The sequence below is a fragment of the Mytilus trossulus genome, unplaced genomic scaffold, assembly GCF_036588685.1.
Source record: "Mytilus trossulus isolate FHL-02 unplaced genomic scaffold, PNRI_Mtr1.1.1.hap1 h1tg000373l__unscaffolded, whole genome shotgun sequence".
NCBI classification, from domain to species: Eukaryota; Metazoa; Mollusca; class Bivalvia; order Mytilida; family Mytilidae; genus Mytilus; species Mytilus trossulus.
Window position 1 is genome coordinate 2,781,817 of NW_026963340.1, and position 67,123 is coordinate 2,848,939.

At 33.4% G+C, this 67,123-nt stretch overlaps 5 protein-coding genes across 7 annotated transcripts in view; 2 read left to right on the forward strand and 3 right to left on the reverse strand.

Annotated features, from left to right (window-relative positions):
* Positions 1-14,090, reverse strand: part of LOC134702023 (uncharacterized) — an 18,286-nt gene extending 4,196 nt beyond the window's left edge. The window contains exons 1-4 of the mRNA XM_063563131.1: positions 13,992-14,090; positions 5,429-5,645; positions 4,662-4,894; positions 3,977-4,193 (exon numbers count right to left, since the gene is read on the reverse strand). Of these exons, the coding sequence (XP_063419201.1) occupies positions 3,977-4,193; positions 4,662-4,894; positions 5,429-5,645 (667 nt within the window). The 5' untranslated portion in view covers positions 13,992-14,090. The remainder of the gene's footprint in view (positions 1-3,976; positions 4,194-4,661; positions 4,895-5,428; positions 5,646-13,991) is intronic.
* A 1,087-nt stretch (positions 14,091-15,177) lies between these two features.
* Positions 15,178-19,095, forward strand: LOC134701946 (uncharacterized). The gene is made up of 2 exons (XM_063563050.1): positions 15,178-16,536; positions 17,633-19,095. The coding sequence occupies exons 1-2, from the start codon at positions 15,297-15,299 to the stop codon at positions 17,638-17,640; spliced, it is 1,248 nt and encodes a 415-aa protein (XP_063419120.1). The 5' UTR covers positions 15,178-15,296; the 3' UTR covers positions 17,641-19,095.
* Positions 19,096-24,216: 5,121 nt separating this feature from the next.
* On the reverse strand, positions 24,217-32,660 carry LOC134701922 (derlin-2-like). Its single transcript, XM_063563033.1, has 6 exons — positions 32,523-32,660; positions 30,039-30,104; positions 28,451-28,618; positions 27,134-27,329; positions 26,117-26,207; positions 24,217-24,607 (listed from the first exon to the last, which is right to left on the reverse strand). The coding sequence occupies exons 1-6, from the start codon at positions 32,610-32,612 to the stop codon at positions 24,499-24,501; spliced, it is 720 nt and encodes a 239-aa protein (XP_063419103.1). The 5' UTR covers positions 32,613-32,660; the 3' UTR covers positions 24,217-24,498.
* A 158-nt stretch (positions 32,661-32,818) lies between these two features.
* LOC134701947 (sin3 histone deacetylase corepressor complex component SDS3-like) lies at positions 32,819-57,682 on the forward strand. Of its 3 annotated transcripts, none has more exons than XM_063563051.1 (9): positions 32,819-32,975; positions 48,620-48,686; positions 50,621-50,768; positions 51,201-51,260; positions 51,737-51,836; positions 53,226-53,336; positions 55,466-55,637; positions 56,518-56,602; positions 57,517-57,682. In XM_063563051.1, exons 1-9 carry the CDS (start codon positions 32,876-32,878, stop codon positions 57,610-57,612), a joined length of 939 nt encoding a protein of 312 aa, XP_063419121.1. In that variant the 5' UTR covers positions 32,819-32,875; the 3' UTR covers positions 57,613-57,682. The 3 variants fall into 3 exon arrangements, with proteins under 3 accessions (XP_063419121.1, XP_063419122.1, XP_063419123.1); XM_063563052.1 differs by having other exon boundaries at positions 51,737-51,827; positions 53,223-53,336; XM_063563053.1 differs by lacking the exon at positions 32,819-32,975 and adding an exon at positions 46,274-46,299.
* LOC134701950 (uncharacterized) lies at positions 33,246-43,103 on the reverse strand. Its single transcript, XM_063563066.1, has 2 exons — positions 42,922-43,103; positions 33,246-35,437 (listed from the first exon to the last, which is right to left on the reverse strand). The coding sequence occupies exon 2, from the start codon at positions 35,434-35,436 to the stop codon at positions 33,673-33,675; it is 1,764 nt and encodes a 587-aa protein (XP_063419136.1). The 5' UTR covers position 35,437; positions 42,922-43,103; the 3' UTR covers positions 33,246-33,672.
* Positions 57,683-67,123: the final 9,441 nt, after the last annotated feature.

The following is a 67,123-nucleotide window of genomic DNA, read 5'->3' on the forward strand; positions in this document are numbered from 1 at the left end:
AGATATATAGAAGACGTTATACACCATTGTAAAAATAAATCAATTTAGATTTACGATATAACAAGTTTTAGTCGGGTTGACAGCACAGAAAGCGGCATTTAACGGAATTTCGTCACCGCCTGACATTTTTCTGAAATGCAAGTTAAGAACCTTGTGTTATTTTAAGGTATATAGTGGGGACAATTTCTGAGACAAGTGCCTGCGGACAACAACTGTCATATTCCTGATTTGGTACAATTAAATACACGTTTTATTTATTAACTATTCGTTACCTTCAATTTTACATTACTATTACTAAGCCCACGGTGTATTTCATTAAAAACTACGTATTTCAAAAAATAATATCGTGGAGTCAATTCAGTTTTGATTTCGATTTGGTAAGAATAGACGCATTGTCCTTGTATATTTATTAATTTGGTGAAAGTTTTATTGTGAGGACGGAGGATTGGATGAAATTTGAAAAAAGGTAGGACAGGAGTTTTGATTTAAAAAGGCAGGATGAGCAACTTGGCAAAAATAAAAGTAGGATAACAATGTATGTAAAACATGTCAAGATAAACTAATATAAAAAGGCAGGTAAAAACTTGTAATCCTAGACTCCCCTCCCCCTAATAATCAATCGGTACATGTAGCTCCCTTAGACTTTTTATACTTTATTTCATATATGCAAGGCCTAGATCAAAAAACGAAAACAGTTATGTTCCTTCCTGTTTCCCTTTCTTTTCTTACCTCCAGGTTTTCTTTTGTAAATTTATTTCACTTAGATTTTTTTCCTATTTTTAGGTGTTCTGTAAACCCTGAACAGCAAATTGGAGGATTTCCTTGTGTGTATAAGATACCTAAGCTTTGGCAAAAATCAGTTATATCAGAACTTTTGATTTTTCAACCCTGTATACCACCATTCCCCATGTGAAATTGAAAAATCAAGTTATAAAAAATCAATTCACACTGCCTTTTAACATTGGTAGAATACGGTATAAACTCATTACTTTGGGATACCATACGGCATATTTTGTTTACAGAAAAAAAAGGTAAAAATGCAACAAGGAAAAACAAGTGATCAGTATGACTGAGTGCCTAATCGCAACATTTGTTGATTTTGGAGGTAGATTTTTTTACAACAAATTGTCGGCACTCCTATGAGAACGGGCCCTGCCAACCTCTTCTCATAATAAAATGAGTCGGAGTTTCTTTAGACAGTTGTTACCCATTCGTTTGGTGTGCTTGAGCTTATGATTTTTTTGATTGAAAAGGGACTTTCCATTTTGAGTTCGGTATTTTATTTTCATTTTAATTTTTTTCTGTACTGTTAAAGTACCTAAAATATCAGTACTTAAATAGTACAAATAAAAGCAACACAGGTACAGTTCCGATAAAATCAGTACTACAAACCCAGGTTCAACCCACCATTTCTCTTAAAATGTCCTGTACCTAGTCAGGAAAAATGGCCATTGTTATATTATAGTTAGCTTCTTTGTGTGTTACATTTTAATGTTGTGTTTCTGTTGTGTCGTAGTTCTCCTCTTATAATTGATGCGTTTAACTCAGTTTTAGATTGTAACCCGGATTTGTCTTTTTCTCAAACGATTTATGAATTTTTAACAGCGGCATACTACTGTTGTATTTATCTTTATTGAAGAAAAAAATCTCGGTACTGTAAAAAGTTATTAAAAGGTGCCAGGCTTATAATTTAATACAGTACTAAAAAAAGGATTGTCACAATGCTGATAAATTATTACTGAATATAAAAAGATAAGTTTCAGAACTAAAATAAGAATTAAATTCAGCATTACTGAATTTACAAAAAATAAAACATTACAATTGTATCATGAAGCAGTACAGTACTGATTTATCAGAGGTTATAAATGAACAAGAAATGTATTTATTAATTATTGGTAGTGTAATTAAGGAATAACAGTACTGTAGTTGAAGAGTTGCCACCGTCAATTGTAGATTTGACGGTCGCAAATGCAGTTTTACTGGCGACGCGTAGCGGAGACAGTAAAACGGAGATTTGCGACCGTCAAATCAAAATTGACGGTGGCAACTCTTTAACTACAGTACTGTTATTCCGATTCTAATGCATAACAAACAAAAAAAATCCGATTAAACTTGAAAAAATGTCTAAATATGTCAAATAAAAAAAATCCGCGAAACTTCTTGAATGATTTTGGCACAAAGACGTCATGGCTAAACGTGACGTCATACAAATGAAAACTTGCAAACTGGACGTTATTACGTTACCTGTACGTTTCAAATTCGGATAAATTACATTAAAACGGCGAATTCGAGGTAGGTGTTGTTTTATTTTCGATTCTATAGTAGTAATCGAACATTTGTTGATTCACCAATTCAAAATGGCTGGTCCCTCCTTAGTTACGCCTAGTCAACTGTGGATATGACGGCAACTTTTAGCCAATGAAAAAAATTGTTACATCCAAATTGCATTAGAATAATTTATGTACCAGGAGGTGAGTATACAAACATTATCAAGACAAAGTGGTTGGCGAAATCCGATCTGAATAAATATACATTCCTGAACCCCAATAATGCATTTAGGCAAATATTTACTAGTGCTTTCTCTGAGTTTGCAATGAACCAGTCATTCTTCTAAAACACCAACATTTATATATCCTATCTATCATAGCTGAACAAGAAAATGTACTAAATTTATCTGTGGAGCCCATTAAAAATATGGCAAACGAGTTCCCATAAGACTTTCTGCATCAGATCTATTTTAATGGCAATTATACTTTTATTATCATTTTACTTTTTTATAACTCGCAGAAGTTTCATTTAGTTTCATGGGGCAAAAGCTCAGGAGCAGTAAATTTAAAACGGGGTATTCAAGAGAATTAAAACTTATTACATTAGTATGCTTTTTTTTTTTTTTTTTTTTTTAGATATTTGAATAATTTTTATTATCAATTACCTACACTGTTATCGGACTTAATATCATGAAAACTGCCTATGCAATATACATGATATAAGGTGTCAACTCGGTCAATACAGATTTTTTTTGTGTATTGGCCGAGTTATTCTATATTTTGCGAGTTGACACAAATACAGGATTTCGGAACGTCTCTATTTTTTATATGAAAAGTCACGATAAACACAAACTGAAAGTAAACAGTTGTTTGGGAGACGCCGTTTTAATTTAGTCATCATAAACATGCTGTAAAGTTCATGGCATATACTTCAGACTAAAGACGATCACATTAATTTAAAAAATGATTTTTAAAGCAGACGATGGAATTATTTCAGGTTTTGGGCATGAGTACATTTCTTGACGACCTCATAATTTCACGATGGTATAAATACTACGAAACTGTTTACTTTCGCTTTTTTTTTGGTAACCTATCATTTATTTTTAAACCCGAACCAGGCATATGCATTCTGTAATGATGCAAACCTTTGTTCTTTGGTCATTTGGCAAATGGATAATTGTATTATTTTCAACTCCTACATTATTATTTTTTTAATATATTCAAATTAGTTTCTGCATAACACATGCAATGGCAGTACCTTTCTAATAACTATTTATGTGTTGCGTCTAAATTAAAATTTTAACACTTTATAGTGACTGGAAAGGGTACAAAAATTACCAGATGAGAAAATGCGGAAGACACATGGAAACAGAACCAGATAATTATATATTGCATTTAATAAAAAGAAACTGAGATTAGGATAGTTCCACTTCAAGGTAAAAATATTTAATATCTTGTGAAATGAAATAAAAAAAAATATTTTAACAATGTAGTTAATTAATAGAGATACTATTACGTGTATTTATGTATTGGCCTTGTGATTTGTCCTCGGCCAGCTGTGTTGGCCTTCGGCTTCTCCTCAGGCCAATACAGAAATACTTACGTAATAATATCATAATAAAGTATAGGGTAGTTCATTTCTAGCTAAATTTGGCTGGCTCATCTGGTTCATTCAATTATAAGTTTATTGAGTTGTACATATTCTTTACCTCTAATGTTTTGAGGAATTGTGTCTTGCAAAATGTTTTCCATGTCAGTTGTCTTTTTTGTCAAGGCTTCAATCATATTTGCCATGGTATGCGATACTTCATCTTGGAAATGGCGAATATTCAACAAAATGTCTTTATAACATTCACTGTCTAAATTGGAACTTTTTAAAGAAAAACATTCTTGCTGAAAAACGCTACCACCAAGTCTTCCTATTGCCTGAAATATGCAAGAAAAGGTCTGGTAAAGGAAATGATATAGCAAGGCCATTTTTGACAGATTTAAAGTACTATGCATATTCCCCTACAAATAATAAGCAAACATTAGCAGTTCAGGTATTTCGAATAATGTAATTAAATTTTGTTCTACGCATTTGTCTTAAAATCTTTTTCATAAAGAAAAGCAAGCTAACATAGTACTAAAAAGGTGGTAAACATTCAATAGATAACATCCTGCACATCATAAGACATTAGCTAGTTAATTCCAGCGATTACCTACATAAAGAACGCTCTAATCAAAATAATTGAGAATCAATGATTTATTTATATGGATAAACGTAAGGACATAATATATTATATGACCCGGACATCAGTATTTATATAGTTGAATTCTGGCATACATATAAGCGTTAGAGCTACATATAACATGGCTGATATATTTAAAAAAAAACTGAATGATATTTCTTACCGTGCTAACATCATTCCAAGCATCTTCAAATTCTTGTGTCAGCATTTTTGAGTCTGTTGAATGCGCTATTTTATTTCTGTAATGTTTGATGCGAGATAAATCAGCTCCTTTGCTTATATCAGTTGGTGATGGAAGGGTATCATATCCTGTGACGGGGGGAGCTATTCCACTTATATTCCTCAGAAGGCATATCATTAATGTAATGTCGAAGTTCTTAGATGTAACTGCAGATCCTGTATGAAGATAATAGTGCGAGTGAAAAACATTTATGATAAAGTTGTAAGCAATAAGAAAATATGAGTATATCAATTTCGAAAAGAACACTTTATTAATTTCCCAAGCTCTTTACTGGATTTACCTTTATATAGAATGCTCAAACCCAAACATTGCACTTAAAAACGTGCAAATTTTATTTTCCTAAAAGGGGTTGATTATGCATAATGTGTTAAGGAATTAAGGACAGGAATGTCAACAATTGTTACATTATTCTTAATACTTGATCTGATGGCGTATCTAAGATTTCTATTGCTTCAATATTGATATGTTCTTGCATAAGATGTTTATTGCAAGACATTTGGTTGTCTAAATTGGTACATAGATTAGAGTTTAACTAAAACTGCTAAAAAGAGTCGACCTTTTTCTAAATATGTTGTTGTTGTGGAATTTGACGCTGATAGAAAAAAAATGTTATCAAAGAGGAGGGGAATTTGTGTAAATTTGACCGCGTTAAAAAGTAATAAAATAACACTTTCATATATTAAACCTACCCGAATGAAATAATGTGTTGTACTGAACTGATGTTAGAACTTTTTTGCGATATCTTAAATCATCTATTGTCTTTTGTTGATTCAGTAGTGTAGTTTGAAGATTGTTTGGATGTAAGACTCCGTCAAAATAGCAACGAACAGCTCTTGGGGCAACACCAATGGTCAACGCAACCAAGCGAAGGAAGTTTGTTTCTTCTACCGTAAGTGAGAGAGCCATCTGAAATAAAACGTTCTATAACTTTTTTTAAATACAACTGATTTAAAATATTTCCTAGATTAAGATACAAAGAATATGGTTAGAGAGTGAAAACACAGCTGGGAGAATGTGGAGGAATAAAGAGTACAAGCGAGAAGGGATTGGAAAATGAACAACAAGTAGTACAAGAACAGACGAAAGTTCTATATAGAAAAGGAAGAAGACAAGTAAGAATATGTACCCAATAAAGGAGGAAATTGCTCTTTGCAAGAACATCACTAAGTGAAATAAAAATGACACTTCCTGTTTCAAATTGTGAAAGTAAGTCAAATGAGAACGAGCAATAACGAAAGAAACAAAATCAGATAGAAATAGCGATTCGTACGTATTTCTTTATTGTGGTTTATCTTACAACTCTTCAAAATTGCAGACATGTGCAATTGCCCACTAGGGACTAAATGGGAAAAAAATAGAATGTTCCAGATTAACGCCATTTTGAAATGGCAGCTCTTCATTTAAGTAGTCTAATTTGTCGTTTTAACATCGTTTATAGCATATGCTTATGATTGAACCCTTTTTTTTATATAAAAAAGAAGATGTGGTATGATTGCCAATGAGACATCTATCCTCAAAACAAAAATGACTCAAAAATTTACAACTATAGGTCACCGTTCGGCCTTCAACGATGAGCAAAGCCCATACCGCATAGTCAGCTATACAAGGCCCCGATAAGACAATGTAAAACAATTCAAAGTAGAATACTAACGGCCTTGTTTATGTCAAAAATGAACATAAAACAAATATGTAGCACATAAACAAACAACAACCACTGAATTACAGAATCCTGACTTGGGACAGGCACATAGGTAAATAATGTGGCGGCGTTAAACATGTTAGCGGGATCCCAACCCTCCCCTTAACATGGGACAGTAGTTTAATTCTATCGAATAAATATCAGAAAAATTCTCATTTTTGTCCTTGTGGTTGAAAATATTGATATTTTTAGGTTATTATATTAATTACACAAAATGTTATCACTCTGGATTTCTATGACCATTTTTTTTCCTTCTAATTGTACACGTTTTCCTCTTTCCATCTATATGTTGTGTACAAGTTGTAATGTTGTACAAATTATAATTTGTACAGATTTTTTGTACAAGTTATCAGTGTTTTATAACCTGCTAAACAAATATGGACGATGCAAGCACACAGTCTTTTGCGTCGCATATTTCTGTCATAATTTCACAACTTCATGATACAGTCTAATACTGTGCATTGATACAAAAACAGTATAAGACCACACACAGATTTTGTATGGATATGAATTTGGTATAAGGAAAATAATAAAATTGGAATTTAAACCATTCAGGTATCCTCGTTTCCAGTTTGAAGACAAGGGGAATAGCACTAAATGTTAGTTTGAAGTATATTTTTTTGAATTTAAAACATTACACTGGTACTTTTTATAAGATAAACCTGTATCACCGGTTGCATGAAGGTAGGTGTCAAAAAACTTAAACTTGTACAAAAACCCTGTACAAATTGTAATTTGTACAAACTTACATCTTGTACACAACATATATATAATTTAGGCATGTGTTCTTCCAGAACATTAAAGTTTTAAAAAATGAACTCTGGTTGCAGCATCACATTAAGACGGAGTATATATCTTCCAATTAAAACGATATTCCCAGGCTTGTATTTCTTATTTATATTTCTTGATAGTATAGAGGGTTGCTGCTCACAAGGAAACTATTTAACCAAGAGTTCCAAATTGTGAAGTTAAAATCACCCTTCGTAAATTTTACGGACGGCATCACGCATTGTGGATATCATGGAATATGTTCCATGTATCATAACTAAAATCCACTTCCATTTTTACCACGAATGTGAACTACCAAATTCGACTATTTACTGGATTTATAATCACACGAGCAACACCATGGGCGCTCATGTGGGGCACGATCTGCTTGCCCTCCCGGAGCACCTGATATCACCCCCAGTTTTCGGTCGGGTTCGTGTTGCTTAGTCTTAATCATTAGTTTTCTCATCTTCGCTAGCCAAGGGTTACGATCCACTCCCGCTCTCTTCACCCTTGGCGGATTGAGCCAACATTTGTGATAACAATGTTGCGCCATCTATCGGAAGATAAAAAATCACGCCAATTCTGAATACATTAGTCTTGACCAATGGTAGCACTTGAACTCTTCAATTTGGAGGTAAAAACACGGTAGCGTCTAGATTCTACACACTTGGTAAAGCCGAAAATAGAAGCATATGTCAACATTCATGCATTTGTGCATGAAACATACACAGGAACTTCTATTTGTTGATTAAAAACATTCAAGTTTTCACTAAATATAGTCGTATGTTTAGGGATGTAAAGGCTTGTTACACAAAAAACACGTGGCAATTGTTTACAAACACTTTCTACATTTACACGTGATCATGTTATAGGCGCATTTTGATTGGATGCAGTGAGTTCTGACTGCAACCAATAAAAAATCCTTACCTTGTGTCTCCAAAATGTTATCTCAATCCACCAAGGGTGAAGAGAGCGGGAGTGGATCGTAACCCTTGGCTAGCGAAGATGTAGTTTTCTATGTTGTGTATTGTGTACTAAAATGTGTCTGTTTCTTTTTTTCTTTTCTAGCCGTGGCGTTGTCAGTTTATTTTCGATCTATACGTTTGACTGCTCCTCTGGTATATTTCGCCCCTCTTTTGTAGAAAACCAAAAACATGAAGTTGGGATAGACAAGTACCGTGACACGTCTTATCGCAATTTGAATTTACAATCAAAAATAAAAATTGTTAATAACCTTAACATATTGAATGACTCATTGATACAACGCATTGTTCTTCATATCTAATCGTATCTAATCGTTTTTAACCTTATCTCACTCTTCAGTACAAGAATAAGGAAATAATGACAACCTGTAAAAGGATCTATTGTTTCCGTATAGCGTTTACTAACTCGATAAATCTTGCTAACTATTTGGTAGGTTAAATTCACAGTGGTTGGTATTTGATTTTAGTGGGTATTGTGAAAATGTTTTTGTATTTCTTTGTTATACTAATATATACAAAGGACATGTATACATTTATCTTTTCATCTGAGGTATTAAATTTCTCCTCAACAGGGCATGTTTTACTGTATTTGAACAACTCAGAGCATTGCTAAAGGTATAGAAAGGTATTTGTGCAGGAAGTTTTCCTTGTTTGTCCTTGTTTGTTTATTTGATTTAACTTTCAAACAATTGTTTGGATTCGAGTGTCACTGATGCATCTGATGTAGACAAATGCGTACCTGAATAATATCAAACATATATAATTCTGGTGTTTTTATCAGATTATGCGTTTATGTCTTCTTTAAAACTAAAGATACCGCGATATTTTTAAACTTCCAATCTGCAGTTAAATTTATTGTACTAAAACTACTGTTGACAGTAAATAGGAATATTGATCATATAGACCATCATTTCAGTGATGTTTGCCAAATTTGCATTTCGTCTACAATAGTCTCATCAATGACGCTCTAAAATGACCTTAATACTGTGTGTTTATGACGTCTTCAGTGTGAATTAAGTGTAAAATGGAAAGGTTAGTCAAATCAAAGTCTATACTGCATATTTTTGTATCGTCGTGATCATTGACTAATTGTAAAATTATAATTATTGGTGAAACTTTATTATATTTACTTTACAGGGTAACAGGATTGTAATTTAATACGCCAGACGCACTCGTCCGTATAAGACTCATCAGTGACGCTTATACTGCACATTTATTTCAACGTCATGCACATGGGGTAACTGTAAAATATTTATGTAAGGCAAATTAAAGTTTTCAAAATACTTAGATATATATAGTAAGTACTAAAGAAAAGATACGGCGAGACCAAGTAAGAAAACGTGTACGATGAAGTCATCGTAATTCCAAGATCGAACAGCACAAATGAAATCAAAATGATCATTCCACTATCAGTTTTTAAAACCAAACTAGCACGAGCAAAATGTAGAAACTAAATTCAAATAGATTTAGAGATCCCTATGGATGTTTTACAGTTAATCATTTTATTTAAGTATTTAAATTTATATACTGTACGGCCTTGACCCATTAAATATAGTAAATTATTCAAGACCCCCGTCAGTACAAAATGTAAACTAGTTCAACAGAGAAAAACAAAACAGGGAATATAAAGCTAGAACAACTAACGAAAAACAAATTAGGCAGACAGCAAATAACGGAAAACCCTGAATTAAAAGCTTTTGGCTCTGCATCATGTTACAATACATAAAAAGATGTGGGGTTGAGGGAAAGCGATAACATTGTAGAATTGTTAATAATCTTACCATATTAAATCACTCATTGATGCTAGACAATTTTTTTCCGGTATCAAGCCGTATTTATTTTTTCGAACTTTTCAGTACAAAAATGAGGAAATAATAACAACCCGTACAAAAGTAAATTGTTTCCTTATAGTGTTACCAAACAAGCCCATTAATGCAAACTTTAAACAATAATGTTTGGGGTTAGATTAACAACTTTTGTTATTTGATTTTCAGTTTGTATAAATAAATTATTTTTTTTTATTTCTTTGTTTTGGTATATATTCAAAACTGAGATTTAAAAACATATGCTACTTGAATACATTTATCTCTTTAGCAGAAATTTAAAAAAAATCATATCAGGACGTATTTTTTCTCAATTTTAAATTTCAATTGGTTTAGTAATGCTTGAAATCAAATGAAACGAGTGACTGGTGAAAAATAATGTTTATTCAATTCTTGAATCAATGCATGTATATATCATAAACTTCGTCTTCTGTGCATTATTGTACTATTTTTTACGCACATTTCATTTAAAACAGCATCATATAACATTATGGAGATCTAAGTAGTTTCTAACTGAAGTCATTAAAAATGGGTTTTTACTCGCTCTTAAATCTTTGACTTGAAAATCCAAACTAGTGTTAAATCCTGAATAACTGTAAAAATTTAGGCCAAATCCAATACTTCCGGTATGATAATACATTTGTCGAACCAATCTACAGTATATGTATTATTAACATGATGTATTTCAAATAATGCATGAAATATTTGGCACTGGACGTAAGGTCTCTTTGTCGTGTGCCTTTGGGGATGCTGAAAACCTAGAATTTAGAAAAAATGATAACCCGTATATGATTTGAATAGCTTTTACAGTATAAGAACTGTTGAAAAAAGGGAAGTTAATTCTGCTGAAAGCCCGCCAAGCAAAATTCGGATAAATATAAAAGGCACCATCGAAGTTTATTAGTACAAACTAATTTAGATAGTAAACGATTATTTAACTCTAGAAATATAGGTATGTCCGCTCTAAATGAGTATGAAACACTTGCAACTTGACAGTCATCAATTTCAGTCAAAGGTTATTTTATATGTTAAAGATTAATTTGCAATTATGATAATCATTATAAACCGACATTGAACTAACTAATGCTAAAAAAACTGCATCACCTGTGTCCCCCATTGTAAAATAGCCGTAAACGTTACCAATTTAGGACATGCATGTATAAGCTCCAAAATGACGTGAGACGTTCTGGCGTTTAATAGTGGACACGTTTTGGCGAATAACAATTATCGGGCACGTTTAGGAGTAATGAAATCAGACACATTAAGGCGGTTTGGAGAATATTTAACATGACTGGCACGTTTGGGAGAATAGAAACGTTTGGGGAGAATACACACGTTTTGGGGAATCGGACACATTTGAGGGGATGGACACATTTGGGAATGTTACATATAAAGTATACAATCAAGAAAGAAGCATGGGTATTGAGCACGTGTATAACATGTACAAAAAGATAATAGTTTATTTCAATGACAGATCAATGCGTATTGCAATCGCCCTTTTACGAGAAAGGTCGTGCTAAATTCACTGCTAACGGTAAACATATCGGCGAATTATTTACTGGAAGCACACAATTCAAAAAAGGAAATTTCTTCCTAATTTGGACAATATAAAGAATGTTCTTGAGAACAAAGTATGTGTGCATAAGTTTTATAATAAAATCTAGCCACAAAATCTAGTCATAAAAACATATGCATCACTTATTTTTAATCTGAAGTTTCGTATGACTAAGATAATAAAAAATGTGTTTTTTTTAAGTAGGAAGTTTATCTCGTTGGTCTATTTGTTTCCTTGTTTTGTTTGTGTATTTTGTATAACCTTCCAACCAATGTTTTCATTCTAGCGCTACTGATTTCTTTGGTGTAGATGAAGCGGGGACCTGGAGTATATAACACATATATTCTGGAATATTTCATCAGATTTTACATTTAAGTGTGAAGTACTGTTATACTTAAGATATTGGGATATATTACAACCACCTTGTGTAGTTAAATTTATTATATCAAACTACAGCGGACAGTACATAGCAGTAGTATATATCATTGAAGAAATGAATCACAACCTATTCCACTGATCAAAACAAGAAGGTTGAGAATAACCTTCTCACATATACCAGTATTAACTTTTGTGTACGCCAGACGCGCGTCTCGACTATACAACTTCAACAGTGACGCTCGTGAATGAATACATATAGCAACTGCATGTAGCTCAACCCTGCAATTTGTTTATGTGCCTTAACAAACCAACATCGATTGACAAAGAAAGATGGTTTATAAATTTTATAAATAAAGAGTTTGCCTTTTAAATGTTATACATATTACGATTTTTTTCTAATAATTTTTGGAAAGTTTCTTTTTACATAGCATTTACATTTGCTTCTGGAAATTGTCATTTTCCCCATTATGGTAACACTGGGAAAATTGGATTTACAGTCGACCAAGGATATCAGTCTAGGTCTTCTGCAGCAAAGCATAGCATTTGGTTTTTTTATATAAACTATCAACACCACTTATTCCTTGAAGGATGTTTTTTCTTACCTTATCGTATTTATGTTTGGACTTATTTTACATTATAGAAAATAAATTGTGATCCTTAACATTTCTGAAATTTGTCCAAAGAAAGAATTGTGCAAGTCCATGCATAACATAAAACAATTTGTTTCAATAGAATGGCACTTTTATCTCACAGGAAGGTCTTCAACATGGTGCAAGTCTCTCAACTCACTCCAATTAAAATCCGGATCCCGAAAGGCAAAGTATAACACGTAAATCTCTACTTTATATTAATAATTCTACATCGATGCATTGTAGACAATAGTTGCGAATGCAAATTATAAATCAAAGAAAATAAGCCACCGCTGTACTGTATTACCCAACAATATCACTTTAAGTTAGAGGGTTAGCGCTATAGAACCAGGTTTAATCCACCATTTTCTACATTTGAAAATGCCTGTACCAAGTCAGAAATATGACAGTTCTTGTCCATTCGTTTTTGATGCGTTTTGTTTTTTGATTTTGCCATGTGATTATGGACTTTCCAAAATGATTTTCCTCTGAGTTCAGTATTTTTGTGATTTTACTTTTTACTAAAGCAACATGTCAATAACCACAGGGCACATACATATGAATAAAGATATTATTACGTTAACAAAACAAATATATATACAATGTATTAGATAATTAGGAGGAATAACGTTTGAATTGGATGATGAATTGCAAGCCATTTTTTATATTGAAAAACTTTCGAAAAGCGAGCATGTGCCAGTAGTCAACACATGAAACATTATCTCAAGTACGATATAACTATAATTATGTATGATATATGTAAATATTTGTACAAACACATAAGGAGGAAGCAAACGAGTAATCAATTAATCGGGTGCCACATGTGGAGTAAGATCCGCTTATTCTATCGTAGACCATAGATCACTGACAGTTGTTGGTGGGTTTCGTGTTGCTAAGTCTTTAGTTTTCTCTGGTGTGTCTAGTGTACTATTATTTGTCTGTTTGTCTTTTTGTTTGTTGACCATGACGTTGTCAGTTTGTTTTCGATATATGAGTTTGACTGTCCCTCTTGCATCTTTCGCCCCTCATTTAAACACAATGAAATTACAGTTTTGAAACATATGTGCAATGTAAAATGCTGTCTATTCTTGGTGTACTCTTTAACTTTTTTGAACTGATGTTAAATAAATTTAAAACAACAGAAATTCCAAACTCCAATGAAAATTCAAAACGAATAGTCTCTTATCATATATGTCATATACCGCATTCCATGCATTTTGAATTGAACAAGGATTCATAGCTACATCTTGGACATGTATAACAGTAGCATAAAATGAAAACAATCGTCGCTCTATGTAAGCAAGACATTAAAATCAAAATAAAAAAAAAATCTTAAATAATCACTGCATTATTCTTTAAGACTCATATCACAGGTATGAATCTAAATATGTAATCATTTTGTGTTATAACATACCTCGTCAGTTCTGTAAATTGGTTACATGATTGTTATTAGATCATTCACTGTCCAAATTAAATAATATACTGGCCAATTGTGTTAAATACTCCTTTAAATCTTCATCGCAATTTTATAAGGAAATTAGAATAGGAATCTAAGGAGGAAATATTTACAGTGCAACAAAGCGTAAACAAGGAACAAAAGAAAAGTATTATGACCCATTTTAATAATTTCCTGGCGAAAGAATGCTAAATACGTTAAATTTTCATAAAATTAACAAAAAACTGTTTGTTCGTATTATATCATTAGCTAAGTCTGATGATTATTTGTAACCGCCCAATTATCGTCAACTTTATTTTTGTCGTCGTTGAAAGCATGTATCGACAAACACTGCAAAAGACATTTTCAGATTATAATTCACGAAAGAATATGTTCAAGGTATACAAATAATACGACTCTAAAAGCTATCGTGTTACATCTCGAATTGATGAGTTGCACGGTTTTCCAATACATTTAGAGGTCACGGTACGCCTATAAGATCAAACAAAGTTTTTTTTTAATCTTGAAAGGTTCAGTAGATAGATAATGCACTAACAAAACGCCTTTGTCCATAACTCTCAGGAGGGATTCCTTTTTTTCGCGATAAACCAATTTTGCTACAAAAACAAACTCCAACATACATGGAAATGAACTATATCTGCTATCCACCATGTAGTCACTAAAACTTCATACTTTAATCGGGCTTTTTAATTCTTTTATTCAATCTTCACTGTAGAGTATTTTGTAAAAGACATGTGTGTTGTACAAAATTAGAGGGCAATATAGAAATATTCAGACTTTAAGTTGGCCTAAATTATTAACATCAAACTCCAATAACGGTACATCAACCAAAACAATGGCACATTTCCTCAGTGAATTAAGTGAAGAATTAATCAAACAAGTATATGAATTGTAGACAAAATAAAAGATTGGTAGAAGACTAGATATATTCGATATGCCACTATATGCCGCTATATGACAATCTTATGAAAAGTATTTCGTTCATATAACGATTTAAATACTTTAAAAAACTTGCAATAAGGTAGCATGAGTCTAGTCTGTTTTATATTTCAATAGCTTGTTATTCGGGAAGTGGTATTTATTTGTTTGTCACATTTTTAGTTTCGGTTGACAGGACGCAATACAAATATAGCTGTGCTTTAAATCAAATTTGATTTAAAAAGGGGGTTAAGAATATCTTTTACATTTAATTTAAATATCATTATTTTTACACAAAATCGTTCACAAACATTGGTAAGTCGATTAATTGTGAGGCAAAATACAATGTTGGTAATTCTCTTAATTGTATTTCTTGTTTCGAGTGTATGCGCACAGTGTTCTAAATATTCAGGACCTAGTGGAACTATAGAGTGTATACAACTATCTAGGTACAACAGCGAATACCAATGGGGAACTTGTTTGACAGATACATACATCAAAGCTAAATCTGGAGCAGAACACCAGTGCATAGATCGAACTGCCACCTACTGCCATTACCAATGCATGCTCGAACTGTACGATGTTGGTTCTGGTCCAGTTGAAGGTTGTTGTAAATGTCAACAAGGACAGGAATACACGTCAACAGATCTAACTCTTCCTTCGTCGTGTTATAGTCCTTCTGGAACAGACTGTGGGTGGTATGAAAATTGTCTTGAAAAGAAATACAAATGTAAAGGGACAGAAGATGACTATGCACTTGAATTTGCTACCAAATTTTGTAACCTCTACAATGAACATTTCAGTTCTTTCTCGTCTGGAGGACAGATATGGGTTAACTCTGTTCGCAAATGCCTACAAGTGTCTCTTGTTCCGATATTACGACCATGGTGTTCAAAGTCGTGCAAGGAAATTAAACAAATTGCCTTCGATTCGCATACCCCGTGTTATGTACGACCAAACAGACAAGATCTATCTATTTCCTTTTGCAATCTAAGCTTAAAAGATCGCGCAAGTGTATTTTGGACAATAAAATCCAGTCTTGTAATGAAAGGAGCAGTTATTGAAACACTAAATGGAGTTATGATGACTATGAAAGAATGTACCGTACAATCATTAGACAGCTTACTAACTGATGTCAACAGCTTGTTAACAGATGTTAAAGCCTTTACAATCGAAATTTTCACAAAAATACAAAGTTTATTACGTCGGCGTCGACGTGCGTTGTCCGATTTCACAGATGCACTAACATTGGCAAATAGAATTGCAGATAGTATTGCTAATAAACTTCGTTGGAGTGAACAGGGAATTCTTTGGTTTTCGAGTGTCGATTCTAACATTAGTTTGCCTTTGTCGAACGAACTACTTATGCTCGTACACCTTGCAGACAAGAAGACCTACGATTTGAATACAAATTATACCGAGTCTGCAGATATCCATTTGATAGTTCGCGAATTTCAGAATAAACTTGAAAAAGGCGAATTGAAGGCAAATTTAGAGGATTATTTATTCCAACCTATCACTGCAAAAGGTTGTCTGGATGCCCAATGCAACATCACGCTATTTGACGTCAATGCCTCCTTGGACAGTAAGTACTTTCAAATTGTTATTTCATATTATATCATTAATAATGTAAATCAAAATTGGTCGGAATAGTCTTGCTTTTCTACTACAATGTCACGATAGTATCGCCATTTTGAAAATCAGAGATAAACATCATTAGCAATTAATATTACCTTTCCTTTTTACGGTATTATCATTATGTTTAACAGTAGTGCTGTATCATTCCCTTGTATCTGGATTTTTTGTCGAAAAAAATCGGCATTTTGAATATGAACCGGAACAGCAGGTCATAACGTCATGAATATTTACAAGAATGAAGGAACGATTTTGTTTACTAAAATGGCTGAGAAATAATATAAATGGAACCTAAATTTTACAAATATTTGATATTTTGTTCTTCTCAACAAATGTTTTAAATGGTGTTCAAAGGAGTCATTTGTAAAATAAAACTAATGCAAAATTGACACGAATTTAAGATAATATAACAGTTTAAAAGAATCATAATACCCTAAACCTTGAATGACGCTACACAATTACAAAACTGATTAGTCAATCTGAATTAATGCAACTTAATCAGGAGTAAAGTGACACTGTGGTAATTTTCTTTATAAGACAAACAATTGATAATCAGATTAGTATACGTTAACTAAGAAAAGATCAGTATGTGGTAGAACATCCTGGTACTCGGTCAAGCAAGATCATTGTAAATAAGTAAATTCCAGATTTTAATACGTACAACTTTTAGGGAAAGTTAACTGTTTAAATCCTTTCTATACATGACCAAGTCAACGGAAAATAATACGTTTTTCCCCAAATTGCACCGATTATACATTTGATTTTACTTTTTCTGTTTGCTCGTAATTGACAGAGTACTATGTAGATAACCTGTTGAATAATTGTAGAACACAGAGTCAAAAGTCGGTACTATGAAAATAGTCTATTGTATGATGTATATATCTTACACCTCTCTTTATTGGTATATGTTTGCACTGTACATTCTATAAGGATAGAACTTTAGTATGCGACAATCTTCAAATTTGATATTTAGGTTGAAATGTAGTGAATTATGGTATAATGCAAATTTAAAACTCAATCCTTAACACTGTACTTTATTATTTCAGACTCTTAATCTGGTTTAAAAAGCTACGTTATCGTTGGGATTTGTACAATGGCGTTGTTTGTAGTACTTTCATGAGGATTTGCCGTCTTCTTCTGGAAAAGGAACTGAAATTCAAAACAATGAACAAAAAAACAAAGTGAGCAGTTGCATATAAATGTTATGCGATTAATATACTAGTACCAGTATGATGTAAATGTGGTCAAACGATTAGACAAAAGCTTCCTCTTTACTTGTAGTATATATCCTTCAGAATACATTTTGAAAAATGTTTATTTTCAATTAAATCTGCTTAGATAATAATATATTTTGAACTTTATGAGGTTTAATTTCTGTAGTATTTTATAGGAGTAGATCAAGAACATTAATTTGTTGAGGCGATGATCTTTTTAGCTGGTTTTGTTTTGTAAAAAAAAATTTAAGTGTTGCTCAGTTACTAATGCATGTAACTATTTAGGGAGTTGAGAAATTTCATTCGTTCCAAATCAAAACTTAAAAAGTTCTAGAAGGTGTAATAATGTTAAATAAACGCATTATAGATGGATTAGATTTGTTTATGCCAGACTCTAGTTTCGTTTACAAAGACCCGTTTGCGACGCTCGAAACAAACATTCTAATAGGTCAAATAAAATACGAAGTTGAAGATCTTAAAGGACAAAAAAAATATTTTGTCACACTACTACAATATAAAATACTGTTTGATACTATCTAGACTTACAACATATTTCAATGTCTGGACTAACTGTGTTTTCTATTCATATTTGAACATTTCAAAATTACTGAGAAACCCCGACTTGTTAATTGTAATGTTAACGAAACGTTTTCTTTATTGATACAGTTTAACAGAATATTACTATTTGATTTGTAATATCTTTACATCGTTTTAGTTATTAGATAATCAAACGCCAGAACGATTCCTATTGGAAGCAGCGAATAGCAAAAACAGTGTTTAATATCAAACAGCGATATATCAAAAATTCAGAAAATACGAATTTTTAAAACTTCTTGTTCAAATATAGGCAACAATTAAGTCTAAATATACATTCAGAAGTTAGTTAAAAGCAAAAGTTTATGTCCGCGTATAAAATTTGAAGTGCTGTGTTTTTCTTGTGTACATAATAAACAAATGCTAGAAATTCTTCTATCAATGCGATTTTTTTTTTGGTAACATTTTTCAAATTTCTTAATTTGTTTTGGAAGCAAAACTAATCACATAAGGGTTTTAAAAACATTGTCGAAATTAAATAGCTGTGGGTCAAAACTATTGTTAACATATATACAAACCTCTATTAAATTTATTAATGAACGCATCGAAACAATACATTTCCGAATCAATGCGTCCTAACATTATATTTGATGAAATCATTTTGACGTGGCTCGCTACTTATAATCCCGTCATAGTGTTATTGTTCTGTATTTTTGTATTTTTGTATTTCATTTTTGCTAATGTACGTTTTCTGTACAACTTTTTAGCTTTTCTTTTTTGGCATATTTGATTGTTTAAAAAGAGGGACGAAATATACCCCAAGGGACAGTCAAACTCATAAATCCAAAATAAACTGACAACGTGATGAAGATTATAACAAAATGTTGACTGATGTACCCTGTTTGTTTTGTTCACACATTGTTGTCAATATAATGAAATTTTATACGACTGTCATACATGTGTTTGTTACTTTACTTTTTATCATATTTTTTAAGTATTGCATTAGAGAGATATGTCTCTGACTACATGCATGCTCATATATGTTATGATGGTATGATACTACACCCCTAACGGGAAGGATGGTGCCTGATGTTCATATGATGAAATCATAATCTTTCAGTCAGTTTAATTGAAGTCTGCAGTTGGCATGTCAGTTAACTGCTAGTAGTCTGTTGTTATTAATGTACCTTGTCATTTTGTTTATTTTCTTTGGTTACATCTTCTGTCATCAGACTCGGACTTCTCTTGAACTGAATTTTAATGTGCGTATTGTTATGCGTTTACTTTTCTACATTTGTTAGAGGTATAGGGGGAGGTTTGAGATCTCACAAACATGTTTAACCCCGCCGCATTTTTGCGCCTGTCCCAAGTCAGGAGCCTCTGGCCTTTGTTAGTCTTGTATTATGTTAACTTTAGTTTCTTGTGTACAATTTGGAAATTAGTATGGCGTTCATTATCACTGAACTAGTATATATGTGACCAGCCACGACATATCCAGGCTTATGGAGGTACAACGTCATTGTGAGAAATCGCCGTTAACTATATGTGACTAGCCATTTCCAGACTTAGTTGGGTACATTGTCTAAAATTTTATTTTTGTATATTTATCTAAAATATTCCGAAACAAAACTCTCTGTCATGTTATTATGACATATTTGTTGTAATAGCAATGAAACGAGTCATTTCGAATACCGGTATGAAAATGAGACTGTTCTATGACGACTTTTATTTATTGAAGCCACTAATTTATAAAACACAAAATTATTGTATTTATCGGCTTTTAGTGATGTTGAATAGCGTATTTGAATAAAATTTCAAAGACTTAAATTTACTGCAATGCAAACAATTCCTAGCTCTATTTTAGAACATGTAATTTAAACTTGTTGAAATGCAGTTAGTTTGAAATTTGTCAAAGTAAGCTTTAAGAATTCCTTTTGTTTTAATTTAGATTTATTATGCATGTCTCTATACATAGTGAGCGACACGTAACAGTTTATAAGTAGGTGTTCTCATATATTAATTTGATACGGTGCATTTATTATGGATATATTTCAGACTTCATTTATGAAAGAAACACTTCAGAGCAGAGCAGTATTTGTTTGTTTGTAGCTCTATTTTAGAACATTTAATTTAAACTTGTTGAAATGAAGTTAGTTTAAAATTTATCAAAGTAAGCTTTAAGAATTCCTTTTTTTAATTTAGATTTATTATGCCTGTCTCTATACATAGTAAGCGACGCGTAACAGTTTATAAGTAGGTGTTCTCTTATATGCATTTGATACGGTGCATTTATTATGGATATATTTCAGACTTCATTTATGAAAGGAAATCTATAAAGCAGAAATTTGATTTTTTTTTGTATCAATTTAAAATGTAGATTCAAATATTTTTCACTTCACACGATAAAGTAAAACTTCTTCAAAACTCATATATGATGTATAGTTCGGCGTCCGCAAAAAAGAAGCCAACGAAAGTGTTTATCTTTTCTTCACACATACGTATTTCATTGAATCTCGATATTTATCATGTTTATAATTTTTCTAACAATGACGTTCTACCTCAATAAGCCTGCAAATGTCATGGCGGGTCACATATTTGTTTAGGGGCCAGCTGAAGGACGCCTCCGGGTGCGGGAATTTCTCGCTACATTGAAGACCTGTTGGTGACCTTCTGCTGTTGTTTTTTTATTTGGTCGGGTTGTTGTCTCTTTGACACATTCCTCATTTCCGTTCTCAATTTTATTTGTCTGTAACCTCGTCATAGATATATACCAGGATAAAAAAATGTATGCATGACGCACGTTTGGTCAAGATAAAAAGGTCAAATAAAATACAAAGTAGAAAAGGATTAGAGATCCGAAATTTCGGAAAGGGTTTGGCAAATGCAACCATCATAATATATTTCTGGGGTGAAAACATCCTTAGTATTTCCAACAATTCAAAGTTTTATAATCAATTAAGTTATATTTATAAACACATCAATGATAATTCATGTCAACACCAATATGCTGCATCACTAACTGGCTGGGTAGTCCCTCCGTGAGAAACCTCCACAAATTTGGCCTCGATCCAGTGGTTGTAATAAATTATTCCCCATTTCCATTCTCAATTTTATAACATATAATGATAACAAATGTGGACACCAGACGCTCGGTTAATCTTAAAATACATTAAAGTGACGCTCGAAAAATGTCAAAAAAAGAGTGTAATACATTGGACTTATAATGATTCACTATTTGAAATGTTTATATTTGTTTAAATTTCTGAACCAAAGGTTGCACATGTGTTTTCGTGTGTGAAGAACAACAAATAGGTTTGATAAGTAACTAGGAAAAAATATTGTAATGATAATAACAGGTTCCTCATATTCAGATTAGAGTAGACACAAATTTCCCTTATTAACGCAGTTCTGTTTACGGCCAGATTGGAATTTAGATTAGCACTTAACGTGAATAAAAGTAAAAATAACATAGCATCATCTTATAAAAATAGTATTTGATTCAAATACAAAGTAGTTTAATGCGATTTCGGGGAAAGACCATTTGAAGGTTAAGTTTTTGGGTTGGTCCTTTCTACATACTGTACATGCAGAAATGTTGCATAAAATTGAAAAAGGAATGTGACAAAGCGACAACAATCCAACCATAGAGCAGACAACAATGGGTCTTCAATGTAGCGAGAATTCCCGCACCCATAGCATGCATTTTTCATTGCGACTTGTGAACAATGCACAAAAATGCAAGATTAATTATGATCTCAGTATATTTGACATAATATAAGTAAATTTCGGAATTTCAAATGCAGATGGTCCTATTCCTCGCAATCATTGAAAACCAATATCATTTTGGATATAGTCTTGTTTCAACCCTATTAATATAGAGCTCCAAACACATTAATATTGTTCAACTTCTGAATATGTGAGAACTTCCATCTAATGCCAGGTTAACGTTAATGTCATTAACTGGGAGCAAGACAAGAAACATTCATGCTACATTAACGGGCATAGCTGCTCTAAGCCAGTTATGAAAAGTAAAATTACAAAAATACTGATACTCTTGGGAAAACTTCGAAACGGAAAGTCCTCATTAGTAATCAAATGATAAAACACATAAAACAAATGACAACAAAGGTCATATTCCTGTTATTTCTTGACTTGGTACTAGTATTTTCAAATGTAGATAATAATGGAAAGAACCTGGTTTTGCAGCGCGAAACCTCTCACTTTTATGGCTGGCTTGTCTAATCTCCTTTACATTGAAAACGATGCATGAGCAAAACCGACTCAATAGGTGCAAATGTCACAAATAGGGGTACAACAACAACATGAACCCCACTAAAAACTCGGGGTGATGTTAGGTACTACAAGGGATACAAAGGGAATGTATCGTATGGACTGACTTTTCAGTAATCAGCATTCATCACATTGACATTTTATTGGTATTGATATTGAATTCATTATCAGTACATTAAAATCAAACAAATAATCATTTTAATATACGTATGCATATTCATGACTACAATCTCTCAATAACTGTATTTTGTGCATTTTGGCATTGCACAATGTCATGTTTTTTTCTGACTTTTTTTTACGTCTTTAACCTAAATCCATTATATAAGTTTTTATTGGCTTACAAGTTTAACTATCTGTCAGATCTGTACTAAGTTCCTTTTTGGCGAGGAATGTATTTATGTACCCTGTCACCTTCACTCTTGTGATTTTGTTAATTGTCTTATCTTTGTATCTATCTAATGAGTTAAGCCCTTTTTAAATTATTTGTATAGCTTGTTCATTTGTTGTACTGATACACCACTGTCCCAGGTAAGGGGAGGGTTGGACGTTAACATACATTTTAATGTCACATCATTCTGTATGTGCCTGTCCTAAGTGAGGAGCCCATAATTCATTGACTTTTGTTTGTTACTGTTTATCATATTTGTTATCGTTTCATTTTTTTTTAACATTAATCAGGTCGTTAGTTTTCATGTTTGAATAGTTTTACGTTTGTCCTTTAGCTGCCTTTTATAGCGCCTTTTATAGTTAACTATGTGGTATGTGCTTTACTAATTGTTGAAGGCTGTATGGTAACAGATAATTGTTAAATTCTGTGTTATTTGTTCTCTTGTCTCATTGGTAATCATACCACATTTTCATATTTTTATATATACAAAGCAACTCTTCTATCTTTCACAATGCAAATTTTTTTAATTAACAATGAAAGTTGAGGTTTTCTTTAAAAAATTAAAAGTATGATTAAACTCCCTTTTGCAAAGCTGACCATAGACATTTTTATATTCTTCCTTTTTTTTAAACAATTTGAGTAATCATGCTCCAAAATATTTTTTAATTTTTTTTCCCACACTTCTTTTTTATCATGAGAAACAGAATGTAGATTGCTTTAGAAACAGGTGCAGACACCATACCAGTTTGTGTTTAGGTTTGATCACCTTGAAGTTTCTTTCTATTTTATACTATTGTCCATTTTTTTAGACTGACGCTTTATTATGATATAGAACACAAGTTACAAGTTTAACCTGAAAGACTCAGCTACATATAAAAAGTAAAAACACAAAAATACTGAACTCCGAGGAAAATTCAAAGGGGAAAGTCCAAAATCAAAAGGCAAAATCAAGAGTCCAAACACATCAAACGAATGGATAACGACTGTCACATTCCTGACTTGGTACAGGCATTTTCTAATGTAGAAAATGGTGGATTGAACCTTGTTTTATAGCTAGCTAAACCTCTCACTTGTATGACAGATTATCATGTGACATATCTTAATGACTCTCCACTAGTATTACAATTAAATTGTTTGTTTTGTGTACTGCATAACAGTATCATAAATCATAATTATCATTATGAAATTAAGAAAGATATGCAAGTGTGTTCAAGAATCAGTTTAATTTCTTGATTCATTTTTTTTATTCTCCATTTGATTAGGTTAAATAAATGTTTTTTTGTTTATTTAAATTCAATATAAATTCTATAATGTGTTTGCAATTGCAGTCACCAATATTCATAAGATAAGCATAAAACAAGCACCACAACACCCTTTCAAACGTTTTAATGTCATTTTCCCCCCCACACATGTTCATTCATACATCACTCAAATGAAGATAATTGCTTCCTCCCTATATGTAAAATGAAATTATTTATTTAAAATGTCACTGTTCATCCCCTTCTGGTCCCTCTCCCCAATTGAATCCTCCTGGTCTCTCTTCTGGAAGTGGGTTATAGTTGGGGTCCTCAGTGGGTCCTTCTAATAAGTATGTTCTAAAAAAGTAAGAAGAAAAAATAAAATCATAATAAATGTTAATTTACAAATGCACTGTTTAAAAAATACTGTAATAATTAAAGTTTTCAAAATGGGTTTTAATTACACTTATTTCAATATCACCATCAAATTGTGTGAATGGCAAACTTATTGTTAATGCACCAAAAATGTTTATGGGTTGTTATTGCGAAAAAATATAAACTCTGACTTACAGTATGCTTAAACAAATATTTTCCAGTTACTCATGTTTTTCTAAATCACCAAAAAGTAACTATGATTGGTCGAAAAATAACACTTATCATTACTGTGGATTCATTTATTTTCGTGAGTATCAATTTTGGTGGATTGAGGGATATTTGATTTTTGGGTGTATTTGATTTTGTTGTTTTGCCAATCTCTACTTACAAAGTCTATAGCAAATTGTAAATCGTCAAACATTTGATTTCGTGGTTTACCAGTTCCCACGAAAACTATGAAAATTGGTATCCAAAGAATAATAATGAATACACAGTAGTATAGACAAGGAATTAATTCAAGATGTATTTAATTTTAACTTCCTCACAAATAACACATGAACCTGTCAAGTGTGATACAATATAACAATAGTGGAATCATTATGACATCTTAATATTTTACTGTTATCATGGCTATGATGAGTTTCACAATATTTACCATTTTTTTTAAATTTTACAGTTTTGTCCTAAATTTTTATAACTTTCATAAAGTCATGAAAGTTCAAATAAGGTTTAAAAAGTTATTGACGTCGACCAATACATTTCTATCTAGGATTTACCTAATGCATATTTGTAAACTGCCAAAAAAATGTGTTCATTTATCTTCAAAATACAAAATAATCGGTTAAATAGTTAAGTTTTAAAAAGTTAAGGCTTATAATTTGATACACTCATCAGATCAAAATAGTGGAAAGCCATAGCAAAAATTATAGTTTTCTGTGATTTACAATACTTTTTTTGTAAATTTGAAAATCTTTTATCTTCAGACATGCTAGATACTGGACAGTAAGGTTGTCTGATCTGTTATTTTACTGATGCTGTTCTATTCAAGATTGTGACATAATGACTGAGTGTAAAATTGCATGCTGGGTAATGAATGCATTGCAGGAAACACTTACCATATTTACACTGTGAATTCACCAGGTTGTACTACTTTTAGAGTTTATGTGATTCTGTCAGTTTTTAATAATTACTTTCATTTGTTTCTTTCCAACAGACTTCTTGAAAAGTGGTGCTCCAAAGGTTTTGACCACCAAAATTTCAAAAGGACCCCCAAAATTTTGGTATTTTGCAATAGAAAATAATAATTTTGAGGACCAGCAGTTTTCTTCTAGGACCACTAGAAGAAGAAATATTTCAAGAACTCTGTTCCAATTGATTTACATGATTTGAGCATAGGTACACTACTGTTGCCTTAATTCACTATGCTAGGTTTATGCATTAAAGGAAGGTCTTTAATTGTTTATTTTAAATAATAACTATAAAATAACTTACAAAAATCTTGGTGTTTTTAAGATTCTAAAACCTCCTTGTTGTTCTGGGAAAACATCTTCTAAGAAATAATAAATATGGCCAACTGCTATACCTGTAAAATATGATATTCATAATGAATAAAAGATTCTTGTAATGATATATAAAATGAAAATGCAGAGTAAGCTGTACAGGATTTTGTAAATTGAACAATGTATAGTAAAATGCTTTAATTATTCTATGAATACCTTTTACTATAAATCTAGGTTAACATTTTTTTTTTGCCATTTACAAAAGATTAAAGTATATGTGTAGTATACTAATTATTGTATCTATATGTCCCATTTACAAAAAAAAATATAATTCAGGTTTTTTTACCCATTGCTTTGCAATGTGTAAAGCTTGAAACTTTTGTCACTGTGTTATCAAATATTTTTTTCTAAACAAGTTTATAAAACGTTCTTCAATATCCAGTGTGAATAATTTGTAACCATAAGAAATACTCCTTACAAAAAGTTTATGCATGGTATCCAGAAAGTAACAACCCAGGCATTTATCCATGTTCATATTTCTATTCTTTTAATTTTGTGTTTCTGGCGAATCTTTTAAAATGCCTGGAAAACCTCAATTAACTCATTTTAACTTCATTTCTAGATGTATATTTTGTGAACTCTCATTGTAAGTTACTGTCTTATTGATATTTTTCTATATTGATCTCCTAAATCTTACCAAACATTTGGAGATTTATAAACAAATTTTCCTATTAATATTTAGAATACTGAAAACCCTTATAATAAAGCTATAGAAATCTGATGAAACCCATTGAAATTGTACTAAATAATAAATGTTAATGCAACAAATATTTCAGAAATAAAAAGTTCAGAAATATTCAATATTTCTACTAATGCAAAAAAAAGCTAAAAAATCAGGATGGCAACAATTACAATGAAGCATTAATAATTTCAGTAGTCATTTATTGCTGAATTTTCCGTATATGAAAATCGTAAAATCCACTTTTCTAAATATGTATAATTTACTTACCCATTAAATCAATAACGACTGAATTTCCTAATAATACTGAAAACCCTAACAACACCCACGGCAAGTACGGTGCATGAAATGTCATCAGTCCAAAGAAATTCAATCTCACATAAGGATTTCTTCTGCTCCATAAATACACTAACATAATTGTAAAAGCACTACCAAGGAAAACAATATTTACAATTAATCCTAAAATCTTAAAGTATGTTAAGGAAAGTAAAATCATGAGTGTTTAAAAATAATATGTTAAACCATTTGACAATGGTTTCAAGTTCAAGGTACATTGCTAACAAAAAATGGAATTTTATTCTCTAAAAAAAAACCAATTACATTCTTTACTTCTAGCTGCAGACTTATATAGATTCCACCACGGCAACAAGTGTGGTACAATATTTCTCCACTCAAGACAGTTGAATTTTAATATTCAACTTTAGAGAGTGGAGAAATATAATAATCCACAAAATATAGTGGATGAACTTGCTTCTCTAATGATTTTCATCGTTCCTTTTCAAACACTTGCAGAAAGTTGTGTTCTTTAAATTTATGTGACGTCATCAGGAATAGTACCTTTTTTTCATGACGTCACAATAAGAAATTCAGAAGAAACTAAGAAAATTTGTCACCATAATGACCAATCAATTGTTGATAACTGATATTTCCATATAGTGAGGGGAGAAACGTATCTCACACCAGTCAAGAAATGTGAAAATAGCAAAAAAATTAGAGAAGTTATATACAGTACATTTCGCGAAAGCCATCCCAAACTCCAAACACCAAGTTTTTTCCTGGTGTGACAACAGGAAACTCCGACATCACTCCCTAAATTCTCAGAGAAATTTGGGAGTATTCTCTCCGACTTCCGCCGTACATAAGCTTTATATGCTTCAAACAAAAAAGTTTAACAAGTAAAGCATTCTATTTTGTTAATTTTTTTGTTTTTTTACTTGCAGGATTATCTCCCATTTAAACTTAAAAATATGCATCAAGGGAGATAACTTAATATTAAAAATATTTTCTTTCTTTTCAATTTATTTCATCTGATTTACTTCAAACTTCAAACTGCAAAAATAAAAATAGCTTGTCAAATCAATGATCAATTCAAAATTTCATTGTTTGGAAAAGAAAATAATTGTCTTTTATTTGACATGCATGAAATATCAGTTTTATGATAGATTTTGAGATGTTCAAATAAGCTAAATTCTTAATAAGGCCTAAAAATATAAATTGCATTTTTTATTTGGAAAAATCTTCCTTAATTAATTTAATTTGGAAAGCTTTGTTAGGTATATATATTATATAAGCACAATAAAAGGATACAGTCATTATTGAACAACCGAACAAAATCATGAAGAAAAAATCTGCTGTCTTGTTCCGAAAGGACCCTTCTTCCAACATCCGACAATATCGGTACGCAAATATCATGTTGAATAAAAAGTTGAATCCTATTGGTCCAAAATACATAAAATTTGTTACTAATCTCCATACCTAAAATAAACAAATCATGCAAATGTTATATTGACAAATAAATCATACTAAAAATATACTATTTAAAACCAAGATACATGTATATAAAATGTATTTAATATACAACTTATATGTAACAAGTAATAAGTTTTTTGAGAAAGCCCTATTTCAAATAGTTTGTATTATCTATTAATATTATTTGTTTTATATGTTCAGTATTATTTTTCTTTCTTTCTTTTTTCTTGCTTTGAATTGATGAATATTTTTTTGTAAATGGTACAACAGAACAGTACTTATTCTCTTTCTAAATTTCATGTTTTAAGGAGGCTCGCGGGTATAAGATTTTCAGAAAAAAAATAAACATTAATTTTTCAATACAAATTTTATTTATAACCTTTAATAGTTGTAACTTTATCATTTGGTACAAAAATCGTTCCAAAAAATCAATTTGTGTTGACCCCAGGTAACTTTTAAAATGTAGATATCATGTAAAAAGCTCCAAATTATCTCCCTTTGGTGCAAAAATGCCATTTTTTGGCATTAAAATCGAAATATCTTTTTTAACTTATCGGTGACCTATATTTTTTAATGTTGTTTTCAAATAAGCTGTACATAAACTAAATAATTGTAAAATTTGAGCGATTTCTGTAATTTAGTTCTTTTTTTATTTCGATATTAGCGTTTTTTCTCCTATTAGTTCAACAGAAAAAAAGGACATCAACATAAATGTATGCTTCTTTCGAAGGCAGATTGTGAGCGTAAATGAACGGTGACCCCATTTTTTTATTTCATTTTTCTATTAAGTATAAGATAAAGTTCATTTATAGAAAAATAAAGAGAAATCCTATATTAAATAAAAAAAATCATTTAGACCCGCGAGCCCCCTTAAGTGTTTATCATGTATATTTTTGACAAAGATCATGCTATTGCAATGAAATATTTCACATTCAGGTCAATTTTTGATACATCTGATCAACATAATTAATGCAATATATATACACATGTTGTTTTGTTGTTTTATTAACTTATCCTACATCTCCTTTAACACACACATAAGAAAACTAAGTCAGGAATATTAATGTTTGAAAAGGAAATACAAATGTAATGTCACCCATGTAGTTGAGAGGAAAAATAAAGAACTGAAGAAGGTCAATGGCTGAAACCTCTTGAAAAATTGGTTTATTTATACAATTAATTTAAGGAATATTACAGTTGTTGTCCATTCCTTGAATGTTTTTTTTATCAGTTGATTTTCCCATTCTATAATATATAGGGACCTTCTTACAAAAAGTTGTACCCCACTATTTAGTGGGGCTCAATTCTAATGCAAGTATGGTACTTTAAAATATATTAATATATCTCCTCTAATTTCAAATTGACCCTAAGTTATTAAAATAATAATCTTGACTCATCAATGTAGATCTATCTATCGAGTACTCACCTGAAACTTTCTAAAAATTAAATCTGGATTAAAATAAATTTGAAATGGTGTGATGATGTCTAGTTGCTGAAAAAAAAAGATAAATTAGGATTAGGATTAGGACAATAATGAGTACTACAGTCTACATGTATGTGAATTTGAAACTGAAATGCATGAATACAAGGGTTATAGTTAGTGTTATGGGAATTTGAAAATTCAAATGCATCAATCAGTTGATAAAGCAAATTTTCTCAATCATGATTTCAGTGATTAAATTACATTGTAAGAGGTTGCAACGCTCAAAACAACTGACGTTACTTTAGTTCATAATCATCAGAAAATTGTTGAATAAATTAACTTAACATGCTTAATACACTAATGACTTGATTAAACAAGACATTATAAAGATTGCTTGGAATTAAATTTTACAAACAGAACCAATTACACTCATTTTCATATCGACTTATAAAATATATAATTCACCTGAATATTACCTCAATATTTGGCCTACTTTTTACTTATTCCATGTTAATAGGTTTTCAAATATATATCACCAAATCCTCTGGAGTTTAAAAAGATTATTCATATTATTATTTTCATGTTTATGGGGACAGATGGACTTTTGGCTGGATGGACTTGGGATGGATCGTCTTGAGCCAGATCGACTAGGGCTGCATCAGTTTGGGGCTGGATCAACCTGATAATGATGATGGAAGTGTTTTATGACCTTGACTGGCTTAACAGATCTTGCAGTCAGCTCTGACAGTGCCTGAATACGTTTGGTGAGCATTTCAATATTTTCTGAAGTTGGTCAGGAACAGATGGAAGGCACCATTTTAATAAAGAGTGAGCCAACTTTGTTTTCGTGAGATACCAAGACTGCTTTCAGGGCAAGGTTGGTCAGCTTGGCAGCCAACTAACCACAATGATGAAGTAGTGGTCGATAGGTCTCAGACATAGTCATAATAATGACAGGAATCTTTATCTTTATTTGTCTATTATCCAACACCTATGATACAGACCCTTAGAAGTCAGTCAGCATAATATGTCCCCTGTAATGGGTGTTAAGGATCAAATGCCAACGCAATTTAACACAAAACTACAAGTTTAAGAACATTATGCAAAGATTTGAATTGGTTTCTGTCATCGAAAGTAGTGTGTCGTTGATCCATCAATCAATAAACCCTGGAGTAAACCTACATTGTGGATAGCAGTAGTCCAAATATTATAATTATGATGTCTTGGAAGGCCATTTCTAATTTTGCTTTGACTCCTTCCTGCGACGATGTAAGGCGTCAAGAAAACAAATATAATAGACTTTCAAGACGTCATAATTATTTGGACTAGGGTATAGAAGAGAGACGAAAAATACCATCTGGAGGGACAGTCAAACTCATAAATCGAAAAATAAACTGACAACGCCATGGCTAATAATGAAAAGGACAAACACAATACACATGACACACATAGAAAACTAAAGAATAAACAACCTGAAACCCCACTAAAAACTAGGGGTGATACCAGGTGCTTTGAACACTGTTATAAATGTTGAATCTCATGTTCATATATATTACAGCATATAATTCACATGTTTGTAAAATTGGTGCAGATTATATTCTATAATTTGTATGATTTTAACAAAAAGAGGTAGACTGCAAACTATCGAAGTTAACTGCAGATACTATCATATTTTGATGATTCTATTAAATCGCAATTATGGTATCTGTAAATAGATTACGTAACGATTATGAAGAAATTAAATTTATTACAAGTCATGAAAGATCATGAAACGCAAATGTTTTGCCTTTTAACATTTCAAAATTACCTTAATGGAAATACCAGTTGTTGCTGTTATAATTTTTCATAAAACTCTTTCCGATTACAATCCACGCTATGTAAATTGTTTTGAAATAACAAATCATCATATCTTTAGCAAAAATCAGAAATATTAACATACATTTTATACATAAAATTTGAAAAAAATGGTCTAGACGGAGTATCTTTACCGGAAAGACTGAAACTTTGGTGCAAACGTCATCAACATAAACACAGACGTGTTGCACTCGTTATGTTGCCTCGTGTATTATATTCGTTTGTGAATCATCTACACATGACATGCACCTAATATGGATTTAATAAAACACACTATTAATCTACAATAAACTAATGTATGGGAAGATCAATATTTTATAACCGTTTCTTTATTTATACTCAATATAACAGTACTCTTCTTTAAAAAAATAGTATAAAATATCTTGCATCCGAGCCAACTGTCCTGATATAGAGGAGCTAACCCAGCACAGCCGTTCAGTTGTAATTACTGAGACTGTAACTAAATGCCTTATCCGTAGCCATGTGGATCGAACTCATAGTTGAATTTACTTGTACATGATTATAGGGGAATTTGATCAAGAGATAAGTCATTTTAAGTGGTTGTGTTACAGTCCTACATAATTTTATACTGCTTGTATTAAACTTTTAAGTAAAACTGAACAAGAATAATACCACAGCTATCGTTGTGATGACACATGCTGTTGTGTAAGCCCGAGTAACGGGCGGCATTTGCATGTATTCTTGCTGAAATGTTTGTGCCATGGCTGTGTAGTGCAATGTTTACACCGGATGTTGAAAAATCCACGTAGAATAAGATAAAAGTAAAAAGTAAAAGATATCAATACAAATTTAACAAAATTTGTCTTTTAATTTCTTCAGAAACTATATAAGTTTTGTTTTTTATTTATTTAAATATACAATTTTTTATATCTAATTCGTTGATTTCACGATAGGATCTTTTTCAAAAAATAAAATTGTTATCTGAAGATTTTACTTACACCGGAAGTAAAATAAATCAACAAACCATGGCCTCGTACGCTTCTTCCAGGGACGAAAACAATTCAGATTTTGAAGAGGTTGACAGCTTTGACTGCGATGATATGGAAGCACAAGCAACTGATGAAGGTAAATATTCAATCTGCTCAATATTTTATTATTCTTTGTGTGGATGCAAAAGATGTTTAGTGGCAGGACTCCGACACTCGACCCTGATGAGAAAGGTACTTTTTTTTAAGCATTGTGGCTGTGTGTGTACAAATGTACCAATGAGTTTTATACAAAAGTGACGTAAATTTACCAGTGTGATTCAAATTACAGAGAGATTATAGTGTCAAGTTGACACTTCTAAAGACTAAAGACTGTGTGCTGTTATAGTTTATGCTGTTGTTGTGCCGATATGGTACAAATAAGTAAAGTGTATGTGTAATAAACAGAATACCTTTAATATCTGTAGATCGCTGTAATCTGATGAATATATAAGTCAGCAGACAGCAATAATATAATAATACATGTGTTCAATCTAGTAAGCGGAAGTAGAAGGGAAGTCTCCCTGTGACGTCACTCAGCTGCAGAGGGTAGCATGCAGTAGAATGTGGACTGGTTCTTCCTACACACACTAGCGGCACCACATCCGCCCCATTCTTGTAGAACCAGGCACATTCTCAAACTATAAAAGAAACTCAAATGCAAGATAAAATAAGGGTAATACAAAACATTAATAAAACTATACATATATATATACACTTATGCAGTTATCAACACATCCTTGGTGATAACAAATATTTACATTACTAATTCAATAAACAATGTTAAGTTTCACGAGCTAACGGGGCCTAGGGCCCCAGCTAGCTGAATCTTGTCGCAGCTTTGGGATGCCATAGAATTTTAGGGCATTGTCATTTGTCGTCCAGTTTAGGATAGAAAGTGGGACGTTGCGTCTCTCACTAACAGCTACCGCCACTTCCCGTAAGTTCCATGGATGGTTGACAGCACAGCACGACCATGGCGTCAGAAATGGGGAGTCTGTCTCAAGGACCAGCTGGTGTGGCAAGATTCTGGATATGGCATCTGTGTTGCAAGCATTGCTTGCATCTTTAATAAACTTGCCAGTGATGCCAAATACTACGCGAGGCAGGCTTTGCCACTGCCTCAACTCCTCCACATTCCCAGCAAAACAATGGCGATGGTAACATAGGTCAGGGAAATTTTCAGTTATCAATTTCAGCACACGGGCTGCTGCTTCTCCAGTGCCCTCATCACGGCAGTGTAATATGACAGGCAGTTTCATCCGTTGTGCCATCTCCAGCATCTGCATGAATGCCTGCTCCTGGCATTCCCTCATCCGCTGCCTGCACTGTTGTGGAGTTCTGCACCTCTTGCAGTCACAGCGTGTTGTGAAATCTAGGCCAATCTCACCAACAGCAACACATTTGTGATTACCAAGCAGGAACTCTAGTTCTTCCAGCTGCTTTTGGGTGACCCCCTTTGCTGCAACATGTGGATGAATCCCAAATGAAACATATACAGCTTGGGCAGGTCCTACCTGTAGAGCCCAATCATTCCAATGGTCAGGGAACACATAATTGGCAATCCCATAGTAAAATGAGTTGTTGTGTTCCTTTGGAGATATTGCTGACTTCATATGCAGGAAAGTCCTAAAATGAAGTCGTTTCAGAACCAAATCCAAGTGAAAATGGCTATCCACAAAAACGAACGGCTCTGGCAGTGGTGGCACAATGTCCAATATGGGGCTGCCCTCGTATGTGAGAATCTCCACAGGTGACATCAGAGACTGCTGTTGCGCTGAGCCCACTCGTCGTAGTAAGCTTGCCATGATCTCCCAATTTGTAAGGCTAATGACGTGATTTGGAGGGTTGGCGGTGATATGTACCAGACAGTCAGGACTATAGTTCTGTGCATAGTACACCAAGAGTTGCTGTTCCTGATCATTGAAACCGCTATTAACACCTTCATACAACTGTCTGTCAATGACGTACTGCAGTAGATCTTCGAGATTGGCACAACCGAACCAAGATTTTATACGATGGAGGCAGCCGGTCACCAGTTGACACCATAGGTGAAGATGTTCCTCATCAAAGAAACATCCAAGTCTGTGCTCTTCTGTGTGCCGTAGCGCTAAGGAGGACGCCTGTACCTCTTGTCGACTACACTCCCAACAGGCAGTGGACCCAGACCAAAACCATGGCAGGTGTGTCTTCATCATGTGACGACGTGTCTTTTCCCTGGACATTATTCCACAGACAGGGCACTTCCGTAGTCTATTTTTGGAAGGCACTACTACTCTTCCTTCTGATTGGCTTTCATTTGTCTCACCTGATTCTCCCTCCTGACAAGGCTGACTAGAAAAACTCATCTGTGACATACCTGTCATGCTACTGTGTGCTTCAACAGGGCCTAGGGCCCCAGGAGAAGTACCAGCACCTGCATCACTGTCATCAGGACCCACTTCATCAATTACCATCAAGTCCGCCACATCAAGATCTGTACAGTCGGACCGGGTATCATGCCACTCACTGTGCGGACTAAGCGATAAAACATCTTGGTCTGAACGAGACCCTTCTTCCATTCTGGAACAAGAAGAAATGAAAACATATCATGAGTATTAAAAACATACATATATTTTAGAAATAATGTTATCAGCACTAATTGAAATATACAAGAGATATATACATATATACAGTCGTGAAGCTCCCACACAATACCTATTTTGTTTGGTACCGTGTTGGGCATCTGATTGGTCTACCGTATCTGGATGTTTGCACTGAGGACAGAGAGGCCGAGGGCCTCGTCTCGCCATCTGTGCCACTGACTCCAGTATCAACATTGTCCTCATTGGCATCGTTACCCAGACTTGAATTTTCCCCAAGGTCTAAATCGGGTCCCTGTTCCAGTTCTGATGTGATTGGGATATGGGCAAAGGAAGGGTCACCTAAAGACTGAAGTGCTGTATCATTGTCAAGCAATTGGGTATCCGATTCAAACATGCTTTGGACATTAAAGTCCACACCATAGGGAATGGTATCGTCAAGATTATCCCAGCTCTCATCGAAATCGCCTTCTTCCCTGAACATTGCATGTCTTAGTCTCTTGATCCAGGTGGGAATATCCCTATCATTGCAACGCTTCAGTTTGTCATGATGTACCGTAGAATCTCGTTTACGTCCCCTGATAGTATACAATGGAGGTCTGCTTGATATGACCAGAAAAGGTCCACACCATGGCGATTTCAGCTTTCGACTCTGTCCGACTTTAGTGGTGGAGTCTGCCTTATAGACTAAATCACCGGGGTTGTATTTATGTTCGACTACTCTGAGGTCATAATCCCTCTTTTGCCGCAGCTGCGAAGCACGGAGATTATGTCTTGCAAATTCATGTGTTTTCTGCATCCGACTTACTAACTTTTGTACATAGGTGCTAGGAGTCATCTTGTTCTGGCCATATTGAGGTATTCCGAGGAGAAGTTGAATTGGTTGAATGGTCTCTCTCCCTAACATCATCTGATTCGGGGTAAATCCAGTTTGTCTATTGACCATCGAGTGCATTGCCATCGCCAGAAAGGGCAAATCTCTATCCCAGTGTCGACATTTTTTCTCGATAAAACACCTTATCATTGCTAAAACAATTGTGTTGTACCTTTCCACTTGCCCATTCGATGAAGGGTGATACGGGGTTGTCCTCGTTTTTGCAATTTCCAATGCCTCGCATAACGTCTTAAACAGATCACTGTCGAAATTCCGTCCTTGGTCTGTGTGGACCTCTAATGGACACCCAAACGTGACAATAAAATGTACAATAAACTTCTCAGCGACCATCTGGGCTGTTTGCGCAGGTAAAGACGCCATTTCGACCCATTTAGTAAACTGGTCCACCATCATTAGAACATAGTTGTTACCGCTCTTACTGGTGTTAAATGGTCCAAGTATGTCAATATGGACTCTCTCCATCGGATAGCCAGCATGGAACTGTCCCAGCGGAGCTCTTGGGTTAACATGAGCCTTTTTATTCTGGTTACACATGGCACAAGTACTAACATAGTCCTCACAATCCTTTCGCATATTGTACCACAAGAATGACTGTTTTAATTTTTCAAGTGTTTTTTTCTGACCCAAGTGTCCCGAAACTTTAGTGTCATGACAGTTTCGCAGCACCTCTTCTTTCAATGCTGTTGGCACAACTAAACAAAGTCCTTGGCGCTCTGGACAACCTATAAATTGGTAGTAGAGTACATCGTTAAACATAAGGAAACAAGGTCTACATAACCATAGAGATCTGGTAGCCTTTCCTCGCAAACGGAGTTCAGCTTGTGTAGGATCAGCATCTTGTTGCATCCAAGTCAATATTGGAGCTAAATCGGGATCTTCTTGCTGAAATATCTTTAACTGTTCCGGGGGGTACTCAGGTGCCCAATTACTACACGGATTTCCATCAGCATACGGTAAAGTGTCGTCTAGACTTGATGATGGGTGCGCTTCGCAATCCACTGCCAGAGCCGGGGGCTCTTGGTCAGGGGATTTGTCCTTTTCATTTTCAGGGACAACAGAAACAGTACGTACTGCTGCCATAAGAGACTTTGTTGCCAGTGGAATCACATCATCTACATCGTTACCAAACCTGCTCCATTGGTCATGAGCTCGCATGCAATATCGGCAGCCGTGGCATGGCAGTGTTGTAGGATCAAGTCCTGCCTGATAGCAATCACATTCAGTAACATCGTCTCGGATGCGGCTTAGGCCATCAGCGTTTAGATGTTTCTTTCCTGGTCGATGTATTATCTCCATATCAAAAGATGACAGCTCTTCTAGCCATCGTGCAAGCTGCCCTTCAATGTGCTTGAACCGCATCAACCATACTAAACTATTGTGATCCGTGCGGAGAATGAAGCGCCTACCAAGCAAATAATGGCGGAAATGCCGACAAAATTTTACCACAGCTAATAACTCTTTCCTGGTGGTGCAGTAACGACGCTGAGGCTTCATCAGAACATGGCTGGCATAACATATAACCCGTTCTTTACCATCTTGTATTTGCGATAACACCGCGCCTATAGTTGTATCGGACGCATCGGTGTCTAATATGAACTGGTCATTGGGATTAGGATACGTCAAGCAAGGTGCACTTATTAACGCCGTTTTTGACTGTTGGAACGCCTTTTCGTGACACTGTTGCCATTCAGCTTCTCCTGTCTGGTGAGCAAGGTCGTATAGACATGCAGTCATTTCTGCATAGTTGTGCAGGTGATCCCGGTGGTAATTGACAAACCCTAGGTATGACATGAGTTCTTTCTTTGACTTGGGAGTTGGCCACTTTTTCACTGCTTCTATCTTAGATGGAGAAACGGAGATGCCATTAGCACTCACCAGTTTTCCTAAAAACTCAACTTCAGGCTGAAACAGTTGACACTTCTTTGGTTTCAGCTTCAGGGTATACTGTCTAAATCTTTCAAATGCAGCCCTCAAATTAACGAGACCATCCTCGAAGTTGCGACCGAGAACCACGACATCATCAAGATAAACTAACACCTGTGTCCAAGTAAGTCCTCTCAAAACGAGTTGCATGGCCCGCTGAAATGTTGCTGGGGCGTTACAAAGGCCCATTCCCATTCTGGTGTGCTCGAACAACCCATATCTTGTAATGAACGCCGTTTTCTTTCGGTCTTCTGGCTCAAGCTCAATCTGATAATAGCCACTGGCAAGATCCAATGTACAGAACGTGGTGGTGCCTTGGAGTGAGTCCAAGCAATCCTCAATAATAGGAATAGGGAAGCAATCTTTTATTGTTCTGTCATTTAAAGCTCTGTAGTCAATGCACCAGCGCACGGTTCCATCTTTCTTTCTTACCAGCACTGGAGCTGAGGCCCATTCAGAAGATGATGGCTCAATGACACCTGCTTGTAACATCTTGTCAAGGTGCTGCTGTTCGAGATCTTGGAATCCAAGAGGTGTTCTTCGCATCCGGTGTTTAACTGGAGCGTGGTCTTTGGTATCTATTTTATGCCGGACAGCTGTAAGGCATCCGAGATCTAGGTCGTGCTGTGCAAATACATCCTGGTATTCGATTAATAACTTCTTGAGTTTTAACTTATCATCTTGACTAATTACATGCTTTGTAGAACGTTCATACAGATCTGTTAAATGGGATGGCAACGTAAACAATTCTTCTTGGCTTAAACCTGGTGCCGTGGGCACCTGGGTTTGTGTTTCTACGATGCCACGACGGACATCTGGAGTTCGATTTTCACTTTCTTCCGAAGTCTCCTCCATTATACTGTCAATCTCTTCTAAATGACCTATCGGTGTTCCCTTTTTAATACGTATGTAACGATTCCCATCATTCAAAATAGTTACAGGGCAAGATTTGCCTTTTCCGACAACATGCGAAACTAAAACTCCACTGGCAAGAGAGCATGGTTCCAAAATAAACTCTTGTTCGGATCCTCTGTGTGTATCTATGCTGAAGATCATCGTTGAATTTGGCGGGACTGTAATTGTACGTTTAATGCAGACTTGTTGAGAAGCACTATCATCAGATCCAGTAACGAATGAGGCAGGTATAACTCTGTTGTTAACTGTAAGTGATGGAGTGCTGAGGTTGATGACTGCACCAAGCGTATCCAGAATATCTAGACCTAGAATGACATCATCTGTAAGTGGTGCCCTACACACGTCCCACCTTATTTCTAATCCATCTATATTCAGGAGTGTGTTCCTAATAATCTTGCCAATGACCAGTTGCTCGCCCAAACCACGTAGCGTCACTGTTTCGGAACATTCTATATTCTCCGGTATTAATTTCTCGTTGACGAGTGTAATCATAGCTGCTGTATCAACAATCATACTTGCATTTTGTTGAAATACTGTTCCCCGTACTGCCAAACTTTTTCCAATTGTACGTCTTATAACAATATCAGACGAAGCCGTGGGCCTCGGTTCTGATTTGTCGGGTGGTATTTTCCCTTGGCCATGTGATTTTAGAGTCGAGTGTTGGCCTACCGGCTCGACCCGTTGGCATTTAAAGACTCAGTTGTTGGAGTAGAGTTTGGATAAGCTCTGTCGCCAGGTGAAGGGGACCGTTGTTTAAAGTAGCCTTGATTTCTAGAATTTGGTCGTGGTGATGGCGAACGTTGACGTTGAGGACTAAATGACCTCTGTTGGGGACTATATGACCTTTGTTGAGGACTATATGAACTTTGATTAGGAGGTGGTGTAGGTGATCGATACGCATTGTACGTAGGTGGTGTATATCTTTCGGGAGACCTACCACGTGTATGTTGATCAGAAGAAAGCATCACCTCTGTCAATTTGGTCACAAGTTGAGTCAAGTTCCTTACTTCCTTTTCCAATGGACTATTAACAGTACTAGCACTTTCTGTGTCCTGTGATTTACCAGCGCTATCAGCAAATGAGACCTGTCTGTGGGCAAAATTTGGACTTCTAGATCCATAAATAGCCTTCTGATTCGCTATGGACGTTTTCATGATTTTCAACGCCTTATTGATGGACTCTGGGTTCCTTTCAATCACGTGACGGGCAGCCTCTTTGTCCTTGCAACCTCTGAGGAATGCCTCTGTGCCAATTTGATCAATGACAGAATTGTCACATTTATCATACCCATCCATTGCAACAAAATGGACCCGTTCAGCAAACTCCTCCAGTGTTTCACTGTCTTGCTGCCTCACATACTGCAACTGGCGTCTTGCTGATACAGGTTCGTCCTTTTTGCTGAAACGCTGTTTCAGTGCTTTCCTTAAAGTCTTATAGTCATCATCGATGTTGACCTTTCTTGCATATTCTAAAGCCACATCAGCTAGACAGTCCAATAGTCGGCAAACTTTCTTCCTATTTTCCCATTGTCTCCTTCCTGCTGTTCTTTCAAACTGATAGATAAAGGCTTCCCACGTAAGAAAACCTCTTCCTGTGAAAACTTGCATTTTAGGAAGCTGGGGACTTCTACTCCTGTCTCTCGCCCCAGAGTTTTCCTGCCACCTAGAGCACTCCCTATCAAGAGAGGAGTCTGACGAAGAGCTGTGGCTTCTTTCCTTTTTCTTTTTAGTGCGTGATCTTGAAGACCTGCTAGTGTCAATTTGCATTGGTGACGGGCCTGTGGATGCTACTGTTGTCATCACAGGGGTCATAAACGCAGGCGGAGGCTGTTGTATCATTGATCCTATATGAGGGTACAGAGCTGGTCTACTCTGTACTAAGGACGCTGCATATGATTCGCTACTTGTAGCTGGTGCAACGTGTAAAGGTGTACTAACATTGATACCCTGTGATACATATGGTGTACCAACATAGGACGGTGCAAAAGTAGCCGTTGCTGGAGTTGTGTTATGTTGGGGTTTGTATTCAGTGGATACTCCCTCTATGCCTTTGAATGGATGCTGTGTTACCATACCTGAGTTTGTCCCGTGCAGAGCCGAGGGCCCTGGCACGCTTCCCTTGTCACTCAGTAGTGGCAACGAACCTTGCATATGATAGATCTCCTGGTCACTACCAACACTTTCTGGCATGCCTTTGCCCTGAATCTGTTGAAACAACAATGTATTGTGCAGAGCCGGGGGCCCTAACACATTACCTTTGTCACTCGATACTGGAGTTGTACCTGCCTTAGATTCAGGCTGTGTAGTCTCGTCAATTGACATAATTGGCGAGAGACTAAATGCTGGAGGCTTATTTTGCAGTAATGGAGTACTGGCAATATATGGACTAGCTTCAGATTTCTGTTTAACAGGAGTATCCATAGAAGGGAGCTTGACTTCCTTATTTCTCTTGTTAATCAAATCGCTAACACTTGATGCCATCTGCTGAAATGAACCTGGGTGTTCAAATGCACTCTTGAATTGCACGGTACTTGCCTCATCATTAGCAGCAGCCATTTTGTCTAGCCGCCTTCCCAAGGCATTAAACTTATCCGATGTTAACTCTTCTAAACGTTTTCCGTTAGCATCAATCTTCTTGTCAATTCTCTGGTCTGACCGTTGCACTTGTTGGGATATTGCCACGATGTTTTCTGTACTGATTTTTGTTGCTTCTTTTTGTTCAGATTGAATATTTAACAAACCATGGAAAATCTGTTCAATGCGATCCTCACTTTGTTTCACTCTGCTTTCAGTCTCAACAGCTCTTATTGCATTTGCTTTTCTATCCGCCTGAAACTCTTGGTATAGCTGTTCCAATGACATTTTGGTATTTTCAGCTGGTTCTGTCAAAGTAGTATCAGCTATATTTTCTTTTGTGAATATGTCATCTTGTATCAACTCCTCTGTTTCAATGTTTTCCTTCAGTTCATTCTCATCCCCAATTCCTGCCATGTTGTCTTTATTTCAAATTACAATATTCTTAAATATTTCAAATTACAATATTATGCAACTCAAAACAATATTATAATTTGCACTGAGTAATTACTCAAGGCAAATAAATCTCAAAATCACAACTTTTATGTGTGACTCAAGACATAAACAATGCAGCTTTTTTATAAAAGCTACTACTTTTACAATTTCAAAAATGCAGGCAACAAAATAGGATAGAACTGGAACAGAGACTCAGTTGACACACTGTACTTTATTATACGGTGTATAATATGTTACTCATAAAATATTTATGAGTATATACCCTCTTTAATATAAAATATCAGTCTAAATTCAGTATAAAAATAATGTACGAAACTAAGTTACTGAAATCGAGACTGTTTCCGGTTTGCGTCTGCGCAATGGAGTATTGCAGACAAATGACTTCCGTGAAGAAGGACCTAATGGCGATAACCGGAAGTTCCTAACCTTATCTGATGAAAAATATCAAATATGAAGATTTCATACGTGATAAACTGTAAAAATTTGATGCAATTTAATCTACTATCAATCTGTAGTAAATTTATGGTAATGCTTACGTAATAAATTTACAAAAAATGAAGCATCAAAAGTTTTCAAATCTGTAAAGGCGCCCTCGTGGAGTCCGCCTCACTTGCAGAAAATAATTCGTTCTTTGTCGTACGACGCCAATGTTGTGCCGATATGGTACAAATAAGTAAAGTGTATGTGTAATAAACAGAATACCTTTAATATCTGTAGATCGCTGTAATCTGATGAATATATAAGTCAGCAGACAGCAATAATATAATAATACATGTGTTCAATCTAGTAAGCGGAAGTAGAAGGGAAGTCTCCCTGTGACGTCACTCAGCTGCAGAGGGTAGCATGCAGTAGAATGTGGACTGGTTCTTCCTACACACACTAGCGGCACCACACTGTGACTTTTATCTCGCTATTGCATTGCATTTGGGAGGTCCTAAACCATCCGAACTCAGCGGCAATATCTGTGTTCTGTTTGGTTTTGGTTCTTGATTTTAGACGTTTCGGCCATAAATTTCGCGGTAAAGGCAAGAATATCCCAAGGATATATTTTGCTCCGGATAAAAAAAATAACAAAAACTACTGTGACATTTTTTCCTTCGGATCAAATTTCACCAGGATATAATTTTGCTTTACACCAACACCTGGTATAGTTACTCAAATGTTGCCAGCTGCCATTACACAGGTACGACAGTGGTTAAGCACAAAAACCATTTAGATAAAAATCACAAGATGAATGATTTGTTTTCATCCTTATCTGTGATTTAAAAAACAACTTTTATACTGATTTCTTAGTTGTTGTTTTTTATTTATATACATCAAAAACTACCTGAGGGTTACATTAAATATATGTTTATACAATGTAAATATAAAAATAACTAAAAGAATGACACTGAAATTAACAAATATAGGCCTAGGTCATCTTTCAGCGTTCAACTTTTTTAAATGAAAACCAATCAAAACATTATTAGAATACTATTATTTGAAAACTTTAACAGCAATTCTGCAATTAAGCTCAATATTTTTCCAACTGGTTATATATATTGTTTGTACAGATTTATAACGATGTATCTTAAATTTAATTAATTTTTGAAGATATAAATTATAATTTTTGATAAAAAAAAACAATCATTAAATAAAAATTTTAAAAAATATTCTCCCCATACGGCATACCTTAACTCGGACATTTTTGTCAGAAGGAAAGAAATGAGTAAAAATATAATTAGGTCGTGAATTGACAATGTACATGTACATGTAGGTGTTGATGAGACCAGGTCCTAAACATGCTAAATTGACCAGGTTCCGATTTTGACTTGTACTGGATAATTTGTTTTTTATAGAACGATCACGTCTATCAATTGACCTGAGCTTTGCAGGTTACACCAGGGAATTTAATAGCTCAAATATCAGTTTATTATTCAAACCCCATTGGGATCAGTCAAACCATCAAATTACTTGTTATCACCTTCTAGAACCTTGCATGAAGAGTCTTCCAAAACAGGGGCCTATTAAATGGGTCATCTTGGACAAGAAATTCAATTATTTGCTCTCAATTGAATCATTTACAGCTTTAATTTCCAAACATAATTTAAACACTCTTCATTCCAGGTTATGTACAAATGTAAAAATGAAAACATGAAATTGAAATTTGAGTTTATTTTCAGCAAATATTTCACAATTATGAATTCGAAATTTTGAATATATTTGAAGGAAACTTGTATGTATTAAAAAGAAAACGCTCAATATTAAAATTCAACTGAAAACTTTGTATGCATAAATTTTATGACCTTTTCTTCCTCAATGCATATATCTGTCACATTTCCAGAGGTTGACAGGTACATAATTAGTCATATAATAAAGTTGGTTTGCCTTCAGATATTAGTTCTCTCTCGAAATAACATTAAAAGGCAGATTCAGACTGTTACCTTATACTTACATTCTAGCATCAATTGGCATTATGTGGGTCTCAAAATGTAAGAAAAAAAAAGCCAGTATCAATTTTGATATGACCTTTTTAAGGGCATTTGAAGCCTTCCATGTAAAGAAAAGTAGGTGAAATGGGACAACATATTTTACCCTAGATATCATCATGATCTTAGGAAAAAAACAAAGAAGTCAGAACATGTGTAATCCTAGGTACAATACAGTCTTACAGAGTATGTGTGTTTAAAATTCAAACTTTCAGATACAGACCAAATAAAGACAAATCTATCCTTGTTTTAATAAATGCATCACCCCCTTGAGATGCAAAATCTGATACTACAACTACAAGTGACACATTAATAACCTATTGATAAAAAAATAACTTAAAAACCAATACATTTTTAAGAAGAAGCTGCCAATTGGGTAGAAACTAATTTCTTTAGACATATATATGATAGGGAAAATTTTTAAAGGTAGTTATTGCAAGTGAAGTCTCAAATTTTTGCAATACTGAAACCTGGGGAGATGTGTTTATCATAACAGCACTAGAAATGCCTGCATCTGCTTGCTGGTAAATTAATAGATTATGATTCTGTTCCAATCGTGAAATACATTATTTTCGCCAAACATAGCCAATACCCTACCCTGTGTGTGTTGTACTACATGTATACAGTGAATTTGGATATAGAAAGATAGCAGCTATTAAGTTTGGATGTCATGAAATCAAGTCTAAAAGTGCTTTAAGAATTTTGAGCAATCCAATATATTTTGCTTTTAAAAAATGAAAATATTGACATTTAAATTGTGAAAAAAAAGGAATAAGGATGCATATATATTTGTTTTAGGACTTTGCATTTATGCACTACATTTGTATGTATTGTAAACTGGGTTATATCTGAGATAGAAAGTTTTCAAAATTATATTTTTTTTGTTGTTTAACCAGTCTTTGAAACTTCTTACATTAAAAGTTCAATTATTGGTGACAAATCTTCAAAATCATGTAATTATCAACCTATACATAAGGTAAAGTAAATCTAATTTTCATCTTTTATATCGTCTTTTTTTCAAAATTAGATGTGCAGAACCTTATGTTTATCATGTTTTTTATATACATGTATACTGGAATTAATTAAATAGTGAAAACAGGAAGTTTTAAATTTCATGAGTCAATAGCACTTTTCTTGTATAACCTGAGCTTCATCAGGAATGCTTAAGGGTTACATTGTATATGATAGAAAAAGGTATAATTTAAAAATACATGTGTGTATTAAATGGCTAAATGTGTAAATCAGTTTGAGAAATCTCTTAGGAGAGGGGAAAATATGTGTTGTCCAGTTACATCTTATCAAAATATGATAGGGTAGGAAGGAAGGGAATAATGTAATTTTTGTTTTATGTTGTGTTTTTTACATTGAATATATTGGAGTAACATTGTGACTTAATTTAACATTGCTTAATGAAAAATGAGAACAAAAAATCTTTAGGCTTTTTTTTTAAGACTAAAACGTTGTGTTTGTATCAATAGGGTAACTGGAACCACACATTCATATTTATTTGGCCTGACAAAGCTAATTTTAGAGATACTCATCATTTTATAATTTGAGTTATCTCCCTTATACTGCAGGGAATTTCCCAGTCTTGTAATGAGTGACTTCACAGGTACTTTACATTTTAACATGTCAGCAATTTATTATATTTCTTTGACAGATGGGTTTAATAACTTTAAGTTTTAAATTGAATATTTTAAGGATGATATTTATCCTTTTTATCTTTATTTGTTTATTTAAATGAGGAAATATAAAGCTTGTTGTTTCACGTACGTTTCATATTTTAAAAGAGCCTTGAACTTAAAAAAAAGAGTATCAATTATCCATCAAAATCAGCTAAAAATTTAAATGTGCAACATTCAGGGAATTTAATAGAAAGGAAGAGATATGGTACATTAATTCATGAAATTTGTTTTACTATTTAATTGTACTATATATATATTCATATATTTGTTTTTATGACAAATCTGCATTCCGTCTATAAATAACTTATTTAAAGGAATCATCCAGAATGAAACAAATGTACATATAAATGTTTCAATTATGTATTGAGATGCATACTGATAAAATAACTTTATGACTATTTAAATAAACATTACTCATAAAGGTATTATAGTATTATTAGTTAAATTATACAAGTTGGATTATTACTTTGAAGTTTTGTTTCCTCTTGTCATTGAAAAAAAAATTGAATTTAGTAATTAAACAACTATTTTTATACCTTTAACTTTTTGAAGTGGTCAATATATTGATTGGAGTACATCAGTGTGTCTTACTTTTGTATGAATTTTGTGAAACATTTCCAGAATCTTGCAAAGAAGTTCAACCGTTGTACATTGGACCTACTTTCAATTTAATTGCTTTATAAATCTGAAGTTTATCTGTTTTTGTGTGGGGGGGGGGGTAATAAAGGTCACACCTTTGAACACATTTTGTCCTTCTAAATGATTAATCAGAATTTTAATGAAACTCTTAGAATCTTTTCCATGATTGACCCTATTTATCCTAAAATTCTTTAATTATTTTGAAGAAAAAATGGAGCACCTATTTTATGATTTTAATTCAAAATGTTTCATAATAAAGAAATCATATACTTTGTCATTGTTTTATCTTGGGGGTGAGGGCTGTTTCATCTTGTATCCGTATTTAACTCCTAACCCCCTTATTGCAATTTATTCATTTATTATCAGGTATATTTTGGGGGTTGTCTTTAGCCAATCATGGACTTTGTTATATCTTAGATAATATTATATACTAGTATGCACTATTGTCTTCCTTAACCCAGTAAAACAACATCAGAATCTTCAAATGTCATGGGATAATTAAAACAAATGCCATGATTCCTGAAATAATGTAGGTGTCAGTATTCACCTCAGAAACTTTCAAAACCTTTGAATAGACTTATTAAGAAGGGATATAATTACGATACTGTTGTCAAGTCATTAAAGATTGCATATTTTGGCGTTAATATAGAGTCACTGATAAGGTCTTTGCGTCGGATCTAAACACATTTATTCTAAAAACAATTGTTGGCGTGACACGGGTTATGTTCTTCTCATATATGTTATGATGGTATGATACTAAACCCCTGACGGGAAGGATTGTGCCTGATGTTCATATGATGAAATCATAATCTTTCAGTCAGTTTAATTGAAGTCTGGAGCTGGCATGTCAGTTAACTGCTAGTTGTCTGTTGTTATTTATGTATTATTGTCATTTTGTTTATTTTCTTTGGTTACCTCTTCTGACATCAGACTTGGACTTCTCTTGAACTGAATTTTAATGTGCGTATTGTTATGCGTTTACTTTTCTACATTGGTTAGAGGTATCGGGGGAGGGTTGAGATCTCACAAACATGTTTAACCCCGACGCATTTTTACGCCTGTCCCAAGTCAGGAGCCTCTGGCCTTTGTTAGTCTTGTATTATTTTAATTTTAGTTTCTTGTGTACAATTTGGAAATTAGTATGGCATTCATTATCACTGAACTAGTATATATTTGTTTAGGGGCCAGCTGAAAGACGCCTCCGGGTGCGGGAATTTCTCGCTACATTGAAGACCTGTTGGTGACCTTCTGCTGTTGTTTTTTTATTTGGTCGGGTTGTTGTCTCTTTGACACATTCACCATTTCCATTCTCAATTTTATTCATTGAAGAAAATGATAGGTTTAAATCTGGTAATTGAAATCATATTCACTCTAAAATTTACTACCTATAGCTATATATACTAGTAGTGAATAATTTATCTAACTTTTCCTAACATTTGATATTATACATGCAGAGTGCATACATAGTTAGTTAGATTGGCTATGTTTCTTTTTATGGAATTAAGTACTTTGTTTCTGAAATAAGATCATATATACAAGGTCAGATTCGATAATTGGAAATATTCAATTTAATTTTATTTAATTTTGTTCACTTTCATTCACTTTCAGATACCGAAGATGCCAGTGAAACAGACCAGGCCAAACAAGAAACAGAATATACAGAAATTAAAGAACAGTATGTTGTTTTTTGTCCTCCGGGATAGGACCAGTAAAGTAATCACCCCTCTTGTCAGGACATTAATTAACAGTAATGCAACCGTTATCTGTTAATTAAGGTTCATAAAATGTGCAAAGATTGGAAATACAGGGTTTTCTACTTACTAAAACATGCATCTCAGTAACAGGAATTTTAGCATTATGATTGTTTACCTTATTTGGCTATAAATTCAAAATTGAATAAAAAACTTAAATCCGTTATAAGGCTTTGCTCATTGTAAAAGTCTGTACGTCGACAATATTTTTTTTGTTCCTGAATTCTTAAAGACAGACCAGTTTGACTTAGTCATAGGTATAGATAGACAGATAGATATTTTTATTTTAAAGTACTACTTGGTACATATACATGAAATACAATATATTACAATTTTAAACATTAGCAGTCAATTAACATGTATATTTATACCAACCAGCCTTGAGAGGCTTATGATGCACTGTCATTTATGCAAGAAAAATTATATGAATAAATTTCAAATCCATTAAACATGTTAATCCTTATTATATCAGAGGCTAATTATTAATTCTTAGTAGGTACATATATTCATATACGTATATATATTCATTTACTGGTGCAAACAAATTTTTATGGTGGAATTTGGAATAAATCTGTTCAACTGGATATAGGAAGATGTGGTGTGAGTGCCAATGAGACAACTCTCCATCCAAATAACAATTTAAAAAGTAAACCATTATAGGTTAAAGTATGGCCTTCAACACGGAGCCTTGGCTCACACCGAACAACAAGCTATAAAGGGCCCCAAAATTACTAGTGTAAAACCATTCAAACGGGAAAACCAACGGTCTAATCTATATAAACAAAACGAGAAACGAGAAACACATATATATTACATAAACAAACGACAACTACTGTACATCAGATTCCTGACTTAGGACAGGTGCAAACATTTGCAGCGGGATTAAACGTTTTAATGGATCCAAACCTTCTCCCTTTTTCTGAAACAATAGCATAACATCACAACATAGAAAAATATACGATAAAATATCAATTGGCAGACTTAACTCAATCAAAAAACGTATGATTACACAATGAAATAAATTTGATTTTAGTCCAAATAATTGTGACGTCTTGAAAGGCCATTATATTATTTTTTTTGACGCCTTACTATCTTTTAATATGTTGATGTGCCTTTTCAAGTGCAACTTCTCCTAAACTGCTAGATTTTGATGAACATTGCATAGTATATATGCAGGAAGGAATATTATCTTGATCCTACATTTCATCTATAATGATAAAGGGGAGACAACTTACAATGTACCTACTTTGTTAAAACTTAAATAAAATAGCAAATTGATTAATTTGAAACTGTCCACCACATTTTATGCCCCACCTACGATAGAAGAGGGGCATTATGTTTTCTGGTCTGTGCCTCTGTTCGTTTGTCCGTCTGTGCGTCCATTCCTTTCAGGTTAAATTTTTGGTCAAGGTAGTTGAAGTCCAATCAACTTGAAACTTAGTACACATGTTCCCAATGATATGATCTTTCTAATTTTAATGCCAAATTATAGTTTTGACCCCAATTTCATGCTCCACTGAACATAGAAAATGATAGTGCGAAGTTCAGGTTAAAGTGATGAAGTTAAAGTTACATCAACTTGAAATTTAGTACACATGTTCCCTATGATATAATCTTTCTAATTATAATTCCAAATTAAAGTTTTGACCCCAATTTCACGGTCCAATGAACATAGAAAATGATAGCGCTAGTGGGGCATCCGTGTACTATGGACACATTCTTGTTTTATGATGATATGAATGTCTGTTGACTGTTGGCTTTTAGTTCCACACTGAGAGATTTATTCTTATCACAAGAAATAGATTTTTGATGAAATCAAGTTGTGTCACATTAAAATGAGTTTTATTCTATGTTGTAGAATGTACCAAGATAAGTTAGCACATTTAAAGAAACAGCTGCAACAACTACAAGATGGAACCTTGCCAGAATATATCAAGAAAAGACGGAAAATTGAGCAACAATATAAAGAAAGAATAAGAATCAATGAAATTTGGAGAGATTTTGAGGTAAGATTTAAACAAAAATATGATATGTAAAATGTTTGGTGTAAAATTAGGAGTATTGTGTATCTTAGAATGGTTAAATGAGAGCAGATGTAAATTTATATGTCAGTATGTATAAGGGGATTACAGTTTAAAGTGGTACCTCACACTACAGGGAGATAACTCTGTAAAAATCACCTAAGTGTTCTTTTGTTAAGGAAATATAAACTTCTTTGTTTGTCAAACTGCTATATACCCAATGAAATATTTCTTTCAAAGTCTATATTTTTTTTTTAAATTTTATGCATTTGACCAAGTGTCAAAAGTTAATATTTTGTCAAATTTTTATCAAAATTTCTTGTTTAGTATGAAGAAAATATGTTGTGTCTGTAAAGAACACTTGAGGTTTTTAGAATGTTATTTAATTTACTTGATTGTCTTGATTTTTTATTTCAGTTAGAAGTAGTTGAAAGAGAATATATAAAGGAGAAAAAAGCTACAGCTAAAGATTTTGAGGTAGATTATTTTAAAACTTTTTTACAAACTGTAAATACCAAGAAATACACTCAAAATACACTGGTATAGGCCAATTAAGAATAAATGAAGACATAGGGTATAATTTAATTAGACAGTAACCTACTGGCAAAAAATTACCAAGAAAAATTGAGACAGAAAATACAATAATAACTGCATCTAGTTTTTCAAATATGTGGCCTTTGGAAAATCAATTTATGAAATCTGCATTTGACAATTTATCAAAACATTTATTATGTTATAAATAACAATTTTGGGGTCTGTTGAAAGAGCAGTTAATTTTAAATCAACAGTCTTATCAATTTATCTTTTATATAGAAGTTGAGTGACCTAGTTTATGATTTGATTGTGAATACTCTATTTTAAGTCTGCATTCATTTCAATTTTCCATGTCCAAGTAAATCATTTCATGGTATGTGAAAGACACCCGTATCAATTTTTGTTTTTCTACATTTCAGGAAAAGAAGATTGACTTGAAAGAAAGTTTGATACTTGAATATGAAGACAAATCAAAGCTGATAGAAAGTGAAAGACACTCATTGGATCTCACAGGAAGTAGTATGTTTAAAATCTACAGTGAAAACTGGATTTACTGAAGATTATCTTTACATAAAACTGTTTAAATCTACAGTGAAAACTTTGTTTTACTGAAGATTATTTTTACTTAAAACTGTTAAAATCTACAGTGAAAACTTTGTTTTACTGAAGATTGATTGATTGTTGGTTGTTTTACTGCAGATTATGTTTACATAAAACTGTCAAAATCTACAGTGAAAACTTTGTTTTACTGAAGATTATGTTTGCATAAAACTGTTAAAATCTACAGTGAAAACTCAGTTATACTGAAGATTATGTTTGCATAAAACTGTTCAAATCTACAGTGAAAACTCAGTTATACTGAAGATTATGTTTGCATAAAACTGTTAAAATCTACAGTGAAAACTCAGTTAACTGAAGATTATGTTTGCATAAAACTGTTAAAATCTACAGTGAAAACTCAGTTATACTGAAGATTATGTTTGCATAAAACTGTTAAAATCTACAGTGAAAACTCAGTTATACTGAAGATTATGTTTGCATATGACTGTTAAAATCTATAGTGAAAACTCAGTTATACTGAAGATTATGTTTGCATAAAACTGTTAAAATCTACAGTGAAAACTCAGTTATACTGAAGATTATGTTTGCATAAAACTGTTAAAATCTACAGTGAAAACTCAGTTATACTGAAGATTATGTTTGCATATGACTGTTAAAATCTATAGTGAAAACTCAGTTATACTGAAGGTTATGTTTGCATAAAACTGTTAAAATCTACAGTGAAAACTTTGTTTTACTGAAGATTATGTTTGCATAAAACTGTTAAAATCTACAGTGAAAACTCAGTTTTATTGAAGATTATAAAACATTAAACTGTTAATACATGTTAAATTACTTAAAAGTTTTCACTGTTTGTTCTGATCAAAGAGCTTTGATATATATTCAGGCTTTGGTCAAAGCAGGCTCCTTTGTACTGTGTAGTGTGAACTTTTTTTTAACTTGTGCATCTTAATTTTCTTTGGTCAAAAATACAATGCTTTATAAAAGATTTTTGCATCTACTGTTGAAGAACATGATATTTTCATACATTTTCAACAGATTTATACTCAATTTGTAAGCAACTTACAGTTTTATGCTGAGCTTTTTAAAAATAAGTCTTTACAAAATTTATTAGATTTATACCTTCAGAATGACATTTCATACATGTTATAATAAGCATAAATAATTGTATATTCAATACACATAAAAAATGAAAGCTTTTTGAAAGGAAAAGGGGGAGGGCTGTTAATTAAGTAAAGCAAGCTTTAGAGGTGCTACACAAGTTGCTGTCTCTTGCCATCAGGCAAGTGGTTTGAGAATTTTATTTCAAGTCCTGTTGTTTAATTGAATATTTTTTTTCCATTTCAGATTTTATGTTATCTGATACTTTAGAAACCAAAGCACCATCAACCCGTAGACTGAGGAGACGACCTAATGACCCCATGCCACTACCTGAGAAAAGACGGAAAGCCTCACCAGATATCCTTTTAGTTCTAAAATCATGTGCTAGAAATCTGATTCTTATATATTTGAAATACTGTAATTGGGAATTGCTATATATATACACAATCCTTTATATTTCAAAACATTAATTCATACCTGCCAACTTTTAAAGTGCCCATGGGGGTTTTAGTGTGCGACAACAATTTCAAAGGTTACAATACTTTGCGACGACTATTTTGCTCGTGCTGTTTTGTGGTCTAGAAAAATTGTCATATTTGTGAGATGAGCTTACATGCCTTTTTCTTAAGTTTATTTGCATGATTCTAGTTATAATATATCAGTAGAAAAGATGAACATGTGGCTGCAAGACCAGGAATTAATTTCATGTGTAAGGATATGAAATAATTGTTGACTTTTCCAATTTAAAATTATGCACAAAGAAGGACCTTTGTCAGGTTGGGAACAACACCTAGGGGTAACCCCTCAATGTAATGACATAAAAAAACACTTTTTAAGTAAAAATGAGCACAAATATATTCAAATTATTAATGAAACTTTTCCCAAAGAACTATACATCTTATGATCCATCTGGTATTATATGGTCAACACATGTCCAAGAATTTTGATATGTTCTTGGCCTTATATCTTCTATATTTTTCAAAATAATTGTACCCTTCATTTAGAAAGTTGTTCTAAATATAATGTCAGAATTTCCCATTTTTAAGTTAAAAAATTGTACATTTTATGATTTTTCGATTTTATGTTTTACAAGAGTAAAATGACCCCTTGACTAAGGGAAGTCCCTCATTTAAGAGATTCCTGATGTGGTTTTTTTTTGTTTTGTCCATGTGAAAAATAAAGAACAATACATTGTACTTAAAGTCATAAGAATCGAGTGACCGGTGAAAAATTATGTTCTTCCAATTCTTGAACCAATGCATACACACATCATAAACTTAGTCTTCTTTGCACTAATTTATCATTTTTTTCGTGTAAATTTCGTATGATCGTCAATTTTTTTTTCAATCGGTCAGTGTTGTTGTGAAAATAGGGCAGGTAATTAAAGTTCGTGTTTTGAAGCCGAAGTTTAACGATGGTCACCTGTTCGTCAACAATCGACAAAAAATAAACAAAAAAAGCATGGAAAGAGAGCACGTGTTTAACATGTGTATTCAGATAATAGTTTATTTTAAGGACTTCCATGCGTATTGTGATCACCGGCGTTTTACGAGATGGGTTACACTGAGGTCAATTTGCATACGGAAAATATGTCGGGGGAATTGGTTGTTGGAAGCAAGCAATTAAAATAAAGTAAACTTCTTCTAAATATGAATAAATTAAAGAATTTTCTTCAGAAAAAAGTATATGTACATAAGTTTTATAATGAAAACTATCCATTGAGTTATAAAAAACATATGCATTATTTTTTTTGATTTGAGGTTTCTTATGACTTTAAAATAATTTGGTAATTTAATTGAATACATAAATTTATAACATTTGTTACAGCAAGTGTAATATCAATAAATTAGTGAATAAACTACTATTTATTATCTTCATGGTAGTACTGCATCATTGAAGTTTGTCAATCAGTCATGCTTTTATTTTTATTCTGTGTAAGAACCTCCTTGCAGGTGAAACACATTTGCCATGTTCACGATTTTAACAAACAGAGGAATACAACACAAGTTCAAAATCTAGGATGTTAGATTATTCTTGAGAGAAAACATTTTTGATTGGCTTACTAATTTGATCATGAGAAACACAGAATTTGATTGGCTGAACACAATTGTATTTCATTGTACACAGTTCAAAATCGGGAACAGTCATATTTTTTCGTGTAGATTTTCACAAAATCATGTTATAGAAGGTTTTTCATGATCAAGAGCATGCAATCGTGACAAAGGGTCAAAATCGTGTAGTACACGCCTAATTCGTGAAAGTTGGCAGGTATGTTAATTTTATAAATGGTGATATTTCATAAAGTTACAATTAAGGGTCTAATGAGCTGCTTTTAAAGTCGAAAAGGTTTCAATAATTCATTTGGTACAAGCATCATAATGTATCTATCTCATAAAATGATGGGAATATTGAAATTACTGTGGTACCACCATTAGACCATACTTCAATTCAGTAATCTGTGTGATTTTTTTCTTAACTGATCTAACTGCAGATAGACTTTTATTTGGATGATGCTGATATCATAGACGATTTACGAATTATCAATAAAGTCAGTGGTAAACCGTTTACCAAGAAAATTACATCATCCCCACCAAGTCCTATAGAAAATAATTCAGAACTGAAAATTGAAGATGGAAGGTTGTTCTATGACAAAAGATGGTAAGAAAATTAAAAAAAAATATGAATTCTAGAGAATAGCAGCTTTGTTGTGACAGAATATTGAAAATGCCAGGGTGAAACTAGAAAAGAGAGAAAAAAAAATTGTATTGTTTTTGATGGTTTCATTTGTAGAGGTGGGATTTAAGTAGATCTACATTGTATTGATGTGTATAGAATTATTTCAAGATTATAGAATAAAGCAAACAAATTAAGCTTTCAAGATAAGGCCCTCTCAATCCAACCAATCAACCAATTAGTCTTTTCATATGGTATATCAGACAATGACCCATTAAAATTTGAAAGGAAGAACTTTTTTTCGTCTTATCTTCATCTTTTTTTTTCTTGTATATTTTATACCTGCTTTATTTGAGATAAAAAAGAACATTTTAAGTAAAACAGGCACACCATTCTTAATTACAAGTCAATGTCTTATTATATGTTCTTTAATACGAAACAGAAACCTAATATTTTATAGTTTACATGCAATATTTAGGAAAGTTTTGCATGTATGCCCTTGTCTTTAACATGTTTAACCTGATTTGAAAACAAGTATTTGATAAAGCTATCAAGATCAAATTAAACATGGAAATTAGTTTACTGTGGATTCATTGTTATTTGTTGGATACCAATTTTCGTGGGTTTAGAGGATACAGGTAAACTACAAATTTAAATCTTTAACGAATATTAAATTGTATATATACATTGTATGTAGGCTCCAATGCAGACATGAAATCTAATATCCTTGAAAAATGCCAGATTTTCTCAGTCCACGAAAATTGGTACCCACAAAAATAAATGAATCCACAGTACTTACATTTTGAATAATGTACATGTACTAATGATCCAGTTATGAAGTGTTTGTATTTTTTTTCTTTTTTAGGTTTCACAGAAATCAACCTGTTTTTATTGAAGGGAAAGACATTGGTAAACTTAATGGTGTGATCACCGCTATAGGGACACAGGAGGTAGGTGTACAATAGTTCATTTTGGAATTCAAACATTGAATCATAGTTCAGAATTTTGCAAAGGGTCAATTAACTATTTGAAAAGACCTTGTTTCTGCAAGCAAATGGCATGAGTTCAGGGTATTGTAGAACAATCATTATGACTTTTTAATAAAAATTAAGAATGGAAATGTGGAATGTGGCAAAGCGACAACAACCCGACCATAGAGCAGACAACAGGGAAGTCCACCAATGGGTCTTCAATGTAATAAGAAACTCAAGCACCAGTAGGTGTCCTTCAGCAGGCCCCTAAACAAATATGCATACTAGTTCAGTAATAATGGATGTCATACTAAACTCCGAATTATACACAAGAAACTAAAATTAGAAATCATACCAGACTAACAAAGACCAGAGGCTCCTGACTTGTGACAGGCGCAAAATTGCAGCGGGTTAAACATGTTTTTTATGTTCATCACAAATTTATGGGAAATGGAGATTTCCCATTTCATTTATTGACTTCTATTGGTACTAAAAGAAGGGATAATGCCAATGCTGCTGACACTGAATAAACAAAGGAAGGGACGTATTACATAAATGAACAAATCAAAATTGGTCTCATAGAACTATTTTGTGGACATAGATATTCTCTTTCAAGGTTTGGTAGACTGTTTTTGTGAAACAAGATTTAGTATGAACTAATGTTAATTTTTACTAAAATTTGAACAAATAACATATAATTTTTAGCAATTTGCTTCATGAATGACTATTTGTAATAGCTGCAATTCATTTTATTTTCCTTTCTATAAAGAATTGATGTTTACAAAATTAAATAGACCTCTTACTTATGAATTGTTGCGTTTTTCTGATTTTAACATTGATATTTAGGTGACTGAATCATTTTTTATAACAAAAAAATGTCTTCTTATTTTCAGATTTATGTACGGAAGTTATCAGACAGTTCAAAGATAAAGATATATCTATCACAACTACAGAAAGGACGATACATTTTACGGAGAAGACAAACATGACCTAGTTTTATATAGAACTGTAGAATCTCATTGTAATCATAATCATTTCATACTAAATTCATATCAATTATTTCACTCTTTTGTTTTTCCATCAGCAGCGATAGATGGATGTATACTTAAATTTCACTAAAGTGTACTTAAAATTTGAGAATGGAAATGGGGAATGTGTCAAAGAGACAACAACCCGACCAAAGAAAAAAACAACAGCAGAAGGTCACCAACAGGTCTTCAATGTAGCTAAAAATTCTCGCACCCAGAGGCATCCTTCAACTGGCCCCTAAACAAATATATACTAGTTCAGTGATAATGAACGCCATACTAATTTCCAAATTGTGCATTTATCATAAAATTGCTTAAGCAATGAACAAAAGTTTAAGTTTAAAAAGAAGTTAAAGATACCAAAGTGACATTCGAGTCCAAAACAGTCTAACACGTTGTCATGGCAAAAAAAGAAAAGAATGTCATGAAACTTATAATCAATACTCATTGCAAGAATACACTGATCAAGTTTGAATTTTGGTGGCGTCTCTTTAACTGTTCTAATTTTTATCTACTGAAAATTCAGAAATTATTGCGAGGTTTTTATTATTGCCAATAATGCGACTGAGTTGTATTAAAACGCAATAATTAAAACTCGCATTTTGTAATATTTTAATTGAATTAAGCATGACTTTTCTCAAAATCGTAATAATTAAAATCGCATTCAAGTGTAAAATGACAAAAAAAATTGCTTAAAAACATGTATATAGAAAACTAAATTTTAAGCAACCCAATCTGTGTTAAAAATTGTGATATCAGTTGGTCTCTAAAAGTAATCTGATTCAGCCTGACTAGTGCACCAGCAAATAAAAGTAGTAGATACTTTATATCTATGTAAGATGCCTGTCTCACACAGATCATAAAATAAATCCACCAATAAAAACTAGCCGCTACAGAATAGCCCAAAAGTGGTGCTTATAAGTGGCGTTAAAACATAAAATTTTAAAAAAAATACAAAAATCAATGATTATTGAATGTTACCGCCATAAAAAAGGACAAAATAAGATTTAGAAGGAAATGGGGAATGTGTCAAAGAGTCAACCACCCGACCATAGAACAACAGCCAAAGGCCAGCAATTGGATTGATACATCTTTCCTTAATTTAAGAATACCATGGAGATATCATACTCAATAATGATTTAGGTACCTGTATTTTACTTGATTTGTACTTGAAATTTAAGTGCTACAGATTTTTTGTTGCATGGTTACATTTTCAGCATTTTGGATGTTTGTCTTTTTCAAATCTCATAAAGTTATGAGGTTCAAACATGGCATCCTGTGATCATTGTTGGTATCATTTTTGCACCAATATTTTAAGTACAAATCTAGGAACTGGAAAATACAAGTACCTAAATATTACAATAATTTCTAAAGTAAAGTGTCGCTCATATCAAATTAGTTGTTAACCCAAACAAGTGCAAAGTTGACGGGCATTAAGAATACAAAATTCCAAAAAGTTGTGCTAAAAAAACCAGCTAAGGTAGCCTAATCCTGGGACAAGAAAATCCTTATTTTTTCGAAAAAAATCAAAGTTTTGTAAACAGGAAATTTATAAAAATGACCTCATAATTGATATTCATGTCAACGCCGAAGTGCTGACTACTTGGCTGGTGATACCCTCGGAGACAAAACGTGCACCAGCAGTGGCATCGACCCAGTGGTGTAAATAGTTATCAAAAATACCAGGATTATAATTTAGTGCCCTAGACGCCCGTTTCGTTTACATAACACTCATCAGTGACGCTCATATCAAAATAGTTATAAAGCCAAACAAGTACAAAGTTGGAGAGCATTGGGGATCCAAAATTCAAAAAATTGGTGCAAAATACGGCTAACTTACAGGTGATCTATTCCTGGGACAAGAAAATCCTTAGTTTTTCCGAAAAAAATCCAAGTTTTTTAAACAGGAAACTTATAAAAATGACCGCATAATTGACATTCATGTCAACACTGGAGGGCTGACTACTTGGCTGGTGATACCCATGGGGACGAAACGTGCACCAGCAGTGGCAACGACCCAGTGGTGTAAATAGTTATCAAAAATACCAGGACTATAATTTTGTATGCCAGACGCGCATTTCGTCTACATAAGACTCATCATTGACTCTCATATCAAAATAGTTATAAAGCCAAACAAGTTCAAAGTTGAAGAGCATTGAGGATCCAAAATTCCAAAAAGTTGTGCAAAATACGGCTCTGGTAATCTATTCCTTTGACAAGAAAATCCTTATTTGTTCCGAAAAATTTCAAGTTTTGTTAACAGCAAACTTATAAAAATGACCGCATAATTGACATCCATGTCAATACTGAAGTGCTGACTAATGGGCTGGTGATAGGAGACGAAACGTCAACCAGCAGTGGCAACAACCCAGTGGTGTAAGTAGTTATCAAAGGTTCCAGGATTATAATTTAGTACGCCAGACGCACGTTTCGGCTACATAAGACTCATCAGTGACGCTCATATCAAAATAGTTATCAAGCCAAACAAGAACAAAGTTGAACAGCACTGAGGATAAAAAATTCAAAAAAGATGTGCGAAATACGGCTAAGGTATTCTATTTTTTGGACAAGGAAATCCTTATTTTTCCTGAAAAATTTAAAGTGTTGTTAACAGGAAACTTATATAAATGACCGCATAGTTGACATTCATGTCAATACTGAAGTGTTGACTACTGGGCAGGTGATACCCTTGGGGACGAAACGGCCACCAGCAGTGGCATCGAACCAGTGGTGTAAGTAGTTATAAAAAACAGAATTATAGTTTTTTACGCTAGACGCGCGTTTCGTCTACATAAGACTCATTATTGACTCTTTTATCAAAATAGTTAAAAAGCCAAACAAGTACAAAGTTGAAGAGCACTGAGGATCAAAACTCAAAAAAAGTTGTGCAAAATACGGCTAAGGTAATCTATTCTTGGGATAAGAATATCCTTAGTTTTTCTGAAAAATTCAAAGTTTTGTAAACAGGAAACTTATAAAAATGACCGCATAATTGACATTCATGTCAATACTAATCATGAAGTGCTGACTACCGGGCTGGTGATAGGAGACGAAATGACCACCAGCAGTGGCAACAACCCAGTGGTGTAAGTAGTTATCAAAGGTTCCAGGATTATAATTTAGTACGCCAGACGCGTGTTTCGTCTACATGAGACTCATCACTGACGCTCATATCAAATAGTTATAATGCCTAACAAGTACAAAGTTGAAGAGCATTGAGGATCCAAAATCCAAAAAAGTTGTGCAAAATACGACTCAGGTAATCTTTTCCTGGGACAAGAAAATCCTTATTTTTTCCGAAAAATTCAAAGTTTTGTTAACAGGAAACTTATAAAAATGACCGCATACTAGTAATTGACATTCGAAGTGTTGACTACTTTGCCGGTGATACCCTCGAGGACGAAACGTGCACCAGCAGTGGCATCGCCCCAGTGGTGTAAATAGTTATCAAAAATACTAGGACTATAATTTAGTACGCCAGAAGCGCATTTCGTTTACATAAGACTCATCATTGACTCTCATATCAAAAAAGTTATAAAGCCAAACAAGAACAAAGTTGAAGAGCACTGAGGATCAAAAATTTAAAAAAGTTGTGCAAAATACGGCTATGGTATTCTATTTTTTGGACAAGGAAATCCTTATTTTTCCTGAAAAATTTAAAGTTTTGTTAACAGGAAACTTATATAAATGACCGCATAATTGACATTCATGTCAATACTGAAGTGTTGACTATTGGGATGGTGATACTCTTGGGGACGAAACGGCCACCAGCAGTGGCATCGAACCAGTGGTGTAAGTAGTAATAAAAAAACAGAATTATAGTTTTGTACGCTAGACGCGTGTTTCGTCTACATGAGACTCATCACTGACGCTCATATCAAATAGTTATAAAGCCAAACAAGAACAAAGCTGAAGAGCACTGAGGATCAAAAATTTAAAAAAGTTGTGCAAAATACGGCTAGGGTATTCTATTTTTTGGACAAGGAAATCCTTATTTTTCCTGAAAATTTTAAAGTTTTGTTAACAGGAAACTTATATAAATGACCGCATAATTGACATTCATGTCAATACTGAAGTGTTGACTATTGGGATGGTGATACCCTTGGGGACGAAACGGCCACCAGCAGTGGCATCGAACCAGTGGTGTAAGTAGTAATAAAAAAACAGAATTATAGTTTTGTACGCTAGACGCGTGTTTCGTCTACATGAGACTCGATCATCATTGACGCTCATATCAAATAGTTATAATGCCAAACAAGTACAAAGTTGAAGAGCATTTAGGATCCAATATCCAAAAAAGTTGTGAAAAATACGACTCAGGTAATCTTTTCCTGGGACAAGAAAATCCTTATTTTTTCCGAAAACTTCAAAGTTAACAGGAAACTTATAAAAATGACCGCATACTAGTAATTGACATTCGAAGTGTTGACTACTTTGCCGGTGATACCCTCGAGGACGAAACGTGCACCAGCAGTGGCATCGACCCAGTGGTGAAAAATAGTTATCAAAAATACTAGGACTATAATTTAGTACGCCAGACGCGCGTTTCGTCTACACCAGACTCATCATTGACGCTCATATCAAAATAGTTATAAAGCCAATTAAACAAGTACAAAGTTGAAGAGCATTGAGGAACCAAAACTCCAAAAAGTTGTGCCGAATACGCTAAGGTAATCCATGCCTTGGGTAAGAAAATTGTTTGTTTTTCGAAAAATTCAAAGTTTTGAAAACAGGAAATTTATAAAAATGACCACATTATTGATATTGGAGTCAACACCGAAATGTTGATACCCTCGGGGACGAAACGTCCACCAGCAGTGACATCGACCCAGAGGTGTAAATAGTTATCAAAGGTACCAGGTTTATAATTAAGTACGCAAGACGCGTGTTTTGTCTTCATAAGACTCATCAGTGATGCTCATATCAAAATATTTATAAAGCCAAACAAGTACAAAGTTGAAGAGCATTGAGGGTCCAAAAACTCCAAAAAAATTGTGCATGCACTTATAAACAATACAATAGAATATTACAAGCTAATAGTTAAGAAAGATACCAGGCTTATCTTTTAATAAACGCTACAAAGAGAGACTTATTGACTTTTCTACTCTTTACACAAGTATTCCATATTCCAAACTAAAAGATAAATAGAAAGGTTTGGTATTGCTTTGCTTCATAAAAAAAATGGCCAACGTAGATGCAAGTATCTTGTCTTAGGGAGAGATAAATCCTACTTTGTTAAGGATCACTCTGATTCAAACAAAACATTCTCTGAAACTGATATTATCAAGATGCTTGCTTTCTTGATTGACAACATATTTGTTACTTTCAGAGGACGTGTTTTTCAACAGACTGTCGACATTCCAATGGGAACAAACTGTGCCCCTCTACTTGCCGACTTGTTTCTATATTATTATGAGGCTGACTTCATACAGGAACTTCTTAGGAAGAAAGATAAGAAGATAGTGCTCAATATCCTTTAACTCTACTTTCCGCTATAGAGATGATGTTCTTTCACTAAATAATTCAAAATTTGGTGACTATGCGGAACGCATATATCCCATAAAACTAGAGATAAAGGATACTACATATACAGTAAGGTCGGCCTCATATCTTGACTTACATCTAGAAATTGACAATGAGGGTCGGTTGAAAACAAAACTTTTTGACAAAAGAGATGATTTCAACTTTCTATTTCTAAGAAGCAACATTCCAGTAGCACCTGCATACGGGGTATATATCTCCCAATTGATACGATATTCCCGTGCTTGCATTTCCTATCATGATTTTCTTGAAGAGGGTTGCTGCTCACAAGGAATCTATTAAACCAAGAGTTCCAATGGTGAAGTTGAAATCATCCCTTCGTAAATTTTACGGACGCCATCACGAGTTGGTTGACCGGTCGTTATGGAATAACCGTTTCACAAATGATATCGTATATGTTCCTTATACGTCGTAACTACAATCCCCTTCCCTTTCATGAATGTGACCTACCGAATTAGACTATCTACCAGATTTGTTATCACATAAGCAACACGATGGGTGCCACATGTGGAGCAGGATCTGCTTACCCTTCCGGAGCACCTGAGATCACCCCTAGTTTTTTGGTGGGTTTCGTGTTGTTTATTCTTTACTTTTCTATGTTGTGTCATGTGTTCTATTGTTTGTCTGTTTGTCTTTTTTTTAATTTTTAGCCATGGCTTTGTCAGTTTAATTTAGATTTATGAGTTTGACTGTCCCTTTGGTATCTTTCGTCCCTCTTTTATTATTACGGACTATATTATTCAGTGATCCTCACAAAGCCGATGTTTTTCTGAGCCGTTCGCTTTTCATTACACCATGTACAAATGTATATAAATCCTGATTTGCTAAATAATGAGTGATTCGTTTATTAATGAAAGCACTATACAGTTTACTTATACACATATGTACACTACATCAGACCAACAACTCTGTATTCATATTTAAAAAAATAAGATCTTATCTCATATAGTTTTCTTTAAAATATATCGTATAACCTTCAGATGCTATCTTATAACGTATATGAAACATCTTATAAATTTATAAGATATCATTGGAAACCAGATTTTATATAAGATATCTTGAACTGATTTTTTTTTTAGTAAAACGGCTGCCATAAGATAGAGTCTCTTTAGAGAAGCTCGATGCCTAAATATTTGAACATTGAAAAGAACCTATCAAAATATCGGACAGATCCTTCGAAACAAAAGACGTGTGCAAGTGTGTCCTTTTTGTAAGAGGTTGCATTTTGTATTAGGTACTACCTTTCTATTTGCATAATGTACACATGCATTTATTTCATTGGTGCGTATTCAGTCATTCTCAAACCCGAATTCTGCATTAATAAATTCATGTTGTATCTTTTGTGTATTATGCCAAAACAGTTTCATAATATTGGTACGGTAAACGCAGTTTTTAGGATTTTAATTCTGTGTGAATTTGGTACAAATATTTACTTTTAAATTTGACGTATATTCTTCATTAATAAGCCATGTCAGTCACTTCCTAGGACAGAATTTGATTTTCAATTATAGTTTACAAAATGACATCTCATATTTATTACACATTAGATACGGTGAATTTATTTTAAAGATGCGAGAACTTTAAAACTGCTTTAGAGCAGAGAATAGATTTAAATATTTTCACCTTATTGAGTTACATTGTGATAAAGAAAGTATTCATTCATCTTATACGCTGTCGCAACCACACAAATAACACCACTTTGGACCAAGTTTTTTAAAATAAAGTATGCTACAAATGAATGCAGAGTGTACAGATAACCGTTTATTTTAGGGGGCGATACTTAGAATTCAAGGCCAAAAATAAAAATAATAAGTCTTGCTAATATAAGTCAAGTTTATAATTAGTCATTCAGACCATAACTTCATTAAGAAACTGAAAATCGAAGTCATTTTTGTGGTTTTCATTTGAAAGATTTGTCTTTTTTCAGTTTTGTGGATTAAAAATGTGTGTTTGACATGCCAAAAATCAGAATTAAGGAATTTTTCGGTTTTCACAGAATTTGGCGATTTTCACTTCATTAATTTTGTGTTTAAAGTTTTTAGCTCATTTCAATTACATATATACTTTTTTTTTATATAGATATAATTTAATGGGGTGGTGCATTTCATTAGTTGTTGAGAATATATATTAGGTAATGGTCTGTCACTGAATAATTTTATGTGATAATATCAATCCGATTGTGGGAATGCAGGATACAGTTACGTCCGTTTGTTGTTGCATGCACATAGGATTCAACAACATTTACGGTTAAAAATTTACATTTACGATTGCAGAAAATAAGACTTTAAATTTTCCAAAGTGAACTTTAGGAATAAATGAGCACGCAGGTAATCCCACAGACTAAACTATATTAGTTGATAAGGATGAGATTTTGGCGAACCATAAGTCCTTTGGGGCTTCAATGACAATTACATTGAACAACACATCGGAGGAGTTACCTTTTTGTATTGGATACCTATAAAGCTCAACAAAATTCCATACAAACAACGGTACATTGCCGGCTCATCTGCATGTTCGATATAAAGTAATTATAAAAAAAGAAGATGTGATATGATTACCAATGAGACAACTATCCACAAAAGACAAAAATGACACAAACATTAACACATATAGGTCACCGTATGGCCTTCAACAATGAGCAAAGCCCATACCGCATAGTCAGCTATGTCAAATGTCCATTTGATTGACAAAAATACTGTCCGCAATGAAAGAGGGTTTTCAGATATACTGTGAATCTGTTTACTCGTGTTGTGGTTCAGTTTAACCATATGTGTATTCTAAAAAAAATCCTTTAAAGAACGTCTGGAGAATCGTAAATTTCGATCTTTTCTGACATTATTTCTATCAAGACTTTAGGTTTTCCAATCCTATATACCAGCATTCCCCTTGTAAAATTGAAAGTTGGTCTAAAGAAATAATCCACAACGCTTTTCAACATAAAAATGGTGGCATATATATACGCTGCTATAAATTTGTTACTTTGGCATACCATATGGCATATTTTGTTAAAGGTGAACAAAAAGGTAAAACTTGCTACACATGCAGAGGAACAAGTGATCAGTATGCTGGAGTTTTTTTTATTTACAACATTTTTGTTGAATTTGGAGGTAGACTCTTCAACAAATTTGTCAGCATGCCTCCTACTAGAGGGCACATGGAGTCTTTAACACTTGGAATGGTATCTTTAACAAAATAATATGACAAGCAACAAAACACAGATCGGCCTTTAATACCCTTATACCCGGAAAAAAACCCTGACATATACGATACGACCCCCCCCCCCCTTTATACAATATGATACTACACGAAGCATACACTGAAAGTAAAAAATAACAAAATAAACAAAGAGAGATGAAAGGTTTACAAGTAGCTTTAAAACAATGTGTAACTCGTCATTTTCTACATAACTTGAAAAAAAACCGTACTAAGTCAGAAATATGTAAAAAAAAATATACATTCGTTTGAAGAGTTTGAGCGTTTGATTTTTGCCATCATTTTCTACATAACTTGAAAAATGCCCGTACTAAGTCAGAAATATGAAGAAAAAAAATATACATTCGTTTGAAGAGTTTGAGCGTTTGATTTTTGCCATCATTTTCTACATAACTTGAAAAATGCCCGTACTAAGTCAGAAATATGAAGAAAAAAATATACATTCGTTTGAAGAGTTTGAGCGTTTGATTTTTGCCATCATTTTCTACATAACTTGAAAAATGCCCGTACTAAGTCAGAAATATGAAGAAAAAAATATACATTCGTTTGAAGAGTTTGAGCGTTTGATTTTTGCCATTTCATTAGGGACTCTCCGTTTTGGACTTTCCTCAGGGTTCATTCTTTTTTTTTATTTTGCTATTTATACATGTATATATGATATATATATTTTTCATTTCTGCGCAGCCTGTGTTGGATGCTGATAAGCCTGATTGCTGTC

Bases quoted from the DNA above. Each gene is read 5' to 3' on its own strand.
- LOC134701947 (XM_063563051.1), top strand. From the start codon at position 32,876: ATGGCCTCGTACGCTTCTTCCAGGGACGAAAACAATTCAGATTTTGAA. The intron at 32,976-48,619 runs GTAAATATTCAA...ATTCACTTTCAG, and splicing joins AGCACAAGCAACTGATGAAG to ATACCGAAGATGCCAGTGAA. The intron at 51,261-51,736 runs GTAGATTATTTT...TCTACATTTCAG, and splicing joins CTACAGCTAAAGATTTTGAG to GAAAAGAAGATTGACTTGAA.
- LOC134701950 (XM_063563066.1), bottom strand. From the start codon at position 35,436: ATGGAAGAAGGGTCTCGTTCAGACCAAGATGTTTTATCGCTTAGTCCG.
- LOC134701946 (XM_063563050.1), top strand. From the start codon at position 15,297: ATGTTGGTAATTCTCTTAATTGTATTTCTTGTTTCGAGTGTATGCGCA.
- LOC134701922 (XM_063563033.1), bottom strand. From the start codon at position 32,612: ATGGCACAAACATTTCAGCAAGAATACATGCAAATGCCGCCCGTTACT. The intron at 26,208-27,133 runs GTAAGTAAATTA...CATATTTTACAG, and splicing joins AGTCGTTATTGATTTAATGG to GTATAGCAGTTGGCCATATT. The intron at 24,608-26,116 runs GTAAGTTATTTT...TTACTTTTTTAG, and splicing joins TTAAAAACACCAAGATTTTT to AACATACTTATTAGAAGGAC.